Below are 60,948 nucleotides of genomic sequence, written 5' to 3'. Positions count from 1 at the left end.
CCTAACATTTTTCATGTAGCACCTCCTTGCAATGGCTTTTGCCTTTCTCGACTACCAAGATGCCCACCTTGTCTTAGCTGTACTGGTTGATCTTACATCTTCACTTCCCCACAAACTGGGTTTTCTTTCAACCTTTCATCATGGCTCCACACTGGGAAACTTAGGTTCTCTTCCTTTCCAGCAGTCTAAATCCTGTGCCATCTTAATGGATCAGCAGTCATTTGTTCCCAGCTCCCATGTCTCATATATTCCACTTATGTGTATGTTACTTGAAATGCCTCTAGTCTTATATCAAGTGCCTGAAGAACAAGATGCTATGTTAGAATCTGCTGTTTACTGCAGATAGATGTGGGCAAGCCTAATCCAGTAGGTACAAATCAGTAATTTCTGTGAATGGGTTTAAACGTATTATGTTGACTATCTAGCTACATAAGGATGGCAATACCTGTCTTTCTGAATGGTTTTGTAATGGTGCTATTAACTTGAGAACTGAAATACTTTATAAAATACTTAAAAAAAACTAGAATTGAAAAAATTACACTAATAATTGCAACAAATTCATTTCCTAGTTATTTCTTTTGTATCTGCTGAAAATATCTATAGGTATTCTGTATGCAGTCAGTGCTCAGAAATGCTTTGCTAGGGACACCCCTGACAGCACAGTGGTTAAGACTCCACGCTCCCAATGCAGGGGGCCCGGGTTCGATCCCTGGTCGGGTAAAAGGATCGCACATGCGTGCCGCAATTAAAGAGCTGGCGAGCCGCAACTAAGATCCAGCGCAACCAAAGAAGTTAAAAAAAAAAAAAGAAAGAAATGTGTAGCTAGCTATGGCTCAGTATCAGGTCATACTAGGGCTACAAACAAAAGGCAGGTGCTACTTAGAACTCAGCCAATTGAGATATTCATACACATGAAACAACTGGGATAAATTATAAGCCAACAAATAGCATATATTTACTGAATACTATTCTGAGTCAGGCATTCTTCTGAACATATCTCATTACTTCATTCAGTGATTCACAATGAGAGGCAGATACTGTCCCTGTTTTATAGCTAGGGACACTGTGGCTCAGCATTTAAGTCACATACTCAAATCACACAGCTAGGGGAGGAGCCAGGACCTGGACTGAGTACAACCACTAGCTTATAAAGGCAGATGTGACCTCAACTGCACACGGAGATAAAGGACAAATGAGAAAGTAAGGTCAGTGCAGATTGGGATTTACAAGGCAAAGCCTCGAGTTCTATCATCACATACTAGTTTCAAATTACTTGAGTCTCTCCTAAGATCTTATGTCCTAAAACCAAAGACTGGTTTTGTTCTCTACTTAACCAGTGCTATGCCTGTTCTTTCTGGAAGAATTTTAAGCTAGATAATACACTCCACACTTTATAATCCAAGCCCAATGGGTTACAAATGGCCCAATTTTACAAATTTATAGGATTTTGAAATCCTACAAGTGATACAATTGATAATGTCCAGGGCATAGATTAAAGATTTATGAAACTGACACCAATTATTGTTCATCTTCTTCTTCTTGTAGTCAAAGAGATCTGGGAGAATATCATAAGTAAAATAATGCAAACTCTGAATTTGTCACAAACATGGAGCAGGAGGGAGCTAGAGCTCACGAGGTCATCCTCCTTCAAGTCAGGAGCACACTGTGGGTAAGGACACAGACTATGCCTCAGGGCCAGAGCTTGTAGTGCAGACTTTGCTCTTCTCTCTTCTCTCCACAAGCAAATGTCAGTTCAAACAATCCCTCACTAGGAGGTCCTCTCCCAACTCCCTAAGAGACACCAGTTTTTGATAAAAGAAAGTGCTTTTCAAATGACACTCCCTCCACCCACTTTTAATGTACTTGAGAGATTAATACGCATTCGACACACTTGTGACAAATGTAAAAGGACACAACACTGTGTTCCATATGAATTAGGGAAGGGAGAAGAGAGCAAAGGTCTGTGTATAAAAACACTGGTGGTCGATTTATAATAATTTAAAAAGTAGTTCTTGAATTTTGCTGCCAAGTTCAAATGAACCCAGATAAAAAGAAAACTATGTATACAGATGATGTCACAATTCACTAAGTCCCACACCTCCCTAAATAGTAGGGGAAGATAGTTCAATCTCATTGCTCTACTTCAGAAACTTAGTTATATCCAGGTAAGAACTCGAAGAATGTGAGCATCCATATTATAATCCATCTTGGAAAACAGACTATTTGAAGGAAGACAAATCCAAATTGAAACTGTGTGGTTTCCAGAGCAATTTATTCATTAAAGGCTACTCAATATGCCATCAACAGTTCTCCTGTGTGTATTGTGCTGATAAACTGACACTGAGAGAATTTAACAAGTTGATCATTTAATAAGTCTGAATTTATTTTCACCACATGGTATTGTACATGGTCATCTGTTGAAACAGATTTCTTTTTAACAGATCTTAGTTTAAAAAAGTCATAGATACTGTGAGTTCTGTATAAACTGCTGGACAGTAAGTTAGTTCCTTTGTTTTGACTTATAAGCCTCAACTTCACCGCAGAATAAAGAATGTAGGCCAAAGAAAGCATAATCAGTCACTCGTATAGAACAGTATTGTTTCTATAATTTGAAGCTTTCTGAATGGACGGGTTCGGGCCTGATGTAACTGTAAAAAGATTACTTAATGAATAGGCTATATGGAAATTGTACAAAATGTTATTAACTTTAATCATTAATAGCTTAAACAGCACTATGTTACTAATTGCTATTCAAACTCAAAAACCTGTTTTTGAATCCCCATAAAGGCGGCAGATGTACACAACCATGCCACCTTGTACTTAGGGGCGTGTCAATATATATTTCAACAGAAACTTTGGCTTCAGGAAAGAGTCACAAACATTTAAAATAATGGCTTTAATCGTCATTTTAAGTGTATCACAGGGGAAAGTGTGCTTTAATTAAATATACATACCAGTGATGCTGGCAAGGTTGAAAGTTACTCCTAATGTTGATAGCTATAAAAACTATCTTGTACATGATAAGACAATGAGAAAAAAAGCAATCCCTTTGAAAACAAAAAACAAAAATAGAGTTCACAGTGGTTTGTATCCAACAATATGCATTTTATGACAATAACATGTACAGATTGAGCACCCTAGGGCTCTCTTTATATCCTAAAGAAAGTGAGCATTTACATTATTCATGGGCTGTACTGAATTAAAAAAAAAGATCAGTTGTACACTCAACCCCTTAGAAAGGATAAAATGTCCTGGGGTGTACAGCTTTAACACCATCATTAAAGTTGTTTGCAAAAAGGAACAGAGAACTAAACAAAACAAAACATTTTTCCTTGGGAGTGGAGAGTCTTTCATTTGCTGTTATAACCAGCAAATACTATTCATTAAGTCAAAAATGGAAGGGGGGCCCACAAACACTTTTTGAGCAAGCTGACCAATACACATTACACTTTTAAAAATGAAGGTTATACACTATATGTTACAAGTCCGAACTAGGCAGTGTCAAAATGACATCTATTTCTTTGCTTGCTTTGTGATCATACCCCTTGGAGGTGTTACGGGCCTCGTGGCATTCGGCTTCTTTTTTTCTGCAGGTTTTAAAATCTGCAAAGATTCAAAAGACCATGCATTTTAGGAATACACTCAACCTCAAATCTTACATTTCACTCAAATCTTTTGTTAGAAAGTTTTTTGTTTAAAACTGACCCAACAACTTGGAAGGCCCCACTGGCATATTAATACAAACCAAGCTGACAAACATTTTGGTAATAAATGCTCTGATGAACAGCTAAGATATATGAGCTGAACAAATTTTGCCTCTGGATAAAATGACAATTTTTGGAAGTCACATCTTTAGGTATCCCTTCTGATGGGTGGTGGTGGGGGAGTTCTTTAGAATAGTATCCTTCAAACCCCTAGGGCAGCAGTTCCCAACCTTTTTGGCACCAGGGACCGGTTTCGTGGAAGACAGTTTTTCCACAGGGCAGGGCTGGCGGCAATAGTTCAGGCGGTAATGCGAGCGATGGATGAAGAGCGACGGAGAGTGGCAAATGAAGCCTCAGTCGCTCACCCAGTGCAGCCAGGTTCCTAACTTGGTCCCGGGGGTTGGGGACCCCTGCCCTAGGGAATCCTATCACAATCTCTGGGAGCTGCAAGCTCTCCCTGATACTTGGTTAAACACAAAAAACACCTGTTTTAAATTCAGTTAACTGATGACTGCCACATGACTTCAGTGGCTGTATTTTTGTTATGATTGGGCTAGCCTGAAGTCATACAAGTTTATTCATAACAAGTGAATGAGAAAAAGACTGAGGTAGACTTTATGTGTAAATGATTCTTTTGTGCCAAGTGAAGGCCAAATGATGTCATGGTGAATCAGTAAGAGGTTTTATAGAAATTAAACTAGAGAAAAGTGGTGGGAGAAGTGAGTAATTACATAGCACATCTGGCACATGGCAGTCAGTATTACTTTCACGTTCAAGTGGTGATTTAATTTTAGCTGAACGTTGCACTGACACTGTAGTTTTAGACTTGTAGTAAAGGAGCCATAAGCATACGAAGCTAATATATTGTGGTTTTTATGTATTTAAATATTGTAAAAACAGTTAAATTCAACACTGGAGGAAGGGTTCTATGATAATTTTTTTCCTTTAAAAGGAATTCACTCATTACTGAACTAGGACAAACACCAGTTAAGGGAAAATAAAAATTCAGTCTACTCAACATAAATGAATAGTAGGCAGAAAGTAGCACTTTTTAAAAAAATCAGTAAAATTCAGACATAATAAAAGGACACAATGCTGAAAGCATCCTCTACCTGAAAAGAACACATTAGTGTTTCGTCCACACTCATCATGGCACCTGCATTGTCAAACTCTCCACAATAATTGGGTGCAGAAAACAGAGTGACCAACTGCCTCTTTGCAAAAAATTCATATCCATCTTCAACCACCTTGGAGAGAAAACATTTTCAGTATAAGGAGCTGCAAATTTTAGGTGGGTAAAACCACTCTTCAGTTTCCCGTTGAGCCTGATATCCTGTAGGTCACACTTCCAGAGACGTTTTGTATAAATAAGCAATACCTACCCACCAAAATCAACAAGGAGAATCTGTGCTCACACACATGCTCTTAAGTGTACATGTAAAATTCAAAATCAATACCTGATGGGCTCTACATATAAGATCCAAATCATGCTTATGGAGAAATTTTGCAACCACTTCTGCACCAAATGTGAAGGACACTCCTCTGTCATTTTCACCCCAGCCTAAGACATCTTTATCGGGGTCAGACCACAAAAGATCACAAAGAAGACCTTGATCTGGTACATCAGTTGGTCGCATAATTCGCCGAATCTGCTCCATAGATTGAAGATCTGGTGATAAACCTATTAAGTGAAAAAAAAAAAAAAAAAATGAAGGAAACAGAACTTTAAAAAGGATGTTAGACCTGCTGTATAAAAAAATAAATAAAATAAAATTCAAAAATTAAAAAAATAATAATAAAAATAAAGGCTCATGTAGCAATGCTCCTTACCACTTAAAAAAATAAATAAATAAAAAGGATGTTACCACTTTAACAGCTCCATTGGTCTACAGAGACACCCAGGGACTCTTACAAAGGCTTACATTAAATCTTTGGCTACATTTTCTTATTTAGCTTTGGTTAAAAAAAGGTGGGGGGGGGGCTTCCCTGGTGGCGCAGTGGTTGAGAGTCCGCCTGCCGATGCAGGGGACACGGGTTCGTGCCCTGGTCTGGGAAGATCCCTACATGCCGCGGAGCGGCTGGGCCCATGAGCCATGGACGCTGAGCCTGCATGTCCGGAGCCTGTGCTCCACAACGGGGGAGGCCACAACAGTGAGAGGCCCGCATACTGCAAAAAAACAAAAAACCAAAAAACACGGGGGGCACTGGAACTTATTACATGCACTAATTTGCAAGGTACAGTGTGCTTAAATAGCATATGGAAAGTTACCTCAACATACAGAGCACCCTGGTGACCATTTGTAGTGACTGGGCATAGAGGATGCAGACACTCAGGTGATGTAGCTTTCTAGGAAACCAGCGCTGTCCAAGGACCATAAAATCTATCAGACCAGCTCAGATGTAGCTGCCTCTCATATGAGTTTAAAATCACATGCCCAACTCTACCAAAACCAGTTTAAGTATATAAGGAAGGCAGGGATAGTGGATTTATTAAAATATAGTGAGTTGGCTCTGATGGTTGTCTAATTTCTGATCACAGATGAAAAGAAATCCTCTTTGCAATTATTATTTTAATTACATAATATACAGCACAACCACCAAGCAAAATAACTTTTAACATCTAAGTCGAAAAATTTCTGAAAGGAAAGGATCAAAAACAGACCAAGGAGAAGTCTATTCACATATTCAGTATCCTAGAGGATCTATGGTACAGCATATTAATTGTTTAATTTTATATTCAAAAATCCTTTTGCTCTATTTTCAAAGCTGTTACAGAACCCTTAATTCCCTGTAACAAATCAATTGGGTACTCTGGACTTGTATCCAAATGATCCTGGATGTGCCAAAGTGGACCCAAGATTTAACACAGCAACATAGGAGTTACCTGACAGAGGAAGTCATCCCAATGATAACTCATTGGGATGATAAATATCAAAGTGTACACTCCTTAGAAGAGATCAAAATCTATGTGGAATTAAAATCAGCCCGCATACCTCCATGACAGCAGAATATTTTCTCATCCACGATGGCTGCTATCGGTAAACAGTTAAAGCAGTCTGTGAAAGTTTTCCATAGTTTAATGTTATATCTTCTTTTACCTGTAAAAATTTTGGGATGGTTAAAAAGAGACTGGTGTTCTGTAGGTACATTCCCTCAGGACAAGTCCTCCAAGGCAAGGTTTTGACTACCTTAAGTAAACAAAAACTATGCTTTTATTAAAAAAGAGAGAATCAGATATATATAATACTTGGAGATGTCTGATTTATAAGCAACAACTTACAGTTTCATATGAAGTATTTTAAAATTCCATGGAAGTCTGAAATCAGAATTCCAGATATAATGATTAAGGATAACCATTAAACCTCAACAATTATTTGATAACACCAACTCTGTTTGAAATCGTCTGTCTTGTCCACTCTCAACCTGCAAGTAGGTTCCTATTTCTAAAGGCAACTAAGAACTCACACATGTGCCATTATAATCTTCCTTCTGAGGAAGCCTCTGAGAGTTAACACCCATCTCATCTACCACCACCCTCAATAAGCTACTGGAACCATTTAATTCCCACCCCCCCTAAATATTCTAGTAGGAAGCACAACGACTACAGAGGAATACAGATTGCTTATTGCAGGCACACCAGGATAGCCCTAACATGCTGCACAAACACTGAGAATGCCCCCCCCCACCAAAAACGTTACAGAGTGGTTATATTCCCACCTCACCAACCCATATATTCCATGCATTCTGGAGTCACTGTGTGCTTTCCACAGGAAAACTATGTTTTGAGTAAAAAACCCACTCATAAACCCTGGAAATACAAATCTTTCTGAATTGGATGAGGAAGACCCAATTGTTAGGGTGCCTTCGTCTCCTGTACACTCCATACTAAGGTTAAAAGCACTAAAGTTAAAAGCACAATCTTACTCCTAAACCAAATTTGTCCTCAGTCTCTTCTCCATTTTCATCCTGTGGATACTGAAAGGTTTACAGCTTTCAATGTACCCTTTCTTTTGAGTTCGAGAAGGGCCCAAGCAACAGGCTTCCTGAGCCACATCTTCCACTCCACAGCAAATCAAGTCAGGGAGAAAGTTTAGCACAGGTTTGAAACGCAATGCAAATTCAACAAACGTTTGACTTCTCCCTTTGCAGAGGAGGATTTCTGTTTTTTCTCCTAATAGTTTATGTTTCTCTATGACTGGGTATAACCCTCACCATGGTTCACCCTGTTTTGTATTTCTTTGGAGGCCACTAATTCCCTTTGTCCCACATCTTCCTTCACTGGAGTTTTCTGGAAGCCTAACGGAATTCCTCTCTACAAAAGCCTGAAGGGGAACCTGTGCACCTCCAATTTCCAACAATGGTAATAATACAAGAACAGGGCTGGGCTGTCCTAACCCCTATGTATAAAAGTGATTTGGTTCTGTCTCCATTTTCTACTGAAGCCTGTCTCTGAACAACATTCCAATGGCTCCCCTAGATTTTTCCTTTGCTCAGATGCTGCATTTGCCAGTGCCAACAGATTCTCTTCCTTCTTGAAATCTGCTTCACTCCTTGATTCTTTAGTTTCACAACGCACTCCAGCTACTCTTATGGATTCCTTTGCTATTTTTGTTGGCTTCTCTATCAAAAATTAAGATCCTTGGGCTTCCCTGGTGGCTCAGTGGTTAAGAATCCGCCTGCCAATGCAGGGGACACAGGTTCCAGCCCTGGTCCAGGAAGATCTCACATGCCGCGGAGCAACGAAGCCTGTATCCCACAACTAGTGAGCCTGCGCTCTAGAGCCCACGAGCCACAACTACTGAGCCTGTGTGCCACAAGTACTGAAGCCCGCGGGCCTAGAGCCCATGCTCCGCAACAAGAGAAGCCACTGCAATGAGAAGCCCGCGCACCACGACGCAGAGTAGCCCCCGCTCACCGCAACTAGCAAAAGCCCGCACACAGCAACAAAGACCCAATGCAGTCAAAAATAAATAAATTTAAAAAAAATTAAGATTCTTCCTCCTGTTGTCTCTGAGCATCTTAACTAAGTCCTGGGCTCCTGCTTCCTCTCCTCTCTACACTTCCTCCCTAAGGCCACTTCAGACCACTAGGAGCATCTGGCTCCAGGATTCCTGGATAATTGCCAAGGTCTCTTCAAGCTTCCAAATCCTCAGATTCTGAGCCAGAACCCCTAATGCAGTTTCCTATTACTATAGACCAGACAGCTCTGGTATCAGGAAAGTATAACACACATTCACATTTTATCCAACAACAGATACCTCGGCTATTCCAGGACTACAGTCATAAAATTGGGGGTGGAGGGAGAAATTGTAGCAGAGTGCTTGTTACACTTAGGAAATAAGTCTACCACATAAAACAGTGGTTTTTAAATTGTTCCATGGAAATTTCCATTTGAATAAAATTTTTCAGTACAATAAAATTTTTTAAAAATTATCAAGGTTTTTAAAAAAAGTCAGCAAAGCATCAACTGAAAGCCACCTAAGTCAAGAACACTTTTAGGCCCACAAATTATACCTGCCTGATGGGAGAGGGGAAAGCTGGAGTACAAGGTCATTACATCAGTCTTAAGGACGAACAAGAGTCAAAACTAATTCCAATCAGTGCTGACCTTCTAAATCATAGGGCCTCACATTAAACAGAAACAAAAATGATGTAGCCAATACCTTTAGACTAGGATATATGCCGCAAGGAAGAGATCTTACGGATTTGAACTTCGTTAATGAAAACAACAAAATACTTGCTAACAGCTGTGTAAAAAGGAACCTGTTCTAAAAAGTAGTACCTGTAACAAATACCTAAAACAAAATTATAAAATTCTCTGCCTCTCATTTCATTACCTAAGGAGTAGTAACTAACTGCCTTACTAGTACTTCTCTAATAGACTCATTGTCAATATCAAGTATCTCTCCTGCCCAACTCAGGTGTCCCAGTCAGTTCAGAAACCACAGTATTTTTCTTCTTGGTAATCCCTCCTGCCTCATCCTGTTTTGTTTTGTTTTAATTTTTTACTGAAGTATAGCTAATTTCCTCCAGCCTCATCTTATGAGCTGGGTCTCAGGGCCATAGACATACATATATAGTCATGTAAGAGGTTGCGAGTACGAGGGCCAAGTTTATAAACATAACCTTTCTAGCAATGTACTTCTAACAAATACGCTAGTTGAACACATCTATGTGAAACTGAGATGGAAAAACACCATACCCTGAGAGACTATAGGTCATTATTACAGTCTAGGGGAGGGTCACAGTGACAATGCTTTACCAGTCTTGTTATAATTATACTGGCAAGTGCTAGTAATTCAAATTCCTTTTCCTCCCAGCCTGAACCCTCCTGCTGGCAGAAATGATGAATACAAAAGGAAGATGGAGGTAAGGATTTTTTTTAAATTAAAAAAAAATTTTTTTATAGTTACTTAAAAACAGCAGCACCAACAATAAAACTCTCCACCAAAACTGATTATTTTCAAGGCTTTAAGAAACTTGTTTCTGGGACTTCCCTGGTGGCACAGTGGTTAAGAATCCACCTGCCAATGTGGGGGACATGGGTTCGAGCCCTGATCCGGGAAGATCCCACATGCCATGGAGCAACTAAGCCCATGCGCCACAACTACTCAGCCTGCATTCTAGAGCGCACGAGCCACAACTACTGAAGCCTGTGCGCCTAGAGCCCGTGCTCCACAACGAGAAGCCACTGTAATGAGAGGCCCGTGCACTGCAACGAAGAGTAGCCCTGCTCTCCGCAACTAGAGAAAGCCTGTGAGCAACAACGAACACCCAACTCAGCCAAAAATAAACAATAAAAGAATAAATAAGTTTAAAAAATTAAAAAAAAAAAAGACTCTTGTAAAAAAATTTTTTTTTTTTTGTGGTACGCGGGCCTCTCACTGTTGTGGCCTCTCCCGTTGCGGAGCACAGGCTCCGGACGTGCAGGCTCAGCGGCCATGGCTCACTGGCCCAGCCGCTCCGCGGACCGGGGCACGAACCCATGTCCCCTGCATTGGTAGGCGGACTCTCAACCACTGCACCACCAGGGAAGCCCTACAAATATTTTTAATTAGCTTCCCCCCCCCCCAATTTTGTTTTCTCCTTTCAGCACAATTTCAGATAGTAACTGCTATTTTTCCTGGGGTGCAGATGTGCCAGAAGGAAAAAAACTATATTACAAATTACAAAAAGTAATTATTTGTATATTGCAAGTTTCCATTTACATGAAATGTCTAGAAAAGGCAAACCTATAGAGACAGAAAGTAATTAGTGCTTGCATAGGGCTGTGGTGATGGTTGCATAACTATGAATTCACTTAATCACTGAATTGTACACTTAAGATGGATGAAGTTTACAAAATCAGATTTTATCTCAAAGTTGTCAAAAACGAAGCTAATTATATGGACAGATTCTCAGAGTTGTACTAAGAATTAAATTATCTGTGACTATTCATCACAAAAATTATCTTAAAGAAATCATCACTGTGATCGCTACTTCCTAATCTAATCATCACATCATACAAGAATCCAGGGGATTATTATATGGCAATGAGTGCTATTCTTTACACCAAGAAAGAAAAACCAGGATAAAAACAAGTTAATGAACTAGTAAACATGAGAAATTACAACACTACATCTAAACTCGCAAATCCTAACAGAAATATGTTCAGTTTATGACCAAGAATCTCAATTTGAGTAAATCTTCCTTAGACGTAGAAAGTACTTACATTCATCATAAAATCCATAAATTCTATTGATGCTGGCACATTCGTGGTTTCCTCTGAGAAGAAAAAAATTCTCGGGATATTTGATTTTGTAAGCCAATAAGAGGCAAATAGTCTCCAATGACTGCTTTCCCCTGTCCACATAGTCCCCAAGAAACAGGTAGTTGCTTTCTGGCGGGAAACCACCGTACTCAAAAAGTCGAAGCAAATCATAGTATTGTCCATGGATATCACCTAGAAGCAAGAATTCTGTTACATACTGTCTTCATACATATAGTCCAAACCACTAACATTACTAATTTCCAAACTTGTATCATATTTAGTTCAACTGAGCTTAGTGATAATTTTAAGTGTATGTGTGTATCCAGACTCTCACACAAAACTCAACTAATTGAGAATTTATTTTATGGAAAGGATTATTAATGCCTAGGCAGGGCTTCTTGCCAAGTAACACGGTTTTCCTTTCAGGTTGGCTGATCAATATCAGATCTCCCACAGCTCAGTCTCTGGGGATCGTGTCAGCAGAAGTGCTGCACTCTTAACAAGCCCTGGCCCGGTGTGAACAAAGGTGTACACACAGTACACCCACCAATGCATCTGGCTTTCAATGTCTCCCTGCTAGATAATGCCAAAGAGCATTTTACTTAAAAACAAAAACAAACACCACAAGATTCATCAATGCAGTCAAATATGTTAGAAGAATAAATATAGTATTTCTCAGATAAGAGTTTAGTTTTTATACCAGTTATCTGTATCTATCATGTAGAAACAGAACTACAAAACGGCATATTTTTAGGCATAACCAGTGTTGCTTTAAGCTTAAATATAATCCCTATATACTCATAATTCAGGCCTTTTTTTGGCTCTCCATTCTGTTTCATTTCTTTCCTTTCTTCTGCAATGTTTATATTCGTTTAGTGAAATAATTTTAAGAAAATGCGAAGTACGTCTAAGCACATTAAGTCCATTAGAGGTATTTATTCTAAAGCTACAATTATTTAATTTTAAGTAGTTCCAGGTTACTCATAAATAGTAAATGATTTTGTTGGCTAACACAAGGTCATCTATATATCCTTGACTCAGTCCATCAATCACGTAACCAAAGATAACTGTTAGTGTGCCAAAACTTACCACATATTTTGAGTGGTGCTTCAAGTTCTAGTAGGATAGGCTGACTGAGAAAGATCTCTCTGGACTTTAAGCACAATCCTCTGATTTCATTCTCCTGTAGCTGGACATTCTTACCAGGCTTGGACCCTCTCACTGTAGGGGAGAAAAACCCCAATTCAGTCAAGAGAAGTCAAAATAAGATTTAACGTAAAAATTAAAAATATCGGAAAAGGTAGAAGTTTTAAATAAAGAGGAGGCAAAAACATAGTTTAACTACTTTCTGGCTAGGCTTTATTTTCAGGACACTTATAAAGAACATGATTTTAATGCCTAATTACAATCTTAAAATCTTAAGACAGGATTTCAGAGATTTAGTTGCATTTTCTACACCAAGGTAAGACTTCTTTACAGTATCCTGATCAAGGGGTCAACCTCTCTGTGTATGAATACTGTTAGAAAAGTCTTATCGCTTGCGAAATCAGACTCCCCCTGGGCACAGCTCAAGGCCTCAGTTCTGCATCCAAGACATACAATTGGCCTGGTTCACCTATAACCCGCCCACCAGGCCAGCTCTTTTTGCCTCTCTGTCTTGTCTTCCCTTCTCCAGCCTTATAAATGAATTAGTATTTGTGTAGCAGGAGATTTTAGAGATTGTCATGTTACTGAGTTGGTTCTAAGAATTCCTCGTTTTAAAATGTGAGATTGGAAATGCTCATCTCCCCTCTCAATCAGTGTTTTTCAGAGGTCCACAGGTCTCTCAAGGGTCCCAGATTTATCTATGAAAAAACTTAAGTGTTGTTTTCATTTCATTAAAACACACTGTATGCTTGCTGTGCATATTTTGCTGTGCAACTTTCTGGGCCTGCATTTGTGAATACAATCATGCCTCTACAGGGCAAAGGATGTCAGCATGTGCTGTGAGAAAGGTATCCTAGTAATTTGAACAGATAAAAATTGAGAAAAGGCAAAAAGAAATCATGGCACAGCACCAAGTGTCCTAAACTCCCAAGTGCCCGCATCAGAGCACTCTGAATGCTACTTACTATCAAAATGAAGTACTATCAAAGTGAAGTACAAGATATCCTCTGGCCTTATAACAATTCATTTATCAGCAGGTAAGTAGTAGTAGGAAATAAAATTGTTTTGATTCCAGTTGTAACAGACTAGACAGTTATTAAATACATAATAAATAGCACTGAATTGCTAAATTTACCTTAATTTCACAGTTATGAACTGGCCTGCTTGCCAAAAACTCACAATCAAAGTCTTAATACTTGTTATGTACAAAAGACTTATGAAAGCAAGCATTCTCCAAATTAGAATTGAAGCAAAAACTCCGGACCAGACTAAATACAAAACTAAGGCTACACTACATCTTTCCACCATTAAACCCAATATAAAGTGATGAGCAGATTAAATCAATGCTGTTAATTTAAATTTTATCAGTTTTGGAGGCTTGCTTTGTATTCAAAATCACAAAATCATTTGGCCTAATAGCTGAACAAGAGCAACAGGTTTAACTGGTTTGTATCTAACTTTGTTCTGTAAATATCTAAGTAACATTACAGAGTAATAAAAACTACAAGTAAAAAACTCTGATGCCTGTTGAGAATTTTTTTCCATTAAAAAGGGCTGTGTCCAAGTTTGAGAAATACTGTCTTAGGGGAAGCCATCCTTCAGCCTGAATAGCCACTGAAACTGAATTCCCTGAAGAAACAAGTTTTGAGCAGAAATGGAAGGGTGTTATTTTTTTTCAATGAAAGACAATAAATAAGAAAGGATGACACGTGAGAAAGAGTCAAACTCTTGAAGGGCACACAAAAAAGAAAATGTTGAGTGCACTGAACTGGGAGCCAGAAGCCCCAAGTTTCTGTCTTGATTTTATAGCTTGGGAAAATCACCTCTTTGGACTCCAAAATATGTTAACTAAACTAAATGACTACCAGTCTCATTCTGATCAAATATTAAGAAACAAGAAGCAATTAAAGGGAAAGCATAGTAAGGATAATCTTTTGAGGGAATTATGCAAAATAGACACATATATAATATTTACAACAGCAACTGAGCTATTTGTACAACAAAAAATGATTTTTTTTTCAGAACCAAAGTAATTTTTTCTCTCTAGACACACAAAGGAGAGAATTCAAGAAACACTCCCAATGGAAAGATGGTGGGATCCCTGCTTCACTGGCCAGAAAACCCCAATCATTAGTGATTTTACCACAAGTCAGCCAGAAGCTTGGGCAGACTGCCCAACAGGAAACTTTATTTTTGGCTAGGGGACTCCTAGATGCTTCTGGTTTCAACCAGAATCTTTTTCAGAAGAGCCCCCACACCTGTAAGTGAACAGCCCACTCTAAGTCTTTTGGGAGAATATGTAATAACTGACTTACACCTATAAGGAACACACAGGCTATTCTTTTAATATGAATGCTATCATATTACACCAATGCCATCAGATTAAATCAATGCTAATATAAATTTTACTGGATTTGGAGGCTTCCCACTACCACCATTAGACATAGTTCATGGTAATTTTAGTCCTCTTATTCTGCTTGTCCCTCAAGTGGGAGTGTACAGAGATTAGTAAAGAACAGTACTGACAATTTAAAAAGTATTCCTAATGTGGAGTGAGAATTTTTTTTTAATTGGGGTACTGTTGTTTTACAATGTTGTGTTAGTTTCTACTGTACAACAAAGTGAAGTAGAGATCCCTGTGCTATACAGCAGGTTCTCATTAGTTACCTGTTTTATACCTATTAGTGTGTATGTGTTAATCCCAATCTCCCAATTCATCCACCACCCACCCCCTGCCCCTTGGTGTCCACAGTTTGTTCTCTACCTCTGTGTCTCTACTTCTGCCTTGCAAACAGGTTCATCTGTACCATTTTTCTACATTCCACATATAGGCATTGGAGTGAGGATTAAATGCAGTTTTTCCAGAACAAATCAAGATATATTTTATATTTGATGAACAGCACTCATTAAAAACAACATAGTCCCAAAGCTTCTTAAATTCCCTACAATTAGCTCAAAAAATAAAATTATAAAAATAGAAACTGCCAAAACCATCTACCAACTGGCGAATACCTGCTCATTTTTCGTGACCGCTTAGATATCACTTCACTCTGGAAAACCTCTTAGCCATCTCCTCTCCCCTCAACAAGGCTGCTTTATGCTTTCTGAAATGCTCTCACAACACCTGGTCACCGCCCAGCACATACTGTGTATTATAATTGCCAGTCTGCTTCCACCTATTCATCTGGACCTCCTGGTAGAATGTAAACGCCAGGACCACATCACTTGCTCTGCAGTGTACATGCCCATGGTCAGTACATGGTAGGTGCACAAAATCTGTTGCATGAATGAAGTCTGAATAAATCTCTGTTAATTTGTGGCATTACAATTAGCGTGCATTCCAAGCTATATACTTTTTTTTTTTTTTTGCAGTACGCGGGCCTCTCACTGTTGTGGCCTCTCCTGTTGCGGAGCACAGGCTCCGGACGTGTAGGCTCAGCGGCCATGGCTCATGGGCCCAGCCGCTCCGCGGCATGTGGGATCTTCCCGGACCGGGGCACGAACCCGTGTCCGCTGCATCGGCAGGTGGACTCTCAACCACTGCGCCACCAGGGAAGCCCCCAAGCTATATACTTTTGATTAGCAAAAAACAAGAACAAAAATTGTGTCTGTGCCTTAAAATTACAAAGCAATAGTGTCATTTCCCCATAGGCTTTACTAGAGTTTCTAGTTTAGCACATAACTGTTTTTGTCATTTTACAAATTCATAAGCAATAATAAAGATGAAAAAGTGAAAAAAAAGGAATTTGTTCTTCATTAAACTTCTAAACCAAAGGAGTTTTTATAGGACAAACTACTGAAACTCCAACATACATTGCTCCCTAAGAAAAATTTGATATGGGATATAAAATCATAAGGCATCCTTACATACAGGAAGCATTAAATAAGAACTAAATGATGTAATCTGTTTAAGACTTTCAATATTCATTTTTACCATGCTTCATTCAAATATTCAACAAAATAGTTGCTGGGCACCACTACATGCCAGACCCTGTGTTGGATGCTGGGGATACCCGGGCAACAGGACAGACAACTCTGTCCTTTTTCTTGAGAGGTTTACATTCTAGTGGAGGATGCACAAAATAAGACAAACTAGGTAACCGCAGATTATTATAAACGCTGTAGCTAAAACTAGCCATCCATAAAAACTATAAAACTAAAAGTTTATCTCAGGGACATCTTCAATACCATTAAAAACACAAAGCCTTGAATTTCTACTTTATCGCTATTAGCTACAAAGAAAATATGCAAACAGTACAGCTCTGCTCAATAAAATCAGTCACTACTTCATGGTTTAAAACCCTCACTGTGCTCTCTGCATGATGGGAGAAACCTACACAAAAAGGAGACCCTAGGTGGGAAACTCAAGGGCTGTCTCCTCATGATACCTTCCTAAGTAGTAGTTCAAACTGCATGTATCAAATTATTTCAACAATTGCCAACAGAATCCAAAATATTCCAACAAATATGAATTCCATTTTCCAGGTGGAATGTTTCTCATAATTCCAGGTGCTAGGCACTGCATGGAAATAAAATCAGCAGGCACAGTGAACATAGGTAGGTTAGTGATTGATATATCAAAATGGTCAACTTAGATCCTAAACTTAGATCTTAAACATGTGACTTCTCTCTCTTTTTTTTGCTGCACCGTGCGACTTGTGGGGGAACAGCTTATGGGATCTTAGTTCCCAGACCAGGGATTGAACCCGAGCCCTCGACAGTGAGAGCTCAAAGTCCTAACCACTGGACCGCCAGGGAATTCCCAAACGTGTGATTTTTGAGCGAAAACTTTTCTTTATCTGGTTAAAATGGTAGATTCAGAAAAAAATGCACTATGGCTGTTACCAGCAAGGACTGCTCTGTTCTAACTTATCTGATCATTTATTTATCTGGCAAATCACTAACATGAGCACATGATAAAAACTCCCATGCAATTTTACTGAAAACAAACTGATAAAAACCTGATATAATAAAAGAATGTCATTGGTGATTATTTGCAATGCCAGCTTTTTCTCACAAAACAACATTAACTTTTCTGACAGCCTGGTAACAAAGCAGAGATGAAAACCATAGAGGGAAATTTAAGACTACTCTGGGATTATTTATGAGGAATAAGCAAGTATTCTTCTTGCCCCTTAACTGTTAAAAGAAGATCATAGGGCTTCCCTGGTGGCGCAGTTGTTGAGAGTCCGCCTGCCGGTGCAGGGGACATGGGTTCGTGCCCCGGTCGGGGAAGATCCCACATGCCGCGGAGAAGCTAGGCCTGTGAGCCATGGCCGCTGAGCCTGTACGTCCGGAGCCTGTGCTCCGCAGCGGGAGAGGCCACAACAGTGAGAGGCCCACGTATCGCAAAAAAAAAAAAAGAAGATCATAGAAAAGGAATAGCATAACCACCAAAAAGCCTCAGCTGAACTATAATCAAGTTTTAAAACCTAAAACTGGCACAACCGGTGTAAAAATAAATCAACAGAGATTTTGCTAACAAGATAATCCTATTAAAGTAGGTGGCAATCTTAACAATATGCCACATCATATTCATTTCAGTGACAATCAATAACCTCACAATATCTGACAGATTTAGGAAAATAAAACCTCAAACCAAAGCAAACAAAAAACAGTGAATATTTGTAACATTAAAACTTTCCTGCAAACAATGGAGTTCTTTTCTACAAAAAATATAAGCCACAAAAATGTTAATCGAGAATCACTTGGTTTCTCTGCAAAGTCACCAGCAGGAAGACATCCACTTTCTGGCCATCTTAATTTCTAAACCACCCCTCCCCCATCCTGACTTTCCTAACTGCTGGTGTTACACTTTGGGCATTTAAAGGTGATACCAATTTTCTCAAGGCAGATAATCAGGATATAGCTGCAAAACACTGTCTATTGCTCTCAGTAAAGAACGTTGAGTTTTCTACATCTAGAGTGAAGCCAATTTATTGAAAAATGTTTAACTCTCTACAGTCTAGCCACCAATTCTGATAAACTACCACTGATTAGACTTCACATCTGAACCTACGTTTGTAATGAGTGGTTTTCACTTTCATAAGCCTTAGTATCAGTGACATACACTCTCCTCTAAATGAGGGATGCCAGTAAACCCCAGAGTAGGGGTGAAATTGGAGATTTCAGATAAAACATCAAGACCATTAAGTAAATCATCTATTTTTACATGCTTTGGATACAGTGGTCTGATCCTAAAACATAAAAATTTGTCCCAGAATTCTAAACTCCAAAGAGATTGAATCCTTCCTTTTTCTTCTTGAATAAGATTTTCCAGCTTCCTCATTTACAAAACAATTCATATCAGAATATTATCTCCTTCACAATTCAATCTTTAAGGTCTACTAACAGCCGCGATGGTAAATTAAGTGAAATGATTTCCCTGCTTCAAGATCAGTAATCCTCACCCTAGTCAAGCAGACTGACTGGCACATACTTTTGCAGAATAGGTTATTATAGGACTGCAGTTTCCCAGATATAAAACAATCTCACCAACCTCTACCGCAGACGGGCTACCAATGCATGGCGCAGCATGGCATGCATTTCCCCAGCTTGGAGGAGGAGAGCCTGGCCTCCTGCTCCTAGGGCTAACATTCCCTCCCCTCAAGCACAACAGAATGACACACACCACCCCGTTAGATTTCACTGCTGGGTCTAACATTCCCTCCCTCAAGCACAACAGAATGACACACACCATCTCATTAGATTTCACTGCTGCCTCCTGCTACTGACAGGCGAGGAGGCACTGTGGGCACAAGGAGAGTAATCCTTTCCATGCTGTGGTTTAGGATTGGTGCAAGCTTCTGATCATGCCTCTAAAAGAGCTTTCTTGCCTTACCTTATAGGAGAGGACGCGGCATACAACTGACATGCGGGAGGGGTGGGAAGAGCAGGGGGCTCACAACACAGACTTCTTGTAATTTAGAGTATTAGTAACACATTACTTTAATATTACTGTCTTTATCAGCAAAATGCCCTATGATCATTGATTCCAAGAAAAGCCTCTAATGGGTGAAATTATCTGATGTGAAGAAAAAATAATTGCAGAGGTCTCATTAGAAAAGATTATTTTTGTTTTCTTTGGTCAGCATTTTAAGATTTTTTTTTTCTTTTTGCCATTACGATTGTCCTTTATTATCTCCAGGACCCCAGTCTTTTAAACATTACAATATAAACATATTTCATTTCACACCGAATATCTAAACACATGGGTTACTTTTACAAGTCAGAGGATTAAGTTAGTAAACGCTGAGGGCCAGGGCTGAGGTCATATTTAAATCACTAAAGCAAGTCAAGCAATTGTGCAGAGCTTGGCACAGTCTTTCAGTTTGACAACTGCCAGCTTCAGAGCCAAGATGCTTCTGGCAAATCAGGATGTGAAAATAAGTTACAACTGCCTGCTGTGCAAGAAAATAGCTAGCCATCACCGCTCCCCAAACGAGATCACTTACAAAGTTACTCTGCCTCAAACCTCACTTTTCTCCAACACAGTAGGACTATGAGACAAATCAGCAGCTGGCTTATTCTCTAAATCCAAAGTTTTACTGTGCAGTTATTTAAATAAGTGAACATGAATGATATGAAGGAGTGACAACCTTAAGGTTTTATCACCCACAAGGCAGAGATCTTCTCAGGTGGGTTGCAGAAGTGATGCCTCCTTAAGGAAAATCCACTAAAAAGTTTAGAGTAGAAAAGAACTGCAAAGCTGTAGTGACTAAAATCTAAAACCAACACGGTATTCTCCTAAATAAGACTTCACTTTTGAATGGTCTTTTTAGTACTATTACCGAACTACTTCTCACTTAGCTTGTACAGTCCTCCACCTTAAAAAAGGAGACAATCTCTAACATGTAAACAATTCTAACAAGGCCACAAAACTCACATTTCCCTCCATTTTCAGATATACTCAAATCTTCATTAGAATTTTTACAGGAAAAAGTTTGTGGGGCATTAAAAAAAGGAATCACAGAAATTATCAACCTTTTCTACCTTGGATTATATATATTCTCAATGGATCATTTTCAACCCTTTCCCTGCCCATTTAACACTGACTAGAAAAGAAGGAAATTTACGTCTGTTGAGCAGCTAGCTTATTCCCGAGGAATTAAAACACAATGCTTTATTAATTTCAATGAAAAAAATGAAATGTTAAAAAAAATCTGGTTTTCAAGTACAAAACATGTATAGAAATTATTAATAAACAAAGACTGATCTCATTATAAATAATCCAAGTTTATCAAGGCAAATTTCTTGGCACAATTTAAAAAACAAGATTAAAATTAACAAAATATTATATGAATACAGAGTTATGGGCAACCCTGGACTTAACAAGACTTACCTAATCTTAAAATTCTAATGTTTCTAATCCATAGATTCCATTTTTTCCTGCCTTCTCAACGAAATAAAGTCAGCTCTTAACTAGTCGCACGTGTCCCTGCACAGATATGCAGAATTTACAATTTTTGAATGAAAAACAAAATTTTAAGTTCTTTTCCTATTGCAAACTGTTTAATCCATTTCTGACCCACTGCTGCCTCACATAAATCGAAGAACTGTAGTAACTAGTATTAAAAGTGTGGTTCTTTGGTTTGCAGGGCAGAAGTTGAGACACAGATGTAGAGAACAAGCGTATGGACACCAAGGGGGGAAAACCCCAGTGGGTGGGGATGGTGGTATGCTGAATTGGGCAATTGGGATTGACATGTATACACTGATGTGTATAAAATTGATGACTAATAAGAACCTGCTATATAAAATAACAATAATAAAAAGAGAAAATAAATACATTCATGAAGGTGCAAAAAAAAAAAAGTGTGGTTCTTAAATAAATGCCAGGTACTGAACAAATAAGGTTTTCACCCACAAATGGCAGCAACATTTCAGGGGTCTATTTAATGGGTTTTTCTTTTAAGAAACTATAAAATGAAAAAACCTTACAGAGATTAAGAAGAGATATTTTTAGGAGTTTCATTCTAATGACTTAAACAAAAGATCTGCAAATTCTAACACCAGAACTGCCCAACTGTTTATGCTCTCGACTCCATCTCTCACAGCATTTATAGTCCAACAATACTTAGAAATGTACAAAGACAAAAAGCAGTTAAAACTCAGCCAAATCTACATTATCCAGTATTCAAATTAAGAAAGGGATCTGAATTCTTTCAAAGTTTGGAATTAGATGTTAGTATTGATAGATGTACTCTGGAATTTGGGGGGTCGTGAGGGGTGATTTCATTTCGGCGTCCCTCCTTAAAATCTGAATTTCATCCGTCTCCCACATCAATATAAATCAATCGCCAGGCACCTCACGAGTCTTAGGTCAGCCAATATTTAAGATTTTTTTTAACCTTTGCTCAACCACTTGACACCTCCTTCCTTCATACATAGGGTGACTTGAATGACTTCTAGCTCCTGGCTGCCAGGGTTTGAAACTTGACTGTTACTGTGTGACCTTGGTCAAGTGACTTCACTTCTTTGAGTCTTATCTTCCTCTGAAAAACAGTAAAATATAGTAGCACCTACCTCGTAAGGTTGTTGGGAGTATTACATGAAATCTGTGTAAAGTGCTCCAAAAAATGCCTGACACACAGTAAGCGCTTTAGAAGCGCTAGCTAATATCATGACTGTATTTATCCGATGAACGCAAAGCGCTTACAGAGCCTGGCACATTGGAAAGATCCTAACGAAACTGTCATCACTGCTGGCTTCTCGGTTCAGAGGCACGTTCAGAAAAGAGCGCGGAGACCTCTTCAAGATAAGGACAACTTAAAAAGAGTATTTGGAAGGGCAGGAGAATATGAGTTCCAACATCCCCTTGAGATATGAACGTTCGTCACCAAATAACAAGTAATGGGCCCCTCGACCCCAGCCTCACAAAAAATAAAAATGAGCAGGATAGGAAAGAAGCCCCCAAGCCCGGTGGAATCCATATCCCCATCATGTTGCTTTCCAAGAGAACGAGGACCAGAAAGTTCGTAACGTGCCGTCCTGTAAGTTGGACTGGGGCCCCCAACCTTCATCCAAAGATTGGTCGGGTGTGCGGGGCGCACTGGGGTACGTACCGGAAACGTGGGGGTGGGGAGCGGAGTTTTCAAATTTCAAGGCCAGTAGGACGGCTGCACCCTCGTGCAATGAATGAGTGGAGCCAGGAGTGTCCGCGGGTTGGCCCAAGTGCGGAACCCCGGGCAGCCTCCCTCCCGCTGCAGCCCCCGGCCCGCGGGCGAACTCGCGGGGCTCACTCCTCTCGGCGCTGCAAGTCCAAAAGGCCTCCCAAATCCCCCTCCCCCCGCGAGTCCCCGGAGCCGCCCGCCGCCCCCTTCACCTTCCAGCAGCCGTTGGATGATGCTGTCGATGTTGAGCTTATCTATATCCGCCATCGCCTTCCCACCGCCGACCCTCCCGCAGTGGCGCCGCCGCCGGCTCGCGCCCGGGATTTACACCTCCTTTCCCACGCCACGAGCACAGAGATGGTGGTGGCGGCGGTGGCAAAAGCCGCGGCGGGTCCCCCCCAACCGCCCCACTCCCTGCTTCCTCCTTCTCTCCCCACTGGAACCACGAGAAGAACAAAATGGCCGCCGACTCCTCAGCCAGCCTCGGGCGGCGCACGGATGTGCGCGGGGAGTGCAGCGGCAGGGCCGGGACTTCTTTGTGGGCCATAGGGCACCCGGGATGGGGCGGGGCCAGAGCGCGGAAAGGGGGCGGAGACAGTTGACGTAACTGCGATAGCGCGCGGAATCCTTCCGCCAAACGGGCCGAGCAAATAGGCCCCCTGGCGGGATCGTGAGTTACAAAGTTGCACGCAGGAGTTGGGGTTGGAGGAGAAGAAGCAGCTGTGTACTCGAGGATTGCGGGCTCCGCGGGACGCTGTTCACTGGGGCCAGGTTTTGCAGACCTGGCCATGTGAAAAGCCCACGGAGGGGATTCGGAAGCCCTGGAATCTCCCCTTAAGTTAAATCTGGGGTGGAGGTGAACAGGGAGGATAATAAAGAGAGGTAGGTTGACTTTATTTTGTTTCAGATTTGCTGGGATTTGGAGGAAAGGGAAGGGTTTATTTGATGACTAATAAAGAAACTCTTCTCCTAGGTAAATAAAAATGTTAACAGTTATTCTTTCTGAGTGGTGGAAATATGGGTATTTGTATGTACGTTTTTTGTGCGCTCTGTAACTTACATTTGGGGAAAAATTTTTTTAATCCACCCTCAAAAAAATTTTATCATCCCTATCTTTGGATTGTCTTTCTTGAACTCGGGAAGTTATATAATCATCGGAACGGTTACCCTGATTCCAGCCAGAACGAAGATGAGCGAGCGTGTGCAGCAGATAAAGGGAGAATTTGCAGATTTCGCGCGTCGGAGCTCGAGACCGGAATAGGAGAACTAGTGTGCATCCACGGGCATTGCGGGCGGGTCCCGGGTTCTACAGACACCCCGGGAAACTTTGGCCCATTTCCTTTGGCTTCCCAGTCTCCCCAAGTGCATCTCTCTCTCGGAGACCCCTCCAAAATGTGCCACCTTTGGGGACTATATGTCTCTTCTAGCTTGGTTTTGAAGTGCAGTTTATGCTCAGCAAACACATCTGCTCTCTTGCATCCTGACTTTTTCATTGAACTGCTTTTTCCTGCAGCGCTTCACAGTTTGCAAAGCCCTTTCCCTCCCCCTAGAGAAATTAATTTTGTTTCTCAAGGCACGCAGGATGCACGAATTCCCATCCTGAAATGCCATCGAGGTGATTGCATCCAATCTCAAAATCGGTGTTTCCCCCGCCCCGGGGGGGCCCAAGCGGTGGGGGGGCCCAGGCTCCTTGCACATGGACCTATGGCCTCCCTGCTGCCAGTTTGAGGGCATTAGGGTTCAGAGCTCCCCTTGCTTGGCTCAGCTGCTCACTCCACTTTCCCCAGTCACCAGCTCACTCTCCCGCGCTGTAGCTCTGTTCACCAGAAGACACACAAGTGTCATTTGTCAGCCCAGGGCACAGAGCCCAGTTGGTGATATCAGAGTTGATGCGCAGCGCCGCTGTGAACAGCTGGCTGTCAAGGTCAGGGTGGCTCTCCCCGGAGTCCACAAGCTCCTCCAAAGCGCATTATGGTAATGGCAATTAGAGCAGGAATATCAGAGACAGCGGTTTATTCAGCAAATATTTATGGAGCACCTATTCTGTGCCAGGCATTGTTCTAGGCGGAGAAGCAGGGGTGAGCGAGAAAGACAAGGCCCTTCTCTCATGGAGAGTCATCTAGTAAGCCAGACAGACAAAAAAAGCCGCAAATAAAAATAGCAGCTTCTGATAAATACTAGTGGAGAAAAAAAACACTGCACTTGTTTTCTTTGTATGTGTCAAAAATTATCTCACTGAATCCCCAAGATAATCCTAGGAATTATGTACTATTCCTAGCACACCCATTTTACAGATGAAGTGAGACCCAGAGGCTAGGTTGTTTGCTGAAGGTCACACAGCTAGTAAGTTTCAGAGCCACAGCTGGAAGTCAGGACAGCCAGAAACCAAAGCCCTTGTTCATATTTAATAAATTCCCACTGCAAACCCCCAGTACCTAGCACAACTCTGGCACACACTAAGCACATAACAAATGTGAGAATGGTCTAAACATATCTCTATGGACAATAAGAGTACCATAAATTTCCATGCTCAAAGTAGCAGGTGTGTTAACCTCTGCTGACATCATCAGGGCTGGAGGAGAACTTCAGACTGGACTGGGACACGGCGAGGGCTTCTGTCCACATGCCATTCTCTGCCAGGCAACTCCCCTCTAGAGTCCAGTTTTGCTGAAACATGTCTAAGAGAATTAGCTGGTTCTGAGCCTGAGAGTGGCATGAGCTCACAGGGTAGGCCTGAAGGGCTCCCAGAAAATAGCCAACAGCTCTGGGAGGAAAGAATGTATCGCCTATTGACTTTTTTCTGCTGTTATCAACACTAAGGACTAGCAGACAAACATTTGCCAGAAAGGCTACTGTTCCAACAGGTGGAGTGTCTCTTCCCTCCTCTAGTTTGCCTATAGTGAGGAGAATGGATTAAAATGTACTGTGGGGGGACTTCCCTAGTGGTCCAGTGGTTAAGACTCACCGCTTCCACTGCAGGGGGCACGGGTTTGATCCCTGGTCAGGGAGCTAAGATCCTGCATGCTGCGTGGCGTGGCCAAAAAAAGGAAGAAAAATGTACTTTTTGAACTGTCTTCCTTGGATGCACAGAGTTTTCTTAAGGGCCTGCTGAAGATGATGGGGACCTGATGGGGTTCTGATCCCCAAACCCTTGAGTCAACCAAAGCAGAACCATGGCACACAGTAAGCACTCAATCAAAATGAACTGTTATCACTATTATCTGTTTTAGACATTGAGCTTCCATGTAAGGTTTGAAGAGAGGGGCTGTAGTGAAAATATTTGAAAACCAGTAGTATTCCTAAGGATACTTTAGCCTTTGAGGGGAAATCTTAGTGACTAAAGGGACCAGGCTGATAACATGAAAGAATTAAGCCAGGTGGATAGTGGCTGATAAACTGAAGAGCACACACCCCTGCTCTAGTCCGTTGGGACCCTGTGGGAAACTGGGGCCCACTGGGGCCAGATCCACTTGAGTTTTCAGGAGAACTTGGGCATCTGAAGTTTGATATGAAATGTTCCAGTTTTTAAAGTTTGGTCATGAGCTCAAATTCTTCTAAAATGTGTAAGGCTGACAAAGCACATCCATGGGCTACATTTGACCCTAGGCCAACAATTTGGAATTCTGTTCTAGAAGGTTGGGGGTGAACTCTTCCCCTTCCCTTCCCCCAACTTAATAAGCATTGGGATTATTGTTAAATGATTAAACGAAATGTTGTTGATGAGGTTTGCCAGCAGATCTGGACCTACCTGGATATTCTGGAGGTTTTGTACAGAGTAGGGAACCACAGGAAAAAATATGGGTGAAAGCCCTTTGACAAAGTTCACCGTTTTATTTCAATGTCCTGTGGTATTACCAGCAGACACTGTTTTTTGTTTTTTGGGTTTTTCTGGGGGTGGTTTTTGGCAAATGTTTATTGAGGCCTTACTCTGTGTGAGAAGCTGGGGATATAGCAGTCTCTGTCCTCATGGAAGTACCAGTCTAGTGGAGGAGACGGAGAGGAACAGAGAACCCAGTGAAGAAGATAATTTCAGAGAGTCATGAGTTTCGTGAGAGAATTAGAAAGGATCATGTGACCACACAAAAGGGATTCTGAGGATTTGACGTTTGAGTCAAAATCTGAAGAATAAGAAGGAGAAAGTTATGGGAAGAACACTGTAGGGGAAAGAGTATTCTCAACACAGGGAACAGCAAGTGCAAAGGCCCTGAGGCACGAACAGTCTTCCAGTGTTGAAACAGTGGAAAGAAGACCAGAGTAGCTGGAGTGCAGAGTGAGAGGGAGAAATGTTAGGAGAGGAAGCTGAAGAAGTGGGCAAAGGCCAGATCGCTCAGGGCCTTATAGGTCACAGGAAGGCACTCGGATTTTATTCTAAGCCGAATGGGAAATCACTCAGTTTTAGGCCAAGGAGTAATATGATCTGATTCACTTTTTAAATAAGTTTTTTATATTAAAATAATTCTAGATTTACTGCGAAGTTGCAAAGATAGTACAAAGATTTTCCATATACCTTTCACTCAGTTTCCCCTTAATGTTAACATTTTACACAACCATGGCATTGCTCTTAATTTTTCAAGATATTTAAATCATAAAGAAATGTTGGGTCATAAAATATCACATAACATCATTACCCAGAGAACATCTCCTAAATAAGATCTGACTTCATTTTTAAGAGATTCCTTTGGTGTCTGTGAGGAGAATGGACTGTAGGTGGGCAGGAGTGGAAGCTCTGAGATCAGGGAGGGGGCTGATGAAAAATGTGGCATCACTGCTCTGAGCCTCAGTTTCCTCATCTGCAAAATGGGAATGATATATCTCCCATCTCAGAAGGTTGTTGTGAGAATGTACCTTACCCTGTACCTGGGGAGATAAAAGTAATAATGAGGACAATGATGATAATGATGAAGATAATAATAGTAATAGCTAGCATTTACTGAGTGCTTACTGTGTGCCAGTTTTTGTGCTTCAGGCCCTTCAGGCAGAATCAGGAAAGCAGATTCTCTGGGATGTTCCCAGAAGCCTTGGAGAAGGGGGATTAAGATGGGTCTTTCAAACCATCCTTGGCCCTCATAGAGTACATGTTGATGTTGGGTGTTTCTCTGTTTAAGAAGACCCCAGGGCTTCCCTGGTGGCGCAGTGGTTGAGAGTCCGCCTGCCGATGCAGGGGACGCGGGTTCGTGCCCCGGTCCGGGAAGATCCCACATGCCGCGGAGCAGCTGGGCCCGTGAGCCATGGCCGCTGAGCCTGCGCGTCCGGAGCCTGTGCTCCGCAACGGGAGAGGCCACAATAGTGAGAGGCCTGCGTACCGCAAAGAAAAAAAAAAAAAAGAAGGCCCCAAATATATTTTCATCTGGACTTACCTAACAGAGAAATTAGGATGGTTATTGCCTTGCTAAGTGTTTCTTAGCTTCACAGAATGACTCACTCCAGGTTGGGAAAGTAGCAAGTCGTCCCGATATCTAGAGGGTGGATGACACTGTTGTTTGGAACTAAGTCTGGCAAAGGGAAGCTCATTTTGGTGCAGGGCCTCTCAACCTGGGCACAGCTGACCTTTGGGGGCAGATCATTCTCTGCTGTGGGGCTGTCCTGGGCATTTAGGATGTTCAGCAGCATCCCTGACCTCTACCCACCAGATGCCAGAAGCATTCAAAAATGTTGCCAGGTGCCACCAAAAACCACCCTCCCACTCCTAGATGAGAACCACCACTTTGCAGCATCTGGGACCTGTGGCAAAGCGGCTTTGAAGTTGCTCTGTTCTTCTGTCAGTCTTAACCCTGTGTGGTAAGTGCTTTGCCAGAGTAACTCCTCAACTACTAATACTAATATAATAGCCATCATTTATTCAGATTTACTATGTGCTAGGCATTGACCCAACTCTTGCTTTATCTATCTATCTATCTGTCTTCCAGCTTTACTCCCACTTAATGCATAAGTCATTATTCTCCATATATAGATGGAGAAACAAGGCTCAGAGAGGTGACTTGACGAAAGACACACAGCTAAGAAGCGACAGAGCCTGGATTTGAACCCAGATTTATCCAACTCCAGGGGCCATGCCCTTTAACCACTCTGCTACTCTGAGCCTCTGGAGCCAGAGGTGTTAGAAAATCATGTGGGGAAAAATATTTTATAAACAGTAAAGTGCCATTCTGGTATCAAGTAGGAGAAGCAGCATGGAGAGAACTTGTTCTGGACTCTCAGGTTGGAAAAGCCAAGTTCTAGTGCAGAGTTCACACATGACTCATTGTGTGGCCTTGAGCAAGCCACTTACTTGACTTACTAGGTGAAACAAGCTTAATAAGCCCAGCCCCGCCTTCTCCCACTATGAGCAAGATGGCACACAGTGCTGGGATCTTTGCATATGTGTTCTTTTAAATTTCATCCACAATAATTCTAGGAGGCACAAGCCCTCCCTCCACCCCCTTTTTGAATTGAGATGAAATTCACATAACATAAAACCATTTTACAGTGTACAATTCAGTGCTGTTTAGTACATTCACATGTTGTGCAAACACCATCTCTATCTAGGTCTGAAACATTTTCATCACCACAAAAAGAAACCTTGTACCTATTAGCAGCCACTCCCCATTCCTCCTTCCTCCCAGTTCCTGGCACCACCCACCTGTTTCCTAACTCTGTCTTTGCCTATCCTGGATATTTCATATAATCAGAATCATACAATACACGACCTTCTGTGCCTGGCTTCTTTTTTTTTTTTCCCCCCAATAAATTTATTTATTTATTTATGGCTACTTTCGGTCTTCGTTTCTGCACGCGGGCTTTCTCCAGTTGCGACAAGCAGGGGCTACTCTTGGTTGCGGTGCGCAGGCTTCTCATTGCGGTGGCTTCTCTTGTTGTGGAGCACGAACTCTAGGCGCGGGGGCTTCAGTAGTTGCGGCACGTGGGCTCAGTAGTTGTGGCTCGCGGGCTGTAGAGCACAGGCTCTGTAGTTGTGGCGCACTTGCTCCATAGCATGTAGGAACTTCCCGGACCAGGGCTTGAACCCGTGTCCCCTACATTGGCAGGTGGATTCTTAACCACTGCGCCACCAGGGAAGCCCTGCCTGGCTTCTTTTACTTAGCATCATGTTTTTGATGTTCATTGACATTGTAGCCTGTGTCAGTACTTCCCTTTTATGGCTGAATCATATTCCATTGTATGGAGTGACCACATTTTGTTTATCCATTTATTCGTTGATGGACATTTGGGTTGGCCCAGCCCTTTTTTCAGATGAGGGACACAAGACCCAGCAAAGTTAAATGACCTCACCAACATCACAGAGGAATTGACAAGCTGCTGGCTCTGGATTTTAAACTATGAAGACCGAACTGTCTTTTACCTGTCTTATCTATACTGGAAATTTCCTAACACTGGTTGATGATGAAAACATTTTAAATGAACTACTGAAAGCTTAGAGCAAAGCTTGGATTACCCTGTTCACAATCCAGAGTTAACAAATGCTAACATTTGGCCATATTTGACTTGGACTTTTTTTAGGTAACAAAAGAAATAAAGCATTATAGTTGAGACTCCCTTTGAACCCCTTCTCCCTTCTACTCGCTTCCTCCCCCCTCCCCAGCGGACCTTGCCTGAGATGTTGTGTAGGTGATTGTGTTCTTACCAGTATACTGAACAAACTAACAATCAACAAGGAACTAACAACAACCTTACCCCCCGGGGGGGTAAATGGAATGCTCTTCTTTTTGGCTGTGCAGCATAGCTTGCAGGTCCTCAGCAGTGAAAGCACCATATCCTAACCACTGGACCCCCAGGGAAGTCCCTCAGATGCATTTTTATAAAGCCAGATTTATTCCAATAAAAAGACCATCTTTGACTCTGAGAGTAGGGCTTTCCAATTTTATTTATATTAAAATGTCCTTCCTAAAGTGAAATGGTGGTGATAGTGACAGCTATTTTTTGAAATGTTCCACTTGGCAAAAGAAAAAAATCCTATAATGGGAGGATGGAAAAATAACTTGTGGCATGTTTATGCAGTGATGGAAATGAATGAAACCAAGCTACATGTCTCAATATGGATACATCTGGAAGCTAATGTCAAGTGAACAAAAGCCAGCTGGGGAAGGATTAGGACTGTACCATACTATTTACATAAAAGTTAAAATGACAAAATATCTTATGTTATATATTAGGACAGTGTTTTTTAAACTTTTGGGGGGCCACAGTGCTCTGTAAGAAAGATATTTTAAAAATAGAATTACTATATGACCCAGCAATCCCACTACTGGGCCTATACCCAGAGAAAACCGTAATTCAAAAGGACACATGCACACCAATGTTCCCTGCAGCACTATTTACAATAGCCAGGTCATGGAAGCAACCTAAATGCCCATCAACAGACAAATGGATAAAGAAAATGTGGTACATATATACAATGGAATATTACTCAGCCATAAAAAGGAACAAAATTGGGTCATTTGTAGAGATGTGGATGGATCTAGAGACTGTCATACAGAGTGAAGTAAGTCAGAAAGAGAAGAACAAATATCGTATATTAACGCATATATGTGGAAACTAGAAAAATGGTACAGATGAACTGGTTTGCAGGGCAGAAATTGAGACACAGATGTAGAGGACAAACGTATGGACACCAAGGGGGGAAAGTGGCGGGTGGTGGTGGTGGTGGTGTGATGAATTGGGCGATTGGGATTGACGTATACACTGATGTGTATAAAATTGATGACTAATAAGAACATGCTGCATAAAAAATAAATTAATTAAAAAGAAAGATATTTTATGTCTCAACCCAGTACACATATATACAGATGTAAAACTTGAACAAAAATTTCACAAGACATATTTACCTTACTATGTATCATACACTCTGATTATTTTTTAATCCTATTCTATCCTTATTATTAAAATGCTGGTTGTGACCGTGTAAACTGATTTTGAAAAATACCAGTGTAGGAATATACCCCATGCAGTTAAAAGTATAAAGACAAATGAGAAAGAAACATACAACATTCAGGAAAGTGTTTCCATGTAGCGAAAACATAAAGACACATTCATGAAGCACATCATATTTAGGAGGAAAGGAGAAAGGAGGAGATTGGGGAGGGGTACACAGGGGTGCAATTTTCTTTCTAATGTTTTGTTTCCTGTATTGGAGGGTGGGTATGTGGGAGTTTGTTACATTACTTTTTAAAAATCAACTTCATTTGAGGTACACTTTGCATACGATAAAGACAACCATTTTAAGTGTACAGTTTAATAAATTTTGACCAATGAATATGCTCATGTAACCACCTCCACAATAAGTTATAGAACATTTCCAATACCCCCAAAAAGTTCCTCCAAGCCCTTTTGTAGTCAACCTCTCTCCACCCCCAAATCCCGGTCCCAGGCAATGACTGATTTCCTGTCTGAAATTGTAGACTATAGTGATCTTTTCTCGAGTTTTAGATAAATGGGATCATACAGAGTGGGCTCGTTTTGTGCCTTGTTTCTTTCACTCAACGTAATGTTTTAAAGATTGGTACATATTGTGTGTGTCAGTGATCCATTCCTTTTTATTTCTGAGTAATATTCATAGTATGGATAGATAATAATATGTCTATCTATTCACCTGTCGGCAGTCATTTGGGTGGGTTCCAGTTTTTGGAAATTTTTTTGATAATGTTCATGTCCAAGTTGGTTTAATAAAAAATAAATATACAATTTGAGATAGTTCCAAAATAATAAGAAGAAAAGGGAACCACAAAAAACAAACAAAAAATAATAAGTATAATCTACAACACCCCTCCCCACATCTGCCATGTTATTCTGGCAATTTTTCTGGTGTCACATCCCCGAGTCAACGCTTCCTCGCCAGCAGTCTGGAAAACCACTGTAGGCCACCTGCAGCGGAAGTTAATGATGGGCCACTGGGCAGAGAAACCGGAGGTCCCTAGAGCCCATCTTGGGTTTTGCTCTGGGCTGGCCTTTTCTCCTAGGAAATATCGATCACAGTAAAGGGGCTGCTGGCCCGGCTTAGAAGCCTTCTGGGGATCTCGGATCTGCGAGGAGGTCTGGAATGCCCAGCCCTCCAGCTCTCTTGCTGAGGCTCTGAGCCACACACTGACAGTTTCTGGAAGTGCTTTCCACCAGCCCTTCCATCTGCCCACACACTGGCCCCTACCCAGCCCAGCAGCGAAGTTCCATCCAGATTTCCAGGCCCTCCAGAACCAAACCAGATCAGGCTACCAGGGCCTGACTCAGAGCAAATTGTCTTTTTTGCCCATGAGTGTTCAAACCTCATCTCCTCTTCACAGCCCTGAAATTACAGTAATGCTGTGGTCTTGGACATAGTTGGGAAATAAAGGATAACCCTGGGGAGGGCAGAGGGCTATGAGCGGGCTCAGAACAGCCAGTTCTGTGCTGCTGGCTGCCCCCTCTCTGGGTTCACCTCCAAAGGCCATTCTCTGCCACCCCCATATCTGTTCCACCAGGTGCTTGCCTGTTACCTGGAATCAAACTCCAGCTCTTTCCCCTTAGTAGCTGAGTAGCTTTGGGCAAGTGACATCGCTGAGCCTCAGTTTTGTGAAGTGAGGTTAGTGCAGGATTGAATGAAATGATGTATGTGGGCTGCTTAGCATGGTACCTGAAACATAAGGCAGCGAACTGTATTTTCTAAAATTGGCCATGATGATATTTCCGGTCCCATTTGCTCTTCTATAACCTTACCACTCCCCTATCAAGAGATGGAATCTAGGTTCCCTCCCCCTTAAGTCTGGGTGGGAGTCTCTACAGTGGAAGTGATGCTATGTGGCTTACCTGGCTGGGTCTCAAAAGGTAATATACACCATCCCACTCTCTCCTGGCCTGAAATAAGTCAGACAGAGAAAGACAAATCCTGTATGTTCTCACTTATTTGCTGAGTCTAAAAACGCCTAACTCATAGAAAAAGAGAGTAGAATGGTTGCCAGGGACTGGAGGGTTGTGTATGGGTTGGGGAGATGTTGGTCAAAGGGTACAAACTCCCAGCGATAAGATGAATAAGATCTGGAGGTCTAATGCACAGCATGGTGACTATAATTAACGAGGCTGTATTGCATACTCACAGGTTGTTAAGAGAGGAGAGCTTAAATGCTATCACCACACACATACAAAATGGTAATTATGTGAGGGAATGGAGTTTTAACCTAATTGTGGTAATCATTTTACAATATACACATGTATCTATCTAATCATCACATTGTATACCTTAAACATGCATATGTTACAGGTCAATACCATCTGGATAAAGCTGGGGAGAAAAGGTAGAATGACTCCCCCAGCTCTCTCTGGTGACACTGGCTCCGGGAACCCTGCCACTGTGCTGTGAGGAGGCTAAGGCCACATGCCGAGGGTCCAGGCAGGTGTTCTGGCTGCAGCCCCAGGTGAGGTTCCAGTTAACAGCCAGCATCGACCATCAGACATGCAAGTGAAGAGTTTTCAGAAGGTCCCAGCATCAAGCAGTCCTTCCAGGCCCCTTCCCTTACAGCAGTCACTTCCCTCCACTCCGGGCAAAGATGAGCTAAGTGAATGATCGCTATTGTTCTAAGCCGCCAAGTTACAGGCTGTTTTGTTGTGCTGCGATGGATAACCAGAGCACAGAAAGGCCACAGTAAACCTCGGTGGATCATTATTGCTGTCTGTCTTTTGCTCACACTCCATGTTCCCCGTTTACAGCAAATCCAAACACATCCCAAGTCCAACCCTTTCAAGTTCAAGCCACCGTCACCTCTGGCCTGGAGGACTTAAAGTAAACTGTTTCTACTTTGCCTTCCTGTTGTCTCTTCTCCACCCAGCCTGCGAACCAGCTCTTAGAAACAAAAGTATGATCATGCCTTTCTCTGCTCTGAAGCCTCCAATGGCTTCCTGTCACACCTGGAATAAAATCCAAACCCTGACTGTTGCCTACAAACACTGGTGTGCTGGTAAGTGGTATGTCTGCTCTCAAAAAAAAAAAAAAAAGCCCTGATTTATAGCATTTGCCAGCTCTTAGAGTCCATATGAAGGAGGCTATGACACACGACAGCTGCAAGGCCCTGTGTCACACTCCAGCCTCAGACTCTATCTACCACCTTCCGCCTTGCCACTGGCAACCACTCTGGCCTCCTTGCTATGCCTCAAACATTCCAAGCACGTTCCCATCCTGAAGCTGTTCCTTGGATAGAAATGCTTCACCCTAGGTATTTGCTCCCTCTCTCCATTCAAGTCTCTGTTCAGCTGTCACCTTGTCAGAAGGCCTTCCCTGACCACCATACCTAAAATAGCCCTCTCTCCCCAACCCTTCTGTCCCCCTTTCTCCCCTCACCTTCTTCTCTTTTTCTCCATGTCACTCCTAGTTTTATCTGCCATTGTATTATGTCTTTGTCCACCTATTTTCTGTCTCCGCGTGGGCAGGGATTTTGTATGCTTGGTTCACTGCTATATTCTGGGTGCCTGGCACATGCAAGATGCTCAGTAAAAATCTGTCAAACAAACAAATACATCGAAGCTATTGAAACAGAGAAGAACAAACCTGACTCCATATTGAATCTATTCCTTTAGCTCTAACCTTTGTGCTTTGTTGCTTCTGCTGAGTCATGCTGGCTCTGCACCTTTTGTAAAAGAATGTTACCTATAGACTGAAATATACAGGATAGCCCAGTTCTCAAGGCTCTGACCTTTAAAGCTATAACACTTTCCCATGCATATAGAGATAAAAAGTGGCAGAACTAAGAATAACATTTGTCTAGTTGGAGGTTTATAAGGAACATTGTGACCAGACCTACTGGACAGCTATAAGAACAAAAAATTCCGGCACCAAGAAATTTGCAAAAACTAGCCACACCCCCTCCCCTTTTCATATAAAAGAAGCCTGAATTCTAACTCTGGCAAGATGGTTCTTTGGGATACTAGTCCACCAACTTCTCCATCTGCTGGCTTTCTGAATAAAGTTGCTATTCTTTGCTCCAACAACTCATCTCTTGATGTATTGGCCTGTCCTGCAGAGAGCAGTGCAACCTAGGATTTGGTAACACTGTTAATAATATAGCTGCAGGACTCCCCTGGTGGCAGTGGGTAAGACTCCACACTCCCAATGCAGGGGGCCCAGGTTCCATTCCTGGTGGGAGAACTAGGACCCACATGCATGCCGAAGCTAGGAAGCCCGCAAGCTGCAGCTGAGAAGTCTGCATGCCACAACTAAGACCCGGTGCAGCCAAAATAAATAAATAAAATAAACTGATTCCTTTAAATAATAATAATATAGCTGCAAAATGGGGATAATAATAGTTGGGGGCAGAATTCAATGAAATGATGCAGGTAAATGCTTAACACAGAACTCTAAGTAGGAGTGTGTTGTAAGGTTGTTAGTTACCTCACATCACAAGGCTGTCTGAGGCCCAGGGGACAGTACCTGGGGACAGTGAGGAACAGTGGTCATCTCTGTGCATTTCATGTGGCAGAGCAGGCCTCTGCCAGGCACTAGAGTGTCCATCATTGCAGGGTAAGAAAGCAGTCCCTAGGGCCGAGGACACTCTCTCTGGCCTCACTGCTTTATAGGCTAAGGATGGAAGAGCACCAAAGGGATTCTTGGGGCTTGAGAAACCTTGCTTATTTTGATGGTAGGAATGGAGGTGAAGAACAAATGGCTCTTTATTGATTTTATTTTCCAAGTTCCAGGTCAGCATTGCAGTGTCATCAAGAGACATAAAAATTAAAAGAATCATCATCTCCCTTCCCCAAACCACCACCTCTATTCTTACTCCGGTTTTCATTCGTTTGTTTTGTGGTTTTGTTTAAAAATAAAAACAAGGTCCTGATCTTTGGTAATAGTTACTGAAATATTTGTGGGTGAAATGACATGATGTCTGAGATTTACTTCCAAGTAACTTGTTTGCAAGTTGGGTTCTTTGGAAGCAGGCATTGAGATAGAGGTTGAGGATGCAAGATGTATGTACTGCTTTGAAAACAGACAATGATTTATCTATTGTTTGGTATAAAAAGCAAGTTGCAGAGCAGTAAATAAAACATCATCCTGCCGTGCAAAATAAAAAGCATGAAGGTAGAGGATGTTTCTGGAAGGATATGCAAGAAACTGTCAACAGTGGGGTAAGACTGAGTGGGAGTAGGTGTCTACAACCCCTTGCCACCCTCTGCACTGTTTGAATGTTTAAAGTATTGGACACACATTACTTTCATACTAAAAGTCTCAGGCTAAAATGTTGGCCACGATTGTTCCTCCACCTTTTAAAATATTTAACATTCTACTACTCATTTTTAAGTAATGCATCTAATACATGGGCTAGGGGCTGAACTGTGTTCCCCAAAATCCATACATTGAAGTCCTAACCCCCAGTCCCTCAATGTGGCTGTATTTGGAAATAGGGTCCTTAGAGGTAATTAAGGTAAAATGAGGTCATTAGGGTGGGCCTTAATCTAATATGACCGGGGTCCTTATAAGAAGAGGAAATTTGGACACAGACACACGCAGAGGAAAGACTAGGAGAATACACAGGGAGAAGACTGCCATCAACAAGCCAAGGGGAGAGATCTTAGAAGAAACCAACGCTGCTGACGTCTTGATCTTGGACTTCTGGCCTCCAGAGCTGTGAGAAATAAATTTCTGCTGTTTAAACCACCACTACTTTGTTATGGTAACCCAAGCAAACTAATACAATGTATCAAATATTTGGAAAATGAAGAAACGTGGAAAGGATAAAATCATACATAATTCTACCACCCAGCAAAACCCACAGGAAGATGCCACTTCTGGCTCAGAGTGAGAAACAAGGGGCTCTGACCACTCTTCTCCCTCTGGAGAAGGCGTTCCTGGCTATTGCCTTCAGAAAGGTGGGAAGAATTTTGCATCGAAAGAGCCTGCTTCACACAAACTGGATGGCATTTGGCCTTTTCAGATTGCTGTGGGCTTTTTATTACAAAGAGATGCTTCCCTTAAAGGTGATAAAAATCCACACCAAAGAATTTGAGCGTGACATGATTTAGAGCAGGGGTTAGCAAACTTTTTCCATAAAGGGCTAGACAGTAAATATTTTTGACTCTATGGGCCAAACGATCTCTGCCCCAGTTACTCAATTCTGTCACTGTAATATGAAAGCATCCCAGACAATATGTAAATGAATGGGTGTGGCCATGTGCCAATAAAACTTTATTTACAGGGCTTCCCTGGTGGTGCAGTGGTTGAGAGTCTGCCTGCCGATTCGGGGGACACGGGTTCCTGCTCCGGCTCGGGAATATCCCACATGCCGCGGAGCGGCTGGGCCCGTGAGCCATGGCCGCTGAGCCTGCGCGTCTGGAGCCTGTGCTCCCCAACGGAAGAGGCCACGGCAGTGAGAGGCCTGCGTACCGCAAAAAACAAAACAAAACAGAAAAACTTTATTTACAAAAACATGTGACAGGGGACTTCCCTGGTGGCGCAGTGATTAAGAATCCTCCTGCCAATGTAGGGGACACGGGTTCGAGCCCTGGTCCGGGAAGATCCCACATGCCACAGAGCAACTAAGCCTGTCCGCCACAACTACCGAGCCTGCACTCTAGAGCCCGCAAGCCACAACTACTGAGCCTGTGTGCCACAACTACTGAAGCCCGCACGCCTAGGGCCCATGCTCTGCAACAAGAGAAGCCACCGCAATGAGAAGCCCGCGCACCACAATGAAGAGTAGCCCCCGCTCGCCGCAACTAGAGAAAGCCCATGCGCAGCAACGAAGACCCAACACAGCCAAAAATAAATAGTACAAATTAAAAACTAAATAAAAAAAAAAAAGTGACAGGCTCATGGTTTGGTCTGACAACCCTTGGTTTAGAGCAGTTATTTACTTTTGAATATAATTTAATATTTTAATTAGAAGCAATGATTACCTTAAGGAGAAAGTCTCAGTTATTGCTAATAAGTCCTAACCTTGATAATCTCTTTTTATATATTTATATATTAAAATTTATTTATTTATGGCTGCTTTTTATTACATATGTAATAATACATATGTCTCAGTCTGTTTGGGATGCTATGACAAACATACCATAGACTGGGTGGCTTATAAACAACAAACATGTATTTCTTACAGTTCTGGAGGCTGGAAAGGCCAAGATTAAGGTGCCTCAGATTGGGTGTCTGGTGAGAGCCTGCTTCCTGAGCCATAGACAGCTGTCTTCTCACTGTGTCCTCACATGGCAGAAGGGGGGAGGGAGCTCTGTAGGGTCTCTTTTATAAGAGCACTAATCCCATTTATGAACCTCAGTTTATTCTCTGTAAATTGGGATAATGATGGCATCTACTTGGGGGAGATTGGGGAGTTAGATTCAGTCAGGCAATTCATGTAAAGGGCTGAGAGTTTCCCTGGCAGCAGCAAGAATTCAGTAAATGGTAGTTGTCATGGTGACTGTACTGTCCTCAGAATGATAAGGGAACTTCAGTGCAATATAATGTAAGAGCAGTGGACTTTGAGCCAGGATGATTCAGTATAAATGTTAGATTGTCCATTAATTAGGCCAGTCACTCTGGACACGTTAAACTTCTCAGCTTCAGTTTTGCTTATCTGTAAAATGGGGGCAAGGTCCAAATGGGGTTTAAATATATATATATATATATATATATATATATATATGATAGCCTCTATTCAGGCCCCTTTATTTTTCTATTAAAAAATTTATTGAGCATCTACTATGTGCCAAGAATTATTCTAGGTTCTAGTGCTATGGCAGTATACAAAACAGACCACTGCTCCCCCCAAAAAAGAAGCACTGGGAAGAGGTGGGGGAATACAATAGACAAGATAAACAAGTAAACTATAGAGAATGTTATATGATTATATAATGAGGGAAAAGGGATAGAAAATTGGGACTTTTATTTGCAAGAATCAGAAAGCCAAACTCCAAGTGGCTTAAGCAGAAAATTTAATTGCTTATGTGCATGAAAAATGCATGAACAACTTAAAAAACATTCAGGTGTGGCTTGATCCAGGAGCTCAAATGATGATATCAGGGCTGATCAGATATCAGGGGTGATAGCTCCTCCCGTCGCTCCATTCAGTTTCCCTTTGTGCTAACTCCACTCTCTCAATTAGATGCTGCCCTGTGGGTGGAAAGATGGCTGCCAGCAGCCCCTACTCTCATAACACCAAGACCAGCAGAGCAGAGAGCCAGCTTTTCCCTAACAGACAGAACAAAAGTCCTAGCCTGACTCTCAGTGGTCCAAACTGAGTTGGCAATCACAGCAACCAGAGGCATGTGAGGCTCTGATTGGCCAGGTCTGGGTCACATGACCATCCTGGTCATCGGAAGTGGAGTTGCTATCACTTACACCAAAAGAACCACTGGTTGGGGGAGGGGATGTCCTGAGGAAAATTGAGGTGTTGTTCCTTGAAGAGGGTGAAAAGATGAGGGTGGGTGGGTAGAGAAACAGAGTAAGGTGATCAGTAGATGGCAGCCAAACTTGAAGGGAGTAGTTGGCTTCCTTTTTCCAAAGTTCTAACCTGTCTATCCTTGGCTGAGTCAGAAAATTATTTCTGAAAAATTTTCAGCAGTTCTGGTGTGTTCTGCCAAAAAAGAAGTATCAGTCAAGATATAAAGGCCTAGCTGCTTAATTAATGGGCCTGGCAGGAAGAAGGACAGGTGTACTGTGAGTACAATGAACACCCAGTGAGGTCGGGGCAAAGGGGGAGGGGAAGAAGGCTAATGTGGTTTCAGGGCAGCTCCACCCCCTCAGACATGATCTGATGCTGCTGCTGATGTTTCCCCTTCGTGTCTTTAGAGAAAGTAGGAGACACCTGGTTGGATCCCTTGGACGGGTAACAAGGTGACTAAGAGGAGGGCTGGACCCCAGGGTGGGAACAGGGCAGCAAAAGTCTGCAGGAGTCAACCTGGAAATTGTTTCCTCTTTGCAGGACTTGAGAACTTTCCTGGGCAACCACCAGATAACACAGTTCTCCTATGCCATGCCCAGAGCATAAAAAATAATAAAATACAAAGAAGGATGTACATCATAGAATTAACTTTGGCTGCATATAACAGAAACTCAGTACATATTAGTTTGTTTTTCTCTCACTTAAAACAAGTCCATGGGTGGGCAGCTCAAGGCTTGTGTTGCCACAAAGTCATCAAAGACCGTTTGTCTAACTTTGCTCTCTGCTTTCTTTTGAATTGGCTTATGATCTCAAGGCTGCTGGAAAGTTTACTCTGCCCACTCAAGGGAGGAGCAGAGCAAGGGCATGAATGTGTGATTCCATTACGGGAGGAATGAAAGAACTCCAGTCCCCCAAAAGGGCCAAGACAGAGTGTTAACACTTCTTTTTAAGAGCACTCACTTCCCATCTAAGTGTCTTGCAACTTGCGGGTGTGCAGTAAATATTGCCAAGTGAATTATATCTTCCTGGCTGCTCCAACACAGCAGCAACTTCCTGCTCGTATGGAAAATTGAACATGCAGCCATCTCAGCTAAGATTTATTGCACATTTTCAAGTCAGGCACACTGCTTAGAGAAGCATCTTGCATGCATCTTTTTTCTAGTTGTGAAGTATCTTATTATTTAATAATGATTTTAAACATCAGGGATCTGAGGCCCAGAGAGCTTAAGTGACTGGCCCAAGGTCACACAGGGATCGGGGACTTGAACCCTCATGTGCCTGACTCCAAAGGATCTTTTCTTAACTATTAGATGAACTTGCTTCCTTGATTCTCAAAAAAGGTCAGTACTGTAATATTCATTGCAAAGTCATCAGAGCTAACGCTTATGGGAGGCTTATTGTATGCCCAACTTTGTTCTAAGCATTTTATGTGAATCATCCCATGTAATCCTCATGCACAATCCTAAGTACTATAATTATCCCAGTTTACAGATGTGGAAGCTGAGTCACAGAGAAGTTAAATAAGTTGTCCTTGAGTGGCGGAGGTAGCATTCAAACACAGGCAGCCTGACTGCAAAGCCTGTAGCAGATACTGTCTGTGCCTCCCGCATATCCTTTCAGCAATCACCTTCTTGTGCAAGCTGATCTCTGATGGTTCACACTTCCCACCCTGCACTTGAACAACCCTAACAGTGAGTGCTGCCTCAAAATTTGTAACCTGGGCACCTCACTCACCTCCCTCTAGTCCTGGACCTGCTAACTTCCAGAACCTGGACTTGGCTCTGTCCTCCAGGGCTGCCTGGGCAAGTATAGGGGCAAATCAGAAGTGCCAGGGAATTAACATCCCCTGGGGAGCACTCCTCAACCAATGACTGACAGGAGTTGAAGGATAAATACACCAGCTCCCTCCCCTCAGGTGGGATCATGTTCTACACAGTTCCCAGTGTTCCTCAGAGCCTCAGCTGCCCACAGTGGTACTTTGTACCATTTTATTAACTTCATTTCCTTCCCTTTCTCCCTTCCTTACTCCCTTCCTGATATTTCCTGGAGTCATCTCTCCAATAAACAATTTGCAGTAGAATCCTTGCCTCTGAGTGTCTTTGGGGGGAACTCAAACTAAGTAGAGCTTAAAGTTCCAGCCACTACACCGATTGCCTACATATATCAAGGTTATTTGTAAGCACAAACAAAACTAGCAACTTAGAAAATACCTGGAGGGCACCTAAACAGGGAACTGGCTAAATCAATCTTTGTGTGCATGTGTATATCTTGCTGTATATGCATGTGTGTATGTGTGCATGGGTGTGAAGTTGTGTGTGTACAGACCTCTCAGATGGGCTTCTTACCTTAAAGCTCAAGGTCATCCAGTCCAGCCAAGAGGAGGCAAACTTTGAAGAGTGAACCAATTTCTCTTTCCAAACAGTTTGACAGGAAGGGCATCTATTATAGATAAGATCAGCACAAACGAATTTGCCATTTGTTGTGAATTTTCAGAGTTCAAGCCAGAGGACCTCAACCTGTGGGTATTCTGTTCTTCTGGGGTTTTTGGTGGGGAAGGGCTTCTTTCAGACGGCTGCATTCATTTTAATAAAGGTATAGTTGTTTTAACAAAGAGACACCAACTAGTTATTACTGAAATTAGATAGAAACTATTCTCTTTCATATAAAGATATAAATACAGAGCCTGGGGCTATATGGCATCCCTAGAATCATTAGATGTCCAGATTCCTTCCATCTTGTTTTTCTTCTATCCTCAACATGTGCCTGCCAGCTCATGATACAAGACGGCTGCCTGCCATCATATCTGCATTTGAACTATGGAGAGCTTGTTAAACATGTCCCCTACATTTTTTTTTTTTTTTTTTCGGTACGCGGGCCTCTCACTGTTGTGGCCTTTCCTGTTGCGGAGCACAGGCTCTGGACGCGCAGGCTCAGCGGCCATGGCTCACGGGCCCAGCCACTCCGCGGCACGTGGGATCTTCCCGGACCGGGGCACGAACCCATGTCCCCTGCATCGGCAGGCGGACTCTCAACCACTGCGCCACCAGGGAAGCCCTGTCCCCTACTTTTAAGGACACTTCTTAGAACTTACACATACCACTTCTGTATACATCCCATAGGCTGGAAGGTAATCATATGGTCATATCTTGCTGCAATGGAACTACAGTGAAGTGTAGTCTCTATTCTGGATGGCCATATCTGGTCTTATTACTGAACAAAAAAAGGAGCAGATATTGTGGAACAAGTCTCTAAGGAGGGCCTCACCAAGCCTATTGGCACCCCAGACTAGTAAATAAATAAAACCACTACTCTTCAAATGTGTGCTACATATTAGAGCAGTTTATAGCAGGGGCTGGACTTCGCAAGGGGAAGGGCAGAGAAACAAGTGTGGGAGTGGTCTGGTTGGTTTCACCTCTGGCCCCCAGATTAACAAAATAAAGCCCCTCCTTAGAATGCTAGTATGACATGGGCTTGCATTTCTTTTGGGGCTTCTGCCCTTTACCCAATGCCAGCAAACTTTTCAAAGGCTTCCTTCTGATTACACTCATCTCTAAGGTGAGTCCCCGTGAATGGCTTTCTTGTTCTGTCACTGCGCAGGGTTAGCCCCGTGAGTGATGTGTTCAGACTGCTGCTCTGCTGCTTCCTGGCTGTGTGACCTTGGGCAAATGACTTCACCTCTCTGAACTTCAATTTCCTCCTCTGTGAAACGGAGTTAAGAACAGTGTTTTCCTTGTACAGCTATTGTGAGAGGAGGGATGAGATCACAGATCTCAGTCTGACCCAAGAGCACCTGATATAATTGAACTATTATTACCATTCTCAGTGAAATTTTAAAAAAAGAGTGTCTCGGGACTTCCCTGGTGGCACAATGGTTAAGAATCCACCTGCCAATGCAGGGCACATGAGTTCAAGCCCTGGTCTGGGAAGATCCCACATGCCACGGAGCAACGAAGCCCGAGCGCCACAACTGCTGAGCCTGCACTCTAGAGCCCGTGAGCCGCAACTACTGAGCCTGTGTGCCACAACTACTGAAGCCTGTGCGCCTAGAGCCCACACTCCACAAGAAGAGAAGCCACTGCAATGAGAAGCCCGCGTGCCAAAATGAAGAGTAGCCCCCACTCGCCACAACTAGAGAAAGCCCACGTGCAGCAACAAAGACCCAATGCGGCCAAAATAAATAAATAAAATAAATTAATTTAAAATAAATAGATAAAATAAAAATTAAAAAAAATAGTGTCTCCTTGATAAACTGTTTACAAGGGTACTATCCATTGGAAGTAAAATATTAGCCATATATGGAGTTTAAACTTTTTCTGGTCGCCACATTAAAAAAGTAAAAAGAGCAAGGGAAATTAATTTTAATTACATATTTGATTTAACTCAATATACCTGAAATATTATCATTTCAATATGTAATCAAATAAAGTATTCATGAAATATTTTGTACTCTTTTTTAGTGCATTAAGGCTACAAAATCCAGTGTGTATTTTACACTGACAGCACATCTCAGTTTGGACCAGCAATATCAAAGTCTCAGAACCACATGTTAGGAATGGCTGCCCTGTGAATGCCATAAGTGATAAGCCATCCTTCTCTGGTTTTGTCTATGTGTAGAGCCAAAGAAGCGTTATTATGCATCCAAATCTCTGGGACCTTGGCCAAGCCTATCTGCCGGAAGCTTTCAGAGTATTTATAGGTAACTGATCTTCAGAAAATGGAAAGTAAGACCATCTCCAGCCCCCACTGTCCTCCTTCAATCTCAGGTTTGCTGCCTCAACTACTGTTTTCTAGAGGCCCGGTGGGAAGGGTCTGAAAGGAGTAGTTAAGTACATATGTAAATGTGTAGGAAGAAGTTCGGAAGACTTTTCACCAAATTGTCAACAGTGGAAATGAGGGGTAACATCAAAGCAGACTTTAGTTTTATCAATAATACCCCTAATTTTTTCCACCAAGAATGTATTCATGTGTTACTGTAAGCAAAAGTCAATAGAGGAAGAGATACAGAGAGACAGATAGAGAAAGGCAAAGAAAAGTAACCATGATTTGAGGTAAATCCCCGAGTTTGAACAGAAAACACGGTGAGTGTGTGTGGGTTACCAAGTGGGCTTTGGTGCCAGCTACCTGCATTTGCGCCTCAGCCCTGTCATCTACTAGCTGGGAGACCTCGAATAAGTTTCTTATGCTCTCTGGGCCTCAGTTTCTTGATCTATAAAATGGGGATGATAATGGAACCTCCATCTCTGGGTTGTTTTAAGGATTAAATGAGTGAATGTGTGGAAGGTGTTGTGATCATGTCTGGCATATAGAAAGTGCTCAAGAAATGTTTTTGAGATTTCTGATGGGGAGAAGGTAGCAGGAGACTCTCTTGGTAAAAATACACTGGCGTGAGAGCTGGGAGATCTGGATGCTAAGTCTGGGTCTACCATCAATTTGTGTGAACTTGGGCCTCAGTTTTATATTAATACAAATACTATCAACAGCAATATACATTGTTTTAGGTACTTCCTATCACCCAGGAGCTTTACGTGTTTAATTTCATCAGACTTCCCTCTGGGAAGGTACTATTATTTCCCTTCTACAGATGAGGAAACAGAGGCTTAAAGAGCTGCAGTAGTTTGCCCAAGGCCACAAAGCTTCTACCTTCCAGTGGAGGGATGTACATTCATGCTGTCTGCTTGACACAAGAGCCCGAGGTGACGCCCACTGCACCACGCTGCCTCACGTAAGGTCTTCTCCAGCTTTGCTGGTCTGTGATGCTGGGAGTTGAGTTGCTTGCTGGGAGTTAACAGTTCTGGGTTACAGAACTAGTTCTTTTGAATTTTTGGGCCCCAGAGTTTGCCTATCAGCTTTTTCATCTGTAAAATGGGGTCAAGAATAACACAGTGCTCTGCCTTTGAGGGGTTTCTTTCCAGCTTTCTCCTTAGGTCCTCCTCTAGACCTTCCTACCTCATTTTCTTTTCTCTTTCCAAACACTTCACTCGAGAGATCACGATGAAGATCACAGGACACAGGTGGAAGGTCTCTGAGATGCTTAAGATGAGATGTCTAAGCCAGACAGCACAAGAAGAGGAAAAAGACAGACTTTGCAGGGAAGGAAATCTGAATCAGATTACATTAAAGTATATGAGTGGGGGCTTTGAGAGAATGGTGACATGTGCATTGTGGGACAGGGTCTCACAAGGGAACACATGGTGCATACATGTGTGCATCCTCACACAGACATGCTGTCTGAGACGCCCTGGTGGCCGATGTTCTGGGGAAAACAAGGAAGTTGTTAAAATTATCCAGCTGTTCTGTCTAAATATGTTGCAAATCTGGTAGCCTGGAAACCTCTGGGTGACTTTTTATTTTATATTCACTGTCTTGCTGTCTGGACCCGACCTCAGGGCTCTAGAGGAGGAAAAGGGGGAGGAGAAAAAGAGAAACAGGGGTGGATTAGAGGCAGGGGGTTGGGGAGAGGAAAAAGCACAGAGAGAGAGAGAGAGAGAGAGAGAGAGAGAAGGGCAAAGACAGAGAGACAGAGACAGAGACAGAGATTGAGGGTGGATTGGAGGCAAGGGGTGGGTGAGAGGAAAAAGTGGGGTGGGAGATTCACTTAGAGAGACAGACACAAACATACAAAGACAGAAAGACAGAGGGAGAGAGACAGATGGACAGATAGATAGGAAGCGGGAGGAAGAGAGAGAGAAAGGTAGAGGAAACTCAAATAAGGAGATGAAGAGAGATAAACACAGAGAGAGTGATGGAGAAAGAGAAATTCATATAGAGACAGAGACAAAAACAAAAGAAGAGGTAGAAAATAGATGACATAGACTGAGGAAGAGAAAGACTGACACAAACATACAGAGTAAGAGGAAGAAATTGACAGACTGAAAGCAAGAAATCCACATACAGAGATGGAAAGGAAGACATAGACAAACACACACACACACACACACACAGAAATATTCAAAGGGAAAGATTCACATAAGAGAAGGGCTGCCAGTCCACTGGGAAAGAGGGGGACAGAGGTAGAGAAAGACAAAGAGATTGAGACTGGGAGAGACAAATACACACACGGAGCAGAGAATATAAAGAGACAAAGAACAAGAGAAGCAAAAAGAAAAAGGCAAAGAAACTGAGATCCACGCAGAGAAAGAAAATAAACCATTCAAACAAAAAGAGCCATCAGGATTTTCTGTTCTGCCAAAACATCCTGGGAGTCAGAGTGAGTTGTGCTAGGCCTTAATGCAGAACATTAATCTTTTTGAAGGAAAGAGTGGGCTTTAAAAAATGTTTTTGATATAAGTAATTGCTCCCCAAATGGGGAATTATTTTATTCCTTTTTCCTTTTCTCTTTATAACGTCAGAACGTTCTGAGGAGCACCAAAGACAGCATTTGAGAGTTGATATACTTTCCAAAAATATCTAGCATCAGCAGTATCTTTTTAACAAGAGAAAAAAACGTTTCCAGACAAGAATGAGACTTCTAGATGAATGCTGCGGGATGCAGAGCAGACTGCCAAGTAGAAAGTACTAGATCCGGGAAGGAAATACCCTTGCACTTCTCACATAGTGGCTTCCCAGAGTGCTGCAGAAGGAGGAGTTCTGAGGCCAGGTCTCAGGGAGAAAGAATGCTGAGATGTATAACGTTGTCGCCACGCTCAGGGATGGGGCAGTCTTGGTGGTGTTTGCCATATATTTGCCATTCCGTTACCAGAATCTAGTCCTTGCCTGAAACACTGGCACAGTCTGAGATAAGAGTGCAAGTGGAAGCCCAAATACCATATGTCTAAATACATTAAAAGTTAGAAAAGGATGCGGAATGGTATGAGGTAGCCCTGGCAAGGAAGGGTGTGAGGGAGCCGCAGGTGAGGCAGGGTGAGAGGCAGCCCCGCGTGAGGGAAGGTGAGAGGGAGCCCCGCGTGAGGAAGGGTGAGAGGGAGCCTCGCGTGAGGGAGGGTGTGAGGAAGCCCGGCGTGAGGGAAGGTGAGAGGGAGCCCCGGTGAGGGAGGGTGAGAGGAAGCCCCGGGTGAGGGAAGGTGAGAGGGAGCCCCGGGTGAGAGGAAGTCCCGGGTGAGGGAAGGTGAGAGGGAGCCCCGGGTGCGGGTGGGTGAGAGGGAGCCCCGGGTAAGGGTGGGTGAGAGGGAGCCCCGGGTGAGGGAGCCCCGGTGAGGAAGGGTGAGAGGGAGCCCCGGGTGAGGGAAGGTGAGAGGGAGCCTCGCGGGAGGGAAGGTGAGAGGGAGCCTCGCGTGAGGGAAGGTGAGAGGGAGCATCGCGTGAGGGAAGGTGAGAGGGAGCCCCGCGTGAGGGAGGGTAAGAGGGAGCTCCGGGTGAGGGAAGGTGAGAGGGAGTCCCGGGTGTGGGTGGGTGAGAGGGAGCCCCGGGTAAGGGTGGGTGAGAGGGAGCCCCGGGTGAGGGAGCCCCGCGTGAGGGAATGTGAGAGGGAGCCCCGCGTGAGGGAAGGAGAGAGGGAGCCTCGCGTAAGGGAAGGTGCGAGGGACACCCAGGGAAGGGTGGGTGAGAGGGAGCCCCGCGTGAGGGTGGGTGAGAGGGAGCCATGGGTGACGGAGGGTGAGAGGGAGCCATGGGTGAGGGAAGGTGAGAGGGAGCCCCGGTGAGGAAGGGTGAGAGGGAGCCCCGGGTGAGGGAAGGTGAGAGGGAGCCTCGCGTGAGGGAAGGTGAGAGGGAGCCTCGCGTGAGGGAAGGTGAGAGGGAGCCCCGGGTTACGGAAGGTGTGAGGGAGCCCCGCGTGAGGGAGGGTGAGAGGGAGTCCCGGGTGAGAGGAAGTCCCGGGTGAGGGAAGGTGAGAGGGAGCCCCGGGTGCGGGTGGGTGAGAGGGAGCCCCGGGTAAGGAAGCCCCGCGTGAGGGAAGGTGAGAGGGAGTCTCGCGTGAGGGAAGGTGTGAGGGAGCCCCGTGTGAGGGTGGGTGAGAGGGAGCCCCGCGTGAGGGAAGGTGAGAGGGAGCCCCGGGTGAGGGTGGGTGAGAGGGAGCCCTGGGTGAGGGAGCCCCGCGTGAGGGAAGGTGAGAGGGAGTCTCGCGTGAGGGAAGATGAGAGGGAGCCCCGCGTAAGGGAAGGTGCGAGGGAGACCCGGGGGAGGGTGGGTGAGAGGGAGCCCCGCGTGACGGAGGGTGTGAGGGAGCCCCGCGTGAGTGTGGGTGAGAGGGAGCCCCGGGTGACGGAGGGTGAGAGGGAGCCATGGGTGAGGGAAGGTGAGAGGGAGCCCCGGGTTACGGAAGGTGTGAGGGAGCCCCGCGTGAGGGTGGGTGAGAGGGAGCCCCGGGTGAGGGAAGGTGAGAGAGAGCCCCGGGTGAGGGAAGGAGGGAGGGAGCCCCCGCTGATGGAAGGTGAGAGGGAGCCCCTCGTGAGGGAAGGTGAGAGGGAGCCCCAGGTGAGGGAGGGTGAGAGGGAGCCCCGCGTGAGGGTGGGTGAGAGGGAGCCCCGGGTGAGTGTGGGTGAGAGGGAGCCCCGCGTGAGGGAGGGTGAGAGGGAGCCCCGCGTGAGGGTGGGTGAGAGGGAGCCCCGGGTGAGGGAGGGTGAGAGGGAGCCCCGCGTGAGGGTGGGTGAGAGGGAGCCCCGGGTGAGAGAAGGAGGTAGGTAGCCCCCGGTGAGGGAAGGTGGGAGGGAGCCCCGCGTGAGGGAGGGTGAGAGGGAGCCCCGCGTGAGGGAAGGTGTGAGGGAGCCCCGCGTGAGGGTGGGTGAGAGGGAGCCATGGGTGAGAGAAGGTGAGTGGGAGCCCCGGTGAGGAAGGGTGAGAGGGAGCCCCGCGTGAGGGAAGGCGAGAGGGAGCCCCGCGTGAGGGAAGGTGTGAGGGAGCCCCGCGTGAGGGAAGGTGAGAGGGAGCCCCGCGTGAGGGAAGGCGTGAGGGAGCCCCGCGTGAGGGAGGGTGAGAGGGAGCCCCGCGTGAGGGAAGGTGAGAGGGAGCCCCGCGTGAGGGAGGGTGAGAGGGAACCCCGCGTGAGGGAAGGTGAGAGGGAGCCCCGCGTCAGGGAAGGCGAGAGGGAGCCCCGCGTGAGGGAACGTGAGAGGGATCCCCGGGTGAGGGAGGGTGAGAGGGAGCCTCCCCACCAAAAAGAAAGGAAAAAGGAAAAAAAAGGAAATAAAATCTTAGAAATCAGGTTGCATTCTAGCGGGTCTTGTCTTCTTGCTCATGACCCTGGCAGCCAACCCCATGGGATTTCCCTGCCAACCCACAGACTAAAGGAGGTCAGTGCCTCTCTGGGCCAGTCTTGTCACTAGCAGTCCAGATTGGCAGCTGGATATGCAGGACAGGGCAGTGTGACCGCTGGGTCCAGGCCAGGGATTGCCCGATGGTGATTGGACCTGTGATGGGACTTCCCAGTCAACCTGCCTGAGGATTTCCAGACGGTCACAACCACCTCCAAAATTATACTTCCCTAGTAAATGATAGGGAGGGAGAATGGTTATCTGGGGAACATAGCCCAAGATAACCAATTTTGGGTCATTTGAGGAGGCCAGCTTTAAACCGAAGCAGCCTCTATGCCCTCACTGCCCACTTCAATTCTTGGGCATAATACATGGTCAGTAAATATTTGGTGATAAAAAAGAATGAATTCTTTTTTTTGTTTTTTAAACATGTTTATTGGAGTATAATTGCTTTACAATGTTGTGTTAAAAAGGAATGAATTCTGTAAAGATACTTCTTTGTAGATGAGTGCACTGAGTCTCAGCTCCTAGAACTCAGTGATTCCTCCCAAAAGTGAGGGGCCATCGAGTGCTGGGAGGTGGGGTTGCTGTTTTTATTTTATGAGGGGGCTGGCAAAGTGACATTTGAGCCAAGACTGAGGGAAGTGAGGGAGCCAGCCATCAGGATGTCTGGCAGATGATGTTCCAGGCAGTGGGAACAGTCAGCGCAAAGGTTCAGAGACAGGATTGTGCCTGGCATGTCTGAGGAACAATGAGGAGGCTGTTGTGACTGGAATGAAGTGAAGAGCCAGAGCAGTGGGTGATGTGGTCAGAGGTCCCTGAGGCCACCTCCCATAGGGCCTCGTGGCAATGTTAAGGGCTTTGGCTTCGACCCTGAGCGAGATGGGGGCCATCAGAGTTCAGAGCCCAGAATGGAATTATATTTTAAGAGGATCCCTCTGGCTGCTGGGTTGAGAACAGACCAGGCAGAAGCGGGGGCACCAGTGAAGAAGCTGTGGCCTAGTCCGGTGAGAGGCAGTGGTGGCTGGGCTAGTAGCGTGGAGATGGGGAGAAGTGCTCAGATTCTGGACATCTTTTGGAGGCAAGAGATGACAGGATTTGCTAACAAATTGGATTTGGGATTAGAAAGAACAAGAGAGTCAAGGACGATGCAAAGATTTGGCCTGAGCAGTTAGAAGGATGGAGCTGCTGCCATTCCCTGAGTGCAGGAAAGACTATGGAAGGGGCTGGTTTAGGGCAACAGATCAGGAGTTCAATGTCAGACATGAATTCTGGGGCGGGATGATGGAGTTCTTCTGCAGGCAGTACTGCATCAGGTGGTTGCTCTTTCTTTTTTGCTCCTTGTGGAGCCTCTTGGCTTCCTTTCTATATTTTGATTCTTTTTCTTCTCTCTGCAAATAGGTTTGCTCTGCCTGTGCTTCAATGGACTTCAGCATGGAAGCACCAACCCCGTTCCTGATTCCACCACTACTTGACCAGGTTTGGCCTCTGTCTCTTAGTTTATTGTTTAGAGCAGCAATTTTCAAATTATGTGCCAAGGTACCCTGGGGCTTGTGGCCATATCACTCCAGTCTCTGCCTCAAGGATGGATGAATGAGACAGACAAGTGAGTCAAGACTGACAGATGCAACTCTGAAGTGTTTCTAGAGCATTTGACCCAGCCTGGAGAAGTCAAGGGAGCCTTCCTGGAGGAGGTGACATTTCAGTTGAGACTTAAATGACTAGAAGAACCTAGGTAGGTGGGAGGAGTTGAGGAAGTGGGAGAGGGCATCTCAGGAAGAAAGAGCAGCAACGGTAAAGGCCTGGAGGTAAGAAACAGCACGACACACTGGGGAGCATAAGCAGTTTGATGTGGTTGGAATAAAGGGTGGAGGCAGTTAAAGAAGTGAAAGGCTTTGCATGCTAAGCTAAAGAGTCAGAAATAAAATATGAATTAAAAAGTATACATATTTTAAAAGGATTCATACTTGTGTGCTTGTTGTAAAATATCCAGATGTATATTAGAAATCAAAGCCCCCATAATCCTAACTGTTACAGGAGATGATATCTAATAATATTTGGGGGTATATCTCTTTTTTCCTTTTAAAAGATTGAGATATAACTATATACAGGAACATGTGCAATTCTTAAGTACAGATTGACGAGTTTTTACCCATCTTTATACCTGTGTAATCATCACTAAGATCAAGATATAGAACCAGCAAATGTGGGGTCTTTCTAGTTTTTTTTTCTGTTTATTGGCCAATAACCATATACATACACATGTAAATACTAACATATATGGATATATAAATGCACATGCTAATATGCAATATAATTTTATGTATATATAAATATGTATGTACTTATAGCACATACATATATAATAATTTTGTATATATAAATATAATCTGCAGTATGATTTATGTATATATAATTATAAAAAGTAGAATCATTCCTGACATAATATTCCGCAATATTCTTTTTTCACTTAACATGGACATTTTTCCATATCAGTACATAAAGATCAAGAGAGAAAACATCTGGTTTATTCGTGCATTTATTCATTTACTCACTCATTCAACAAATACTCTTTTTGAGGTTGTGTGATATGTTCAACTGTGTGTCACTGAAGGGATTTAAACAGAGGAGGGTCATAAAGAGGAACAATAGAACAGGCTTTACTTTTTAGATAGATCATTCTGGAAGAAGTATGCTATCCCTCACTCCCTTTGGTGGAAGAGGAGGGGTAAACAATTTTCCTTCTCAAATATTAAGCAGTTATTTTTGAATAGGTGTTACATTCAATGATTCAATATTCAAAAGAGGCAAAGGACATTTTAGTGAAATCTTCCTTTCAACCATCCCTCAAGTACCCATTTCCACTCTGGAGAGAAAGCTATCATCACTAACTTCTTATGCATCCTTCCAGAGACAGTGGCTGGATACATGAGCAGACACGTGTACATTTTTTTTTTAATCGTTTAAAAATTCATCTTTTCGTACTCAACAACATCTCTTAGAGACCACTCACATCAGTGCATAAAGAGCATCCTCGTTCATTTTCTGTGACTGCACAGTTTTCTATTGAAGGGAAGGACAAGTTCTGTTTTCAAACCTTGCCCCGAAGCCTGGCATCTTTTAGTCCCTGCCAGACTTCTCTCTGCCCCTGGTCGGTGGACACCTAGGTTGACCAGGAGGCAGGGCTCTGAGAGCTGGAAATGTTCCGTGACCTGACTGGGAGTCTCAGAGGCTGAACGTGGGAGGCCCCTAGGAGATGTCTTGTGACCTCAAGGCTGTTCTCACTCTCTCTGTTATTTCAAAAAGCTGCCCTGGCTTGTTTATGGTCCTGTCCCCCTTGTTCCTGTGCCTGAGTTTGTCAGCAGTTGGCCTGAGGGTCCTCCTGCCCACATCTGTTCTTGATCACTCTCCCCCAAGGGCATCCAACTGTTCCACAGCTGTCTCAGAGCCCCCAGGCCTGTGCCCACATTTTCTAGCAGACAAGGTCACCCTTGGTCATGGGATGAAAGTACTCATTTAATGAATACCTACTGTGTGCCAGGTTGTCTGGTAGGCTTTTACAAGTTAGTTCATAACAATTCTACCATGTATACCATTTTATGGATGAGGAAACAGAGGCTCGGGTAGGGGAGGTCAGAGCTGGGTAACGGTGAAGCCTGAATCTGAACCCACCAACACCAGACGTCTTGGTTTCCCTTGTATCCTGGGACTCCCTGAATCATTAAGCAGTAAGCACTCAATAAATATGTGCTGACTGACTGAATGAATGAATTTGAGAGATATTTCCTGAGGTCTTGTTTGTCAGGCACTGGTGTAGGCACTAGAGATGGGGCAGTGAACCAGAGAGACTTCTTAGAGTGAAATTCTAGTGAGGAAGACAATCAAACAAGCGAAAGTAAGATAGTTAGGTGGTAATAGGAACTGTGGAGGAAAGATAACAAGATGTGGAAGACGGGTGGGCCAACTTTAGATAGGGACAGGACAGGATGTGTATGGAGGTGACCTTTGGATTGAGATCTGAATGGCAAGAAGGGGCCAGCTATACAAATAAGTGGTAGGGAGGAGAGGATTCCATGCAGAGGAAACAGCACGTGCAAAGGCCCTGAGGTTGGATCAAGCTTGATGTGTTCAGGGGACAGAAAGAATGCTAGTGTGGCTAGAGCAGAATACAAAGGACAGTAGGAGGGGGTGAAGTTCAAGATCTAGGCAGGGGCCAGATCATGCAGGGGCTTGCCAGCCAAATAATGGCTTGGAAGGCTTAGGTAGGGGAGTAATATTTTCTCAGGTTACTGTGTGGAGGATAGACAGTGAGGTGGCAGGAGAAAAAGCAGGCAGCATGGTGAGGAGGCAACTGTGGTCCCTGGTCTGAGATGGAAGTGACATGGACCAAGGTGGGAGCCATGGAGACAAAGAGAAGAAAACATACTGGGGATATATTTAGTAAGGAAAGCCAACAAAATTTGCTGATGAATTACAGTTGGGTGATGGGAGAAAGAGAAGAATCAAGGATAATTCCTTGGTTTCTGGCTTGAGCAACTAGGTGGGTGATGAGGGAACCATTTATTGAGATGGGCAAGATGGGGGAGAAGTAGGTTTTCCTGAGGGCCATTGGGGAGAGAGGAGGATGAAGTAGAGTTCCATTTTGGACACAGGAAGTTTGCTATGCCCATTAGACATCCCAGTGGATGTATCAGTTAGCAGCTAGATAATGAGTCTGGGACTCAGGGGAGAAGGCAGAGCAGGAGACTGATGAGTCATCATAAGTAGGGTATTAATGCCACAAGCCTGGATGAGAGTGTGTGGGGAGCGAGTGAAGACAGACCCTTCATCGAGAGAGGAGGATGATGAGGATGCATGTCACCGAGGGGCAGGGGGAACTGGTTTCCAGAATGATGACCAGGATATCCAGCTACTCAGTCTCAAACCCAGAGGGGACCCCATGGTGGGGGTCACTGTAGTCTTCTGGAAGCTGGATCTTAGATGCTGTCCACAGGGCCTTTGACCTGCTCCAATGCCCTCAGTCTGAAGGCCCTCAGACAGCATTACCTGGAATTGCTGTTTACCTAACACCTTCCTCCAAGAAATTCAAAAGCCTGGCTGGGTCCCCAAAGAGCCTCCATTCTTCCCTTGGGGACTTTACCAGAATGCAGGCCAGGAAACTGGGGCAGCAAGTACCTCATTCAAGGTCACAGGGCTAGGGTGTAGCTGCCTGCAGAACCAGGGAAGCAAACCCCTCATTCACCCACATTCATATTGGTTTGGTTTCTGACGAGGCTTTTGTTTTGCCAAGTGGAATATGAAAACTAAAAAATAACTTCTCAGAGTAATAAAGATGTTTAGCAGGGGAGGATTGGGAGAAGACATTCTGAATCACAGAGCTTGAGGAGAGAGAAGTTTAATACAGTTTGATAACATTTGGCTTGTAATATGTGATATAATACCATCCTTGGTCTCTACTTGGAAACTTCAGCAAAATCTGCTGCACTTCAGTGCTTTGGGGGTTAAATTTGTGGTTTGGTGATGGAACAATGTACTGAAACTAGTTTTTGGAGGGTCCTGGGGTCTGAACCACATATGGGTTATGTTGGGAGTAGATTTAAGAAGGCTAAGGGATACCATGGAATGCTTCTTGTTCCTGTCTGGAGCTCCTGGAGGGCAGGGGACACATGTGACTCCCTTCTTTGTCCCCAGTGACCAGCACTGGACGTGAATAGAGTAGGGGATCAGGAATTGTTTCTGCAATGAAGGTATCAAGAGAGGAGTAGCTGAGTGAATGAGTGAAGTGTAAAGAAGCTTATGCATAAGAGAGGGAAGAAAAGTGGACACCAATGAGAAAAAACAAAAATGAAAAGTCTAACAATACCAAGTTCTGATAGCCGGTCTCCAAGATGGCCCCCAATAATTCTTGCCTTCTGATGTTCACACTGGTATTCATTTTCTACTGCTGTGTAACAAATTACCATAAATTTAGCAGCTTAAAACAACACCTGTTTATTCTCACAGTTTCTGTAGGTCAGAAGTCCTCTTTTCAGGGTTTCACAAGGCTGAAATTGAGGTGTCAGTGGGGGCTGTGATCTTATCTGAGGTTCAGAGTCCTCTTTTGAGCTCATGGATCATTGGCAGAATTCGTTGCCTTCTGGTTGTATGATGGAGGTCCCCATTTTCTTGCTAGCTGTTGACAGGGCAACACTGTCAGCTCCTAGAGGCTGTTATCAGGTCTTTGCTAAATGGCCTTCTCCACGGATAGTTCATACATAGTTATTTACTTCTTCAAAGCCAGCAGCAGAAATCTTTTCTTTTTTTTTCTTTTTTGCTTTGAATCTTTCTGATCTTGTTTAAGGGCTCACCTGATTAGGTCAGGCCACCCAGGGTATTTTCCCTTTTGATTAACTGAAAGCCAACTGATTAGGGGCCTTAACTACATCTGCAAAATCTCTTCTGCCAAATAATATAACATAAACGTGAGAGTGAAATCCCATTATATTCACAAGTCCCACTCACTCTCAAGGGGAGGAGATTCTACAGGGCATGCACACCAAGGGGTGGGAGTCTTGGGGGCTATTTTAGAATTCTGCCTACCACAATACCCTTATGTAGAACTCTCCCACACTGAACAGGAATGACCTGTGTAACTAGAAGAATATTGCAAAAATGATGGTGTGTGAATTCCAAGACTTGGTCATAAAAGACATTGTGGCTTCTACCTTGCACTCTCTCTCTTTCTTGGATTATTCTTTCTGGGGGACTCCAGTTGCCATGTTAGGATGCTCAAGCTGCCCCAAATATCACAAGGATACACAAAGAAAGAAAGAATTTATTAAAAACACATGGAGATGTCTGTCACTTGGAGTCTGGCACCCAGTGCTGTCACAGAGCAAGCTGTAGTCCTAAACATGTACTCTCCTGAATACCATCATTCAGGCCCCCGGGAAAAGCTTCTCCACATCTCTTAGACTGTGACCTCAAAATAACAGTTGTGTCTGAATGCAATGAAGGTTCATGGGTAGTGCTGCTGCCAACATTGGAGATGAACATTCTAGCTCTGGTTCTAGTGCAGGGATAATTTGGGAATTGGAAGCACTTAAATAAGAGCAAATACAATGTATTAACTTGCAAAATCCTTCCTCTCTGATAGCATAAATGCACAAAGAACTCTCAGGCTTCTCCTTGTGTTCCAATTTGTGGCTCTGGATGCACTCACACATTAGTGTAATCTTTGCAAGCACCGTGCATGGCCACTGTGGGAGACAGACTCTAAAATGCCACTTCCCCCCACCCCAATTCTCACCTTCTGGCGTTCATGCTCCTGTGTCATCCTCTACCCTTGAGTGTAGGCAGGATCTGTGACTTGCTTTTAACCAACAGAATGCAGCCAAGCTGATAGGATTTCACATCTGTGATTACCCCGCATAAACTGTAACTACTGTCTTGCTTGCAGACTCTCCCTATTGACCCTCCTTTGCTGGCTTTGATGAAGTAAGCCACCATATGGAGAGGTCCACATGGCAAGAAACTGAGGATTTTCTCCAGCCAACAGCTAGGAAGAAGCAGAGATTCTCACTCTGGCAGCCCATAAAGAATCGAGTCCTGAACCACCACGTAAGTTTGGAAGTAGGTCCTTCTTCATCTGAGTCTCAGCTGAGACCCCACCCCTGACTGACATCTTGATTGCTGTCTTGTAAGAGACTCTGAAGCAGAGGGTTCAGCTAAGCTGAGTCTGGATATCTGGACTGTGATATAATAAATCTGTCCTGTTTTAAACTACTAAACTTATGGTAATTTTGTGCACAGCAATATATAACTAACACAGCAGCAGAGGATCATTTTGAAATATTAATGATTCATATTACTCTTAAATTTGAATATATGTAGATCCAAATGTAAAATGCATGAAGTGTGATACGTTTCTTTACATTGACTTCCAGACATTTGAACTCTAAGATTGTTAGCAATTTTATTTTTTAATATTTATTGGGATTTAATTAAAAAATTCATATTTGTAGCTTTATTTATTTAAAAATATTTATTTATTTATTTATTTAGGCTGCGCTGGGTCTTAGCTGCGGCATGTTTAGTTGTGGCACAAGGGATTGTTAGTTGCATCATGCAGGCTTCTTAGTTGTGGAATGTGGACTCTTAGCTGCAGCATGCATGTGGGATCTGGTTCCCAGACCAGGGATCGAACCCGGGCTCCCTGCCTTGGGAGCATGGAGTCTTACCCACTGGACCACCAGGGAAGTCCCTGTAGCTTTATTTTTTTTTTTTAATTTTTTTTTTCCTCCTCCCCCCTCCCCTTCCCACCCTCTGTAGCTTTATTTTTATTTCTTTCTTTTTCTTTTTTTTAAATTTTATTTTATTTATTTTTTTATACAACAGGTTCTTATTAGTCATCAATTTTATACACATCAGTGTATACATGTCAATCCCAATCTCCCAATTCATTCACACCCCACCCCCTGCCGCTTTCCTCCCTTGGTGTCCATACGTTTGTTTTCTACATCTGTGTCTCAATTTCTGCCCTGCAACCTGGTTCATCTGTACCATTTTTCTAGGTTCCACATATATGCATTAATATATGATGTTTGTTTTTCTCTTTCTGACTTACTTCACTCTGTACGACAGTCTCTAGATCCATCCACGTCTCAACAAATTACCCAGTTTTGTTCCTTTTTATGGCTGAGTAATATTCCATTGTATATATGTACCACATCTTCTTTATCCAGTCATCTGTCGATGGGTATTTAGGTTGCTTCCATGACCTGGCTATTGTAAATAGTGCTGCAATGAACATTGGGGTACATATGTCTTTTTGAATTATGGTTTTCTCAGGGTATATGCCCAGTAGTGGGATTGCTGGATCATATGGTAGTTCTATTTTTAGTTTTTTAAGGAACCTCTATACTGTTCTCCATAGTGGCTGTATCAATTTACATTCCCACCAACAGTGCAAGTGGGTTCCCTTTTCTCCACACCCTCTCCAGCATTTGTTGTTTGTAGATTTTCTGATGATGCCCATTCTAACTGGTGTGAGGTGATACCTCATTGTAGTTTTGATTTGCATTTCTCTAATAATTAATGATGTTGAGCAGCTTTTCATGTGCTCCTTGGCCACCTGTATGTCTTCTTCGGGGAAATGTCTATTTAGGTCTTCTGCCCATTTTTGCATTGGGTTGTTTGCTTTTTAATATCGAGATGCACGAGCTGTTTATATATTTTGGAGGTTAATCCTTTGTCCATTGATTCGTTTGCAAATATCTTCTCCCATTCTGAGGGTTGTCTTTTATTCTTGTTTATGGTTTCCTTTGCTGTGCAAAAGATTTTTAGTTTCATTAGGTCCCATTTGTTTATTTTTGTTTTTATTTCCATTACTTTAGGAAGTGGATCAAAAAAGATCTTGCTGTGATTTATGTCAAAGAGTGTTCTTCCTATGTTTTCCTCTAAGAATTTTCTAGTGTCTGGTCTTACATTTAGGTTTTGAATCCATTTTGAGTTTATTTTTGTGTATGGTGTTAGGGAGTGTTCTAATTTCATTCTTCTACATGTAGCTGTCCAGTTTTCCCAGCACCACTTATTGAAGAGACTGTCTTCTCCATTGTATATCCTTGCCTCCTTTGTCATAGATTAGTTGACCATAGGTGCTTGGGTTTATCTCTGGGCTTTCTATCTTGTTCCATTGATCTATGTTTCTGTTTTTGTGCCAGTAGCATATTGTCTTGATTACTGTAGCTTTGTAGTATAGTCTGAAGTCAGGAAGTCTGATTCCTCCAGCTCCGTTTTTTTCCCTCAAGACTGCTTTGGCTATTCGGGGTCTTTTGTGTCTCCATACAAATTTTAAGACTTTTTGTTCTAGTTCTGTGAAAAATGCCATTGGTAATTTGATAGGGATTGCATTGAATCTGTAGATTGCTTTGGGTAGTAGAGTCATTTTCACAGTATTGATTCTTCCAATCCAAGAACATGGTATATCACTCCATCTGTTGGTATCATCTTTAATTTCTTTCGTCAGTGCCTTATAGTTTTCTGCATACAGGTCTTTTGTCTCCCTAGGTAGGTTTATTCCTAGGTATTTTATTCTTTTTGTTGCAATGGTAAATGGGAGTGTTTCCTTAATTTCTCTTTCAGATTTTTTATCATTAGTGTATGGGAATGGAAGAGATTTCTGTGCATTAATTTTGTATCCTGCTACTTTACCAAATTCATTGATTAGCTCTAGTAGTTTTCTGGTGGCATCTTTAGGATTCTCTTTGAATAGTATCATGTCATCTGCAAACAGTGACAGTTTTACTTCTTTTCCAATTTGTATTCCTTTTATTTCTTTTTCTTCTCTGATTGCTGTGGCTAGGACTTCCAAAACTATGCTGAATAATAGTGGTGAGAGTGGACATCCTTGTCTTGTCCTGATCTTAGAGGAAATGCTTTCAGTTTTTCACCACTGAGAATGATGTTTGCTGTGGGTTTGTCATATATGGCCTTTATTATGTTGAGGTAGGTTCCCTCTATGCCCACTTTCTGGAGAGTTTTTATCATAAATGGTGTTGAATTTTGTCAAAAGCTTTTTCTGCATCTACTGAGATGATCATATGGTTTTTATTCTTCAATTTGTTAATATGCTGTATCACATTGATTGATTTGCATATATTGAAGAATCCTTGCATCTCTGGGATAAATCCCACTTGATCATAGTGTATGATCCTTTTAATGTGTTGTTGGATTCTGTTTGCTAGTATTTTGTTGAGGATTTTTGCATCTATATTCATCAGTGAT

General features: G+C 43.2%; 1 protein-coding gene and 2 long non-coding RNA genes across 3 annotated transcripts; 1 reads left to right on the top strand and 2 right to left on the bottom strand.

The window, feature by feature from the left end:
* Window positions 1–2,349: 2,349 nt before the first annotated feature.
* Window positions 2,350–23,207, bottom strand: PPP1CC (protein phosphatase 1 catalytic subunit gamma). The gene is made up of 7 exons (XM_012535525.3): window positions 22,925–23,207; window positions 12,544–12,675; window positions 11,416–11,646; window positions 6,698–6,802; window positions 5,162–5,385; window positions 4,817–4,951; window positions 2,350–3,603 (listed from the first exon to the last, which is right to left on the bottom strand). The coding sequence occupies exons 1-7, from the start codon at window positions 22,977–22,979 to the stop codon at window positions 3,514–3,516; spliced, it is 972 nt and encodes a 323-aa protein (XP_012390979.1). The 5' UTR covers window positions 22,980–23,207; the 3' UTR covers window positions 2,350–3,513.
* LOC125961313 (uncharacterized) lies at window positions 20,231–22,778 on the bottom strand. The gene is made up of 2 exons (XR_007471862.1): window positions 22,665–22,778; window positions 20,231–22,094 (listed from the first exon to the last, which is right to left on the bottom strand). It is a non-coding gene; the product is annotated as an uncharacterized LOC125961313 (long non-coding RNA).
* Window positions 23,208–23,363: 156 nt separating the features above from the next.
* On the top strand, window positions 23,364–34,667 carry LOC125961310 (uncharacterized). Its single transcript, XR_007471859.1, has 2 exons — window positions 23,364–23,594; window positions 33,934–34,667. It is a non-coding gene; the product is annotated as an uncharacterized LOC125961310 (long non-coding RNA).
* Window positions 34,668–60,948: the final 26,281 nt, after the last annotated feature.

The sequence above is a fragment of the Orcinus orca genome, chromosome 15, assembly GCF_937001465.1.
Source record: "Orcinus orca chromosome 15, mOrcOrc1.1, whole genome shotgun sequence".
In the NCBI taxonomy this organism is placed as follows: Eukaryota; Metazoa; Chordata; class Mammalia; order Artiodactyla; family Delphinidae; genus Orcinus; species Orcinus orca.
The sequence above is the reverse complement of the archived record's forward strand: the minus strand, read 5'-3'. Positions and strand labels throughout refer to the sequence as shown.

What these genes read in the sequence shown, in the direction of transcription:
- PPP1CC (XM_012535525.3), bottom strand. Translation starts at nt 22,979, where the DNA reads ATGGCGGATATAGATAAGCTCAACATCGACAGCATCATCCAACGGCTG. An exon ending in TTATATGTAGAGCCCATCAG is followed by an intron (nt 4,952 to 5,161) that starts GTATTGATTTTG and finishes TTTCTCTCCAAG; the next exon opens with GTGGTTGAAGATGGATATGA. An exon ending in CACTAATGTGTTCTTTTCAG is followed by an intron (nt 3,604 to 4,816) that starts GTAGAGGATGCT and finishes GAATCTTTGCAG; the next exon opens with ATTTTAAAACCTGCAGAAAA.